Source organism: Balaenoptera acutorostrata, chromosome 2 (assembly GCF_949987535.1).
Source record: "Balaenoptera acutorostrata chromosome 2, mBalAcu1.1, whole genome shotgun sequence".
NCBI classification, from domain to species: Eukaryota; Metazoa; Chordata; class Mammalia; order Artiodactyla; family Balaenopteridae; genus Balaenoptera; species Balaenoptera acutorostrata.
This window is the reverse complement of record NC_080065.1, coordinates 26,546,710-26,618,798: the sequence shown is the minus strand read 5'-3', so window position 1 is coordinate 26,618,798 and position 72,089 is coordinate 26,546,710.

Here is a 72,089-nt window from a genome sequence, read left to right as displayed (position 1 = left end):
TTAAAAAATTAAAGTAATAAAAAAAGGAAAAAATAAAAGGAAGGAAATAAAGACGTGAGCAACCAAGCCAAAAAACAAATCTACAAGTGATAACAAGCGTTAGAAACTATTAAAAAAAAAAAAAAAAAAAAAGGACAGACAGAACCCTAGGACAAATAGTAAATGCAAAGCTATACAGGCAAAATGACACAAAGAAGCATATACATACACACTCACAAAAAAAGAAAAAGGAAACAATATATATATCTATATATATATAAAAAGAAAGGAAGACAGGAACCAAATCAATAAATAAATCTACCAGTGATAATAATCTCTAATTACTAAACTAAGATAGACATAAAACCAGAAACAAATTAGATGCAGAAAGCAAAGCCCAATTCTACAGTTGCTCCCAAAGTCTACTGCCTCTATTTTGGGATGATTTGTTGTCTATTCGGTATTCCAGAGATGCAGAGTACATCAAGTTCATTGTGGAGATTTAATCTGCTGCTTCCGAGGCAGCTGGGAGAGATTTCCCTTTCTCTTCTTTGTTTGCTTAGCTCCTGGGGCTCAGCTTTGGATTTGGTCCCGTCTCTGCGTGTAGGTTGCCTGAGGGTATGTTTTTAGCTCAGACAGGATGGGGTTAAAGTAGCAGCTGATTAGGGGGCTCTGGCTCACTCAGGCTGGGGGGGGAGGGAGGGGTACAGAATGTGGGGTGAGCTTGCGGCAGCAGAGGCCGGCATGACGTTGCAACAGCCTGAGGCGTGCAGTGTGTTCTCCTGGGGAAGTTGTCCCTGGATCATGGAATCCTGGCAGTGGCGGGCTGCACAGGCTCCCGGGAGGAGAGATGTGAATAGTGACCTGTGCTTGCACACAGGCTTCTTGGTGGCTGCAGCAGCAGCCTTAGCGTCTCTTGCCCATCTCTGGTGTCCACACTGGTAGCCACAGGTTGCGCCCGTCTCTGGAGCTCGTTTAGGCAGTGCTCTGAATCCCCTCTCCTTGAGCACCCCAAAACTATGGTCTCTTGCCTCTTAGGCAGTTCCAGACTTTTTCCTGTACTCCCTCCCGGCTAGCTGTGGTGCACTAGCCCCCTTCAGGCTGTGTTCACGCAGCCAACCCCAGTCCTCTCCCTGGGATCTGACCTCCGAAGCTGGAGCCTCAGCTCCCAGCCCCCACCCGCCCCAGTGGGTGAGCAGACAAGCCTCTCAACCTGGTGAGTGCTGGTAACGATCCTCTGTGAGGGAATCTCTCTGCTTTGCCCTCTGCACCCCTATTGCTACGCTCTCCTCTGTGGCTCTGAAGCTTCCCCCCTGCTCCCCCGAAATCTCTACCAGTGAAGGGGCTTCCTAGTGTGTGGAAACTTTTCCTCCTTCACAGCTCCCTCCCAGAGGTGCAGGTCCTATCCCTATTGTTTTGTCTCTGTTTTTTTCTTTTTTCTTTTGCCCGACCCAGGTCCGTGGGGAGTTTCTTGCCTTTTGGGAAGTCTGAAGTTTTCTGTCAGTGTTCAGTAGGTGTTCTGTAGGAGCTGTTCCACATGTAGATGTATTTCTGACATATTTGTGGGGAGGAAGGTGATCTCCACCTGTTACTCCTCCACCATCTTGAAGGTCTCTCCATTATTTGCTTTTTCATGTAGGGGTTTCACTAATTTATTTCTGATAAAATATAAATTGATGCATATTAAAAAATTTAAGTTTATTTGAGCAAAAATCAATTCAAATTGGGCAGCACCAAACTGGAAGTGGTTAAGAGTGCTTCTCCCACAGAATCTCAGGGAGAGGCTTTTTAGAGAAAAGGCTCAAGAAAACAAGAAAACTATTGATTGTCTATAACTTGAAGCCTAGTTGACTGTGACTGGTTGTCCTCAGGTTTTGACTTTTAAGTTTGAGACATTTACAAGCTTAGGTTTTGGTTTGCTTTTTTTTTTTTTTTTTATTGGTCTGTAGTTGATTAACAATGTTGTGTTAGTTTCTGGAGTACAGCAAAGTGATTCAGTTATACATATATGTATATTCATTCTTTTTTAGATTCTTTTCTCATATATGTTATCACAGAATATTGGGTAGAGTTCCCTGTGCTATACAGTAGGTCCTTGTTGGTTCTCTATCTTATATAGTGGTGTGTGTATGTTCATCCCAAGCTCCTGATTTATCCCTCCTCCCCACATTTCCTCTTTGTTTTCATAAGTTTCATAAGTTTGTTTTCAATATCTGTAAGTCTTTTTCTATTTTGTAAGTTCATTTGTATCATTTTTTTGTTAGATTCCACATATGAGTGATATCATATGATATTTGTCTTCGTTTGACTTATTTCACTCAGTATGACAATCTCTAGGTCCATCCATGTTCCTACAAATGGCATTATTTCATTCTTTTTAATGGCTGAGTAATATTCCATTGTATATATGTACCACATCTTCTTTATCCATTCCTCCATTGATAGATATTTAGGTTGCTTCCATGTCTTGGCTATTGTTGATGCTGCCAGAGCATTAGCATCACCTCAGTCTAGTGGCCTACTAGTTTAATTAATCTAACATTCCTTTCAGAAGGAATGCCTCCTTTGGAGAGTCTAAAGTGAAAGACCTTACGAGATTTTCAGAAAATAAATGTCCTTGAATTCTTTCCCTGGAATGACAAGTCTTCAAATCAGGGTATTTTAACTCTTGAGGTATAATGAAGACTTCACAAGGAGTGTATTGGTATCAATAATTTTTAAGAATTTAATTCCTTCCTAGAATTGATTTGTTTGAGGATATACCTATGTCATTGAAATTCTATATTCCAATCTGTTTTTTTTTTCTCCACAATCACTGTTTTTTCACTTTATGGAAATAAGTCATAGTTTTCACTCATTGTAAAATGTTAAAAAGGGCAGTGGTAAAACATTTGCAGGTGTCCCAGACATGGACAATTCAAAAGATCTGTGTACAAAGAAGTTTACATTAACAAGGCAGCACTCCATCCAATTAAAAAAAAGAAAAAAATACTTCTCTATAAAATTTTGCATTGCAATTTTAATGTATTTTTCAAAATTGAGAGAGGTTGTAATTATTATTTTTCTTTTTTGCTAATAATAGTTGTAAGGATTACTAATTCCAGAAAAAAAAAGTTTTATAATCAGGCAAAATAAATTGCTTTTAAATAATAAATTTATGCTTACAGTTTTTTAAGGATAATATGGTGGGGGTGATCAGAAACACGCTTCTTAAAAAATACATTATATTAAGATGAAATATTGTAGGAAAGAGAATGCAAATACAAGTTAAATAAGAAAACAAAGTATACACACTCTGTTAAAAGTAATACACGGATGAAACTTTCATATTACAAAGGATAACTTTAAAATAGTGATGGAATAGTTTTATTTTTTAAATGACATTTAAAAAAATAAGACAGAAATTGTATTTATTGCAACACTTTGTTCTCTAGTTGAAAAAATCTAGAGGTCAATTTAAAAAATGGGGAGAAGTGCACAATTATAGTGTTAAAATAATTTTAGAGAAATGGAAGTAAAAAAAATAAGTTAGTAATCTACTGTTTTGGAGTAAACAATTTTCATTTGAATTAAACCATTTTGATAATAAATGTGAACGACCAGAATTTGGTTGATCTTCATTTTTAATTTGCTAGAGAAAATATTTCAGTAAAAGTACAGAGCAAATATATCTTAGATCCAAGTCCTCCGTGTTAAAGATAAAGTGGCAGGAATGTTTTGCTAGTATCCACTAATGTATTCAAAAATAAAACTATAACAACAGTGCATATATAGCAACATACAAAACACCTCAATAAATTACTATGCTATAAAAAAGCAATAACTCATAATTCAATACCTCACGATTGCTGTTCTTTCATCTAGAACTAAAATGAGTATACAACTACATGCCTAATTACAGATCAGTTTAACTAAAGAAATGAATATCTAGATCTTTTATGAAAAGCTGATTAGATAGTTTACGTCTACATAATCTACTGGGTTTTAATGACAATCTTACTGTGTAACAAGGCTGCTATTGCTGTAAAGTATTTCAGTCAGTTGGATCATGTATATTTTCCTTGTATTATCCTCACCAAAAGATGTAGGCCCCGGTGATTTAAAGAAAGTCCTGACAACTTGAAAGAACCAAAGAGATAATAAATCATTCAAAGATTATCATGAAATGATCACTAATATAAAATTAAAGTTCTATGTAATAATTATTGTTTAAAGAATTTTCAATATTAAAAGAAGAAGGAAGATAGAAAGAAAAGAAGAAGAGGAAGGAGAGAAAGAGACAAAGGGAGGGTGGGAGAAAGGGAAGAAGGGAAAAAGGGAAGGAGGAAAGAAGGAAAGAGTAAGAAAGAAAGGAAGAGAGAGAGAGATTGGGAGGGAGGGAAGGAAGGAAGGTAAGAAAGAAAAAATGAGGGAGAAATGTACTTCTTGCTATGGACTGAATTGTGTGTTTCCCAAATTTATATCTTGAAGTGCTCACCCCAAAGTGATGGTATTTGGAGAAAGAGCCTTGGGGATTTAGTGAGGTTTAGATGAGGTCATAATTTTGGGTCCCACATGATGGGATTAGTGCCTTTATAAAATGAGAGATGAGAGAACTTACTTTCTTTCTCTCTCTGCCATGTGGGGACAAAGCCAGAAGGCAGCCAAAAAGAGATCTCTCACCAGAACCAGACCATCTGCACCTTGTCTTGGATTTATAGTCCCTAAACTGTGAGAAAATAAATTTCTGTAGTTTGAACTCCCAGTCTATCCGATTTTGTTATGGCAGTCCAAGCTGACTAAGACACTTCTTTAACAGTGATTTAAGTATCTAAAATATTAACTGAATATTGAGCTATTGGATTTCAAACAAAACTTCTTTTTTCATTTCATTTCTTAAATAATGAACATGATATTAAGATATAATAAAAAAAGCCCTCAAAGCATCCCTCCAAAACTCACTTTAAAGTGCTTAATATAGAAAAATAATAATGAATTCCAATGAAAATGGAGTAATTAAATTTAATAGGCATAAAGAAAATGCATAATATCTGCAGGTAGAACTGAGATGAGGATTTGATGTAGAGAAAGCAAAAATATATTCTTCATGGTGCTTGAATTGCAAATACATTCATCTCATGTAAAAATGTTACTTGCTCTTACCACTTCTAATCATAATTGAACTAAAAATATTTGTATACTTAAGAAGAAAAAAATAAAATTAAGAAAAAAAAAGAAAATTCTCATTATATACAGATAATTTTAAATATAAAAAATTTAAAACAAATTTATAGATAAGTTTCACAGAATTGTTAAATGACAGATACAGAATTACATAATGATAAAATCCACATTCTCATGAAGTGAATATGGAACACTTACTAAAATTAACAACATACTGTTAAAATGTTTATTATCTTTTATTGTTTTTAATTTGAGCACATGCCCTATGATCCAGAAATCTTTCTACTCTGAGATTATATATACATTTTGGGTATGTGTATAATGTGTTTATGTGCATTGGAACCTGGAAAAATATATATAGTTACAATGAGTTATAATGTATGTTTATAACAAATTTATAGCAGTATTATTCATAATAAAATATAATAAGTCTAAACTAGAAACTGAAATGCCCTGCAGCCATAGAATGAACAAAGAAAATGTAGTGTAGTGATAAAACTAAATAGAATATAGTCATTAAATCAACAGTGTGCAGCTCCATGTAGCAACCAGCATGACTCTGGAATATATACTCTTCTGCAGAAATCAGATAGAAAATAATATGTAGTATACTAAATTCTTATGAAGTTCAAAAATAGGATAAAAATTGTTCAAGGGGACTCTTGAAAGAAGCAAGTGAGTGATTACCACAGTGTCAGGAAAGCACATACTTGTGATATAAGAAATTGTGATTCAAAAAGAGTGTTCAGGGAGATTCTGCAATGTTGACAAAATTCTACTTCTTGTCCTGAAGAGGTTTGGTCACCCTAACCCTAACCTTTGTGACCAAAACTTGCAGTCATTTCTCATTTATTAAGCTTAATAGTTGCATTTTATGTACTTTTGTAAATAAGTTATATTTCAGAAGAAAAACAATTTTGAAAAAGCTAAAATCAGAATTTGTATTTAATAATTAGCCCTGTCCAAATTTTACTAGTGAAATACCTTACACTGAGTGTGACAGATTGCTACATTCATGGTCTCTAATTAATCACATGTCTTAGTATTCAAGCTTTTGTGTACTCTCTGTATTGACTGGACTTGGCCATGTGATTTTGACAAATGGCATGTCAATAAATGTTACAGAAAAAGAGGTTTGATAAACACTGTACATTGGGTCTTGACTTCTTGGAACGCCGTTGCTCCCATGTAAGAAACCTAGGCTGATATGCTGGAGAGGCCAAAGAGACAAGAACGAAGCTCCCCCAGCCAACAGCCCCAGCTCACTGCCAGACAAAGAAACGAGGCCATCTTGGCCCATTCAGCCCCGGTTGATTTGCTAGATGATGCAACCACATGAGTGGTCTCAGCTGAGACCAGCAGAAGAAATACCAATTGAGCTCAGCATAAATTATAAAGTCATGAGCAAATAAATTGATGTTTTAATTTTACCAAATTTTAGGATGGTTTTTTATACAGCAATAAATAACTAATTCACCATGCAGATAGTTTTCAATACTTTATCACCCATTGAGTAGAAATGGACTTTTAAACTAATATTTAATTCAAACTATTTTAGAATATAAATTTTATGTACAGTAGAAAAAAGTGTAAGCTTTTTTTTCAGAATTATTTTCAAAATTTTTTTTCAGAATTATTACTTGTGTAAGTAGTACTCAAACTTGGCAGCAGCTTTGTTTCATCAAGGGACATTTTAAGGCTTTTAACACCTCTTCCCTTCTCAACTAGATTCTGATTTAAATGTCTGGAGTGTGGAGGAGGGGCTAGCTTATCTACCTATGTATCTATCTATCTTGAACTTCTAAGGCAATTCTAATGTAAGGTTGAACATTGAGATATGATAACTAACAGAAAGAATCTATTTAAATTCTAATGTATCTAAAAATAGAACATTGTTACAATGAAGTAAATATCACCACAAGCAATGGAACAGCATAAAGAGAGGCTACAGTAATTAAAATATCATACCTAATGATCCTGACATCCTGAAACTCTACTTGTAATTTTCATTTGCCTAGAATTATGTGACATTTCTTTCCCCAAACAGGGCGTGTTTTAAGCAAGGGGCTATGGAGACTTTTAAATAACATACTTTTTACTCTAATTAACAAAATGGTTTTTATACCTTCTAAATGTTGGAGGGGTGACAACTATTCTATTCAAAAATTTGGTCATAAATGTGAATATTGTTGAGTCAGGCATGCTGGGATCAATCATGTTAATATGCAAAACAGTTAAGAGTGAAACAGTTCAATTATGCAGAGGAACAAGCTTAAGAAAGTCAGGCAGCTGAATTAGGAAAATTATTTTAAAAATCAGCATTGCTTACATAATCAGTAAAGGGGATCTAGGGTCAGAAACTGAACATAGTGTGAATCAAAATAGAAATCGGAAGAAAACAACAGTAAACAGTACAAGATAACTTTCTTAGGCAAAATTAAAATGTTTACAAGTCACATTTTTTGTCATAAGGTTCATGGGTGGGTCATACTGACATAAGGCCAGAGATCTGTGCACACGCCAGGGGTCATTGTCAACCAGCGTATAGTCCAGCATCAGTAGTGCTGGCATAACCTGGTACCTTATTAGGAATGCAGAATCCTGGGAACTAACCAAGATCTACTGGGCCAAGATCTACTTTTTTCAAGATCTGTACGCAATTCATATTTCCGTTAAGCTTGACAAACAATACTTTAGGTGATGTATTAATTTCCTATTGCAGCTGTAAAATATTATCACCAACTTAAAGGCTTGGAAACAACACACATTTATTATCTTACAGTTGTGTGGGTTCGAATTTAGACATGGATTTCACCAGGCTAAAATCAAGGTATTGGCAGGACCATGTTCTTTTCTGGAGGCTTTATGGGAAAAGCAGTGTCTTTGCCTCAGCATCTAGAGGTCACACACATTCTTCTGCTCATGGTCCTTTCTTCCATCTTCAAAGCCAGCACTGATGAATTTGTCTGATCTTTCTTCCATCAACACATATCTTTCTCACCACAGTTGGCAAAGGATTTCTGATTGTTAAAACTCACCATAATTAGATTATCACGGGGATAATCTACATCTTGAGACCTCTAACCATAATCACATCTGCAATGTCCAATGTCCCCTTTTCCATGTAAGGAAACATGTTAACAGGTTTCTGGGATTAGGATGTGGACATTTTCAGAGGCCATCATTCTTCCTACCATGGAGGCTTTAAAAGGGCAAAGGGGGAGCTTCTGGAGCTTCTTCACCTATACTCTAAGAAAAGTGGCTCTGGGTTTCCTAGATTGGCAAGTTAATTCCCACTATTTATTTGTTTGCTGTTATTGTTGTTGCTTTTTGTTTGTTTTTGTTCACTGCCAGGTATTTTAGGAATAATCTGTTACATTGTGGCCTCTAGCACCATATGCTTCAGCTCTGAGGACTGAAGATAAACTATAGTGATTATAATATGTGTTAATTGCATCCACAAGAGCTCTTACTTTATCAGAATGGAATTTAGCTTTTAGTTTGAATTATTCCCTATCAGCCTTCTCAAAACATCCTGCATTTTTTAAAGGTAGTTTTCTAAGACTGTATATTACCCCTTAGTAGTAACCTTTTCTTGAGAAATAAATATGGGCAACACTGAAGTTGCCTACCTATCATTTCTCTTCAATAGTATACAGTAACCTCTTAGGTTTTAGGGACGATTGCTTCAAAGTAGATAAGGAAGCTATTTCTTTTTAAATTTTTGGATGATCCAAGTGAAACTATGTCCATTATAGAGAAAGCCGTTCAACTTAGGGTAATGGAGAAATTAGATTATTGAGATATTATTCATATTTAGAAATTGGCAAATTTAGGAGTATCTGGTGATCTCTGATAACATTTAATGGTTTTCTACTCCAAGGAAGCAATCAAGTATACATTTTATTAAATATAACTTGGCTAAGAATCTGTACTATGTGGCTCTCAAAAATGCAGCCTTTCATATTGACCCATCTGAGTTATTGTGCATCAATAATTAATAATGGATAACTTCTCGGAAGGCTTGGAGTTAGAATACTTGTGTAGGTTGGTTTGTAGAGTACAGTAGTATTATGAATGGCATTTACATTCTATGGAATTATCAAGACATGTTAAAAATGACTACAAAATAAACTGTGAACAGACTTAGTATTTTATTATCTCAGCTATCACACAGAGTAAAATCCTTGAAATAACTCATGGGAATTTTTTCTGAACTCTCCTTAGTAAATGATAACCCCAAATTCTTCACAGCTGCTCTATTGTCCTTGTTCTCCCTCTCCTCCCTCAAATTCTCCTAGCCTGACTTCCTTTTACCCTATCCCTCCTGGCTATATCCAGCCTGACTTCCTCCAAACTTCTGGATGCATTAGTACTTTTCATCCTGTAGTAGTGCTCTACCCTTTGTATAGTAAATCGGTTTAGTTTAGCCCAGATTCTTATAATTTTCCAATGAATCCTTTATCTCATTCAACCTAGCAATGCCCTGGAGCAAGAGGGCAAACACAAATCATTTTTAATAAATGAGAAGTTGTGGAAACTGCTGGGATTGCTAACACATTGATATGTATATCCTGCAATTGCTCTCATATATGTAATTGCTAGCTTATTCACAGTAACTCTATCCCTTCCTCTCCTTCTTTAAGATCCTATAAAGAAAGGGAGTGGCAGTGACATGAATGTTCTCTATTTTATTTTAACATTGTAAACCTGTCACATTTTAGCTCATTGCTAATAAGTTATTGTCAATACACATTAATTTTGTTCTAACTGCATTGGAAAGTTATTACTATTATACTGCAGATAAAAATTACAAAATAATTAATCAATAGTTGAAACTCATAAATAAGTATACATACTAAAGGGTAATACGAATAGTCAAATTGTCCTCAAGTGATCCTGGAAGGCTGATTTTCCCTTATTCCCATAACTATGTTAATGTGGTTGACACAATTTTTCATTTGCATGAATATGTAAATACTTATAAGCTTATTCAAAAGATTAAGACTAAATATTAAGATGAACAGTTACTAAAGTCTATCATATTCTCTGTGAGAAGAGACCTACTAGTAAGTCTGACCAGCAATATCTCTCTTACAAATGCTTATCTTACACATGAGATTGTTCTATGTTTCCACCATATTATTCAGTCCCTTGGTTGTAACTAACGCAAAAGGAAGGATGATTGCTCCACACTGGGCTAATCAGATGATCTGTTGGAAATTTAGAAATGGGATCCAGAAAAAGATCAGTATGTAGCTGAAACTATGGAAGGTATAGGAGGAGCTTATTTTATCGCCAATAAGAGGCATCCTGACAACATTTTAAATCCTTATGCAGGGTCTCTACTTAAAGCAGAGCATTATCCCCAATGTTGGAATTGGACACAAATTCCCTACCTTGAGTTAGTTTCTGTTCCTTATAATCAAGTGTTTTAACTAATTTAGTAGGCCAGACCAACAATCTTTCTTCTTTCTAATTATGAGTGTTGATGTTTTAGTTAGCAATTTGAAGATACTAATGGATCCTTGCCATAAGAAAGAATCTATACATTCACAGAAGGCCTAGCATTTGCTTTATCAGCCAGAACACTCACTTGGGAGGCCTATGTTTTTTCTATACCCAGTCTGTTGGGCCATTGCAATATTAATATAGAAGCAATGTTTCTGTTTTTGCAACCCAAAAGACCTCCCTATATGTGGAAGGCGAGATGGTATGTTTTCTTAGTATTAAAACAGTGCATAAAAAGTAGTGTTCTCAATGATAGTCTCAATAAACATTGTTTAAATGTGTAACTGAAGAAATGAGTGAATAAAAGAAGTTATGGAATAAAAAATTGGGGGTAGTCAAGAGGGCTGTTATCATGTATTTTCTCTACCCAGTTCTGAAACATTTGGGAGAAAAGCAAAACTATATTAAGGCCAAAATATCATGTTTATGATTGATAGAGGCTATGGATTTGGGGTTTTGTTAAGTAGGCTTACTTAGGCAAACTTAGCCACTTGGTCCCAAGACAACATAGAAACAGATAAGATAAATTCTGTCTCAGTGCAATAAGGGAAAGTTTGTGCTGGACATGAGCAGGCCTGATTTCAAGAGGAAGGGAACCTAGGTGAACTGAGTAAGCTCATTATTATTTGAAAATATATGATTCAGGTAATTGAGTCCATCTATCTAAGATTTGAATGAGCAAGGTGTCTGAGTGAATAAAACAAAGAAGATGCAGAAGTAATACACTGTTGGAATTCCCTGTACTAAGAATGAAACATCAGGAAGGGGGAAGAGATATTTTTCTCTTTTTGTGCACATTCAGATTAGAGTGTTTGAATAAGGCAAGCAGTACATGTGGTCTGTCGCCTGTGTACTCTTGAAAGCCATAGGACTTGTGTAAGTTTGCAAAACATGTTGTAGAGTGTCAGTTGCTCATGCAAACCTCTAATTCCTGAATTAATTAGAGATAGGGCTCCTTAGGATGTGTCCATTAATATCTATCTCTAACCACACTGCTTTATCCAACATACAATTTGAATGAATTCAACCAATTCTTCCACAGATTTGTATGATATCCAGGCTCTCCAGAGTGTTGGATCTGGGCATAAATGTAGCTCTACAAAGTTCAACTTACAACTGTAATGCTCTGAGTATTTAGACAAGCTAAAGGCCTGGGTCTATCTGCCTTTCTTCATCATTTTCAACATTCAATGATATTATCTTGCAGTCAATCTATTTAACCACGAATATATATTGTGTTTAATTTTTATGGCATACAATACTTTAGGTTCTGGAAAATAAACTGAAAAAGGTAAAATCCCTACTATTGGACCTTTTATTTTAGTGAATGAGAAAGAAACTTGACAAATTGAATAAGTAAAATTGTTAGCAGTCACTGGTGAGAAGAAAGATAAACAGAAAGGGAAATATCAGAGTAAAATGCCACTTTACATATTTTGGACAAATTGGACTGTGCAGATATCCAGGGAAAGAAATTTCCAGGCAAGGAAATAGCCAGTAAAAAAGGAGCTCTGGTGACTGTTTGCTGATTGGCTAACAGTGTTTCTCAACCTTTTTTTTTTTTTTGGTCAGCTTCTTGCTAAAAAGCCATTTTAGACAATTATTTTGCTCTATAATTTTCTTTAAGGAAATTTTCATGCTACATATATACTATAAATCTGTTAATGTACTATATGTACCTATGATTTATTTTAAAAAAAGAGTACGAGATTTTTTCACCACACCCCAACACTGAGAACCAATTTATGCCCCCTTGGGAAAGTTATCACCCCTGTTGAGAATGCATTGCCCAGAGAACCAGCAAGGAAAACAGAGTATCTGGAGTGGAGGAAGAAATGGAGAGATTAAAGGAAGAGGTTAGTGAGGTAACACATGGCCAGGTCTGGCCTTGCGTGGAAATATAAGGATGTTGGATTTTACATTGAGTGAGACAAACGTGACCAGTGTGTTGAAAGGACATGAAAGAGAAACTTGAACAGCCTCACCAAAAATGGCTCATCTTCTGTCTGCTTTGTATTTCCCTCTCAAATGACAACTGTCTTTTCAAAACTGACACCTTGTGATCACCCCATAAATTCTTAAGACATAATGGCCAAAGGATTTTCAGATGAATGAAACCAAATTCATTTCTTATTTGAAACTGTCATGTTTTGGGAGTTTAGGATCATCATCAAACTTTGGTAATTTCCTGAAGAGGTTGAGCTGAGTTACCTATTGTTGTTTGGGTTTTGGGGTTTTTTTTTGATGTTATCGTTTAAAATTAAAGTTTAAATATAACCCCTATAAATCATAAACACTTAAAACCAAGCCCTAATCAAGGGGCAAGGTGGTATATATTTTCCATTGAGTTGGGAGGGATTATTTTAGAATTACTTATTCTTCCACAGACACATAAAATGTATTTCTTCATTTAAAATACTATTATTAACAAACTCCAAATACTGTTGGATTTTTTATTAATGCACAGTCACTCGTAATAAGGCTTTTTTTTAAAAAAAATAAATTTATTTATTTTTAGGTGCATTGGGTCTTCGTTGCTGCACACGGGCTTTCTCTAGTTGCGGCGAGCGGGGCTACTCTTCATTGTGGTGCGAGGGCTTCTCATTTTGGTGGCTTCGCTTGTTGCAGAGCACAGGTTCTAGGCACGCGGGCTTCAGTGGTTGTGGCTCACGGGCTCTAGAGCACAGGCTCAGTAGTTGTGGCACACGGGCTTAGTTGCTCCACAGCATGTGGGATCTTCCCGGACCAGGGCCCGAACCCGTGTCCCCTGCATTGGCAGGTGGATTCTTAACCACTGCACCACCAGGGAAGCCCCCATAATAAGGCTTTAGTAACATTCCTTGTTAGTGTTTCTAAACTATCATATTTATCATCAGAGTCATGTGAGTGATTTAAATAATGTCCTCCTCATCCCCAAACTATGATCAGACTGATTTAAGTGTGTCCAGGGAATATTTAACAAGATCACTGAATAATTATATTATGCCCCAAAATTTGATTATCAGTGAAAAAAATAGAAGAATGTGAACTCATATCTGGGAAGGAAAATAGAGAAAAGGAAAACATTTAAAGACTGTAGAGGGTTGGGTCACTGAATTTAGGGTTTGATTGGATATACAAATGAATAAAAAGTGTGGCTCATCCTAATAGATAGCTATTAGGATCCAGACTACATAGATAATTGATAATAGTAATTGTAAATGTCCTAGCAAACACAATGATGAGAAAAAGAAACATGAAAACTGCAGACATGCATATTGTTTAGTGTTATATGCGTAATTGGTATAACAAATTTAAAAAGGAAAATCAAGCAAACCTCTACGTAAGCAGTTTAGTATAGGGTTGCCTCTCTCTAAGGAAAATTCAGAGAGCTTCACTTGACGTGAACATTCTATTGAGGGAGAAACAGATTGTTCCGAACAGGGGTATTTCAAAACCAAAAGTGGTTAAGAAGCTCGGCTCTCAGCAGTTACTGCTCAGTTTACAAACATGAATGAGGGAGTACATAGTTTTGTGTTTGGTTACTAGAAATTTACGTTCCTTTTAGGGTAGCACCACTCAGCCTACTCGTCTGTATCTGATTGGCTAGGAAGTTGGAAGGTCACGCGGACATGAAGAAAGCTTAAGTTTTGGTTAAGGTCAGAGTCAGCATTTCAGGGAAACCAAGAGAGTTTAAGTTTCAATTACCTGGCTGTGAGTGTTTAGTCTAGAGGTCTATTCAAACCATGGCCTTTATTTTGGATTCTGTTTAACACCCCAATAATAAAAGGAGAATCTAGCCACAATCAAATCTCTTACCTGCATGGTACATTAATGGTATTCACTTTAATAATATTTAATTAATGATAATATGTATAAAATTATGTACACATTACTTGTATTTAGGCACTTCTTTCTATATATTAAAATTCACATTAATAAAAATCTTTCAATCAAAAAAAATTGTAAATGTGAAAAATAGAATGTTGAAACAAAATGAAGGGTGATAGATGATTCTCTCTTAGTTAGATATTTATTCAAGTAGGTTAACCATTATAACAAACAAACTCCCATATCTCTTTGCCTTAACACAATAGAATAGTTATTGCTAGGTCAATAACAGTTCTAGTGCATAGTGGGTGTTCAGTGTTCAGTGGGTAGCATTCAGTGATCAACCTCCGCTGTTTGCACAGGACTAAAGAGTTTTCTAGAATTCAGGACTTTCAGTTCTAATACTGGTTAAGTCCCAGGCAAACTGGGACAACTTATGGTCACTCTCACTCTACCTGGATGTTCTGAAGCTAGGGTTTCTTTCCTCAACTCCATCATTTTTTACTGTTTGTTAGTCTTCTTCTGGAACCTCTATGATTGACCACTTGGAGACAAATAAAGAAAGCTTAGAGTAGTAGCATGAAAGAGATTTTTTTAAAGACAGGCCTGAAAGTGACATATATCAAATGTTCCTACATTCTATTGGCCAGAACTCAACCATGGTACCCTGATTGGTACCAGGAATTCTGGGATCTATCGTCTGGGAATGTGAACTAAGATAAGAGACTAACATATGTTAATGAACCAAAAGGATGAAGATTGAAAAAGTCTTTCTTATTTAGAAATGACAAGGCCATTAGTAACTTTAAGAAAAAGAGTTCGGGGGTTTCCCTGGTGGCGCAGTGGTTGAGAATCTGCCTGCCAATGCAGGGGACACGGATTCGAGCCCTGGTCTGGGAAGATCCCACATGCTGCAGAGCCACTAAGCCCGTGAGCCACAGCTACTGAGCCTGTGCGTCTGGAGCCTGTGCTCCACAACAAGAGAGGCCGCGATAGTGAGAGGCCCGCGCACCGCGATGAAGAGTGGTCCCCGCTCGCCGCAACTAGAGAAAGCTCTCGCACAGAAACGAAGACCCAACACAGTCAAATATAAAAAATAAATAAATAAACTTCTTTAAAAAAAAAAGAAAAAGAGTTCGTATAAAATGGAAAAAGTAGAAGCCAAGATACAGTTTTGGAAAATAATTAGGATGTTAAGGTAGAAAGAGCAAGCATAGGCTATTCTTCCTAGAAAGCTTGCTATGGAAGGGAAGAGACATGTGCTGTAACATTTAGAGAGGATCAGAACCAAAGTGAATTATGCCTGTTATTTATTTATTTTTTATCTTTGAAATGGGGGAAGCTGGATGTTTATGAGATACTATGAGGTAGCCAATAGAAATGAGACAAATGAAGACACTTGAAACACATGGGATAATGGATAGAGCAAGTTCACAGAGGATACTGAAAGTGATGGGATTTTGAACAAATATCAATAAATTTATTTTGGAGAAGAAGAAAGAAACATCTATATAGACAAACATATTTGTAGACTCAATTTGGAGAGAAAGCACACCATATCACTTAAATTGTCAACACGAAAGTACAAGTTATTCAGGATACTCCATTGTTTTTTCTATGAAAAATACATATGTCAAATAAAATTTTTAGAAAACTGTACAGAACTTGGAAATTATAGAAATGAAACTATTATTAAAATTATATTTTTGATCTTGATTCTTTAGTAATTCCTTGACTCAGAACAATTGTATAAAATATTTGATATCTTGGATTAAAAAGAAAACTTGGTTGTGGTGAGAAATTTAAAGTATATATATGTATATGAGGTAAAATATAATAATGATTTATAAAGCAAAGAAAAAATCTTAAAAGCAATTTTATCTTACTGAAGAAAAATATTAAAAATGTTCCTTTTTAAGTAAGAAATATGAATTTCAGTAATGAATCAGAACCTAAAATTTCAGTAGAATGAATATCTGAGCATGTACCTGACACAACAAATATTCCATGTCGGCCCTCAAAGCAATGATGTATTAATTATATTCTATCAACACTGAGGAAGTAGTTAGGTAGCAGTAGAAGGATAAATGCAAACACATCAGCTTGAAACACTGGGTTCTGTAAACAAGCATTATCAAGACACCTGGATCTTCATTAGCTGTCAAATTTGATCTAAATGTAAACTTTTTGAAATGAGTCTGATATAAGATTCTGATACACCGATGTTTCTGGATTAAAGTTGTCGATAAGTAAATGACATTTACATATGTATTAGAGAAAATGGAGATACTAAATGTATTTAATTTAATCCATATAGGCATAAAGGAGAAAAAAGAAGAGATGCATGTTAAAATATTTCTACATTATCGATAGTGCCTAATAAATCAGTATTTGAGATGTATCTTCTTTCTCAGTTCAATTTCTATTAATTTGTTTTAGAATACTCTTTAGTCTCAATTTAGTCAAACCAGGGTATTAAATACATCACTGTCATGATCTCAAAATTACTTCCAAATCCACAGAAAGACTTTTGGAAAATGACACAATCAACGAGTAACACTGGCTAAGTCCTTTTCTTGTTACTAGCTCTGCTCTGAGGCCATTTACCAAAATGGCTAGATAGAAGGCCAAGTATTATTCAAATTTTATTTAATAAAAGAAGCCAGACACTTATTTTCTCAATTTATATAAATTGAATGAATTACCAAAGGAATGACATTTTGGTAGTAATGACAGTAGTAAATATACATATGATACCGCACAGGATTTAAAGAAAACTTTTGGAATTACTTCAATGACACACACTTCAGTGTATATATATTTGTATATCTATCCTTAACACTAGGGAGTTATTTATATCCTTATATATATAAATATTGTATATTTAATTATAGAGTCATTAATTGATCCCTGTCATCTTTCTAAGCAATCTGCATAGTCTTCTGATGATTTTACAGGTTAAAGTGGCTTAATTCCCAGAATGGCCTCTTCATACATTTATGTTTCATTGTTGATAACAACTTCCCTGTTTAGTAAACCAGGGCCCACATTACCAGTGTAATCACTAAAGGTTTTCATTCTGCTTCACCATAGTGTAAATATTAATATTTTTCCTTTCTTTTTTCATTAATTTCTCCTTCTATGATATTGCTGTTGAAGTCTTGCTTTAGTGGTTCTTTCCAACACTCTTTTCCTTGTGTCTGCACATCCCATGAAATTTGCTAAGCTATACTGCTGCAATTCTTGGTCTAGTGCTTCATTTCCCTGTACTCGTGGCTTTAACCCTTTTCTGTAGTGGCTGGCCTCCCTCTGAAAAAAAAAAAAAAAACAACTATTTGTTTTCTATGCTCTCTGCTCTGGTTCTTTCTGTCTGTGGGATTTGGTACATTTTAAATAGCTGAATTAAGGCCAACCTGTGATTCAGATAGGGAATTGGTTATTTTTCAGCGAAGACCTCTACCCAGCACAACCAGATAACACCTTTCTTTGGTTTTCTCCATTTGTTTACTTTAATGGTCCCATTAAAGCAAAATTCTGCCATCTCAGCAGTTTTACACTTACAGTAGTTAATCTAACAAAAATAATCCAGGATTCCTGTATGTGTACCTGTATAAGCTGCTCCCAGCATTAACTTTTTTTTTTTTTGTCTGAGAGTCTTTCATTGCTGTGCACGGGCTTTCTCTAGTTGAGGCGAGCGGGAACTACTTTTCGTTGTGGTGTGCGGGCTTCTCATTGCAGTGGCTTCTCTTGTTGCAGAGCATGGGCTCTAAGCGTGCAGGCTTCAGTAGTTGTGGCGCATGGGCTCAATAGTTGTGGCTTATGGGCTCTAGAGCGCAGGCTCAGTAGTTGTAGCACATGGGTTTAGTTGCTCTGTGGCATGTGGGATCTTCCTGAACCAGGGATCGAACCTGTGTCCCCTGCACTGGCAGGTGGATTCTTAAACACTGCGCCACCAGGGAAGTCCCACTACCAATAAGTTTTAATTGCTTAAGTTTTATTAACAACATTTAGTTACACTGAACATGAGCTTTGCTTTTTCAGGTTGAATTCTTTAAGAAATGAAGTAAAAGTACATGTGTGGCTCAATTTTATCTGTGTTGGTATGGAGGACTCAAATCATGTGATGTGTTTTTCATTGCTTCATTGTCTAATGTAATCTAATAAAATAATGTTATTCTTCCCCTTCAAAACTATCAAGTCTATAAAATAATATTCTAATCAACATGTATTTTGGTATTAATAAAGTACTAACATTTACTTTTGCATTGATGAAAGTATAAATTCCATTTACTAACAATAGCTACATTTATAGATGACTTTCCAAGTGCTAAGCACTGTCTTAATCAATTTATGATCTTTGCATCATTTAATCCCTGTATCAAACTTATAAGGTTAACAATCCTTACCATTGTCATGATGAAACTGCATCTTAGAGGAAAAACACTACTTGCCCAAGTTCATATAGCTATTAAAAGTGGAGCCAGGATAAACCTTCAGGAGTCCACCTCCAGAACACTCAGTCTTAAGTCTGTATTAAACAAAAGTTTTCTTATTTAGAGAATTTTTTTTAACAATTAAACATTATATTTGCCTGGTTAATTTTGATGGAGAATCTAGTACATGTAGATCAGTCAGAAGTCTAAAAAAAAAATAGCTTTAGATTACACTGCTTGAATGACAGAGTATTTGACAATTAGTAGGCAGATGACTCAGAAGCAAACGGTAACTCCATTAAAAAAATGAACCAGGATATCTGTACATGTATGACCAATTCATTTTGTTGCGTAGTGAAGGCTAATGCAACAGTATAAAGCAACCATACGCCAATAAAAATCAATTAAAAAATTAATTTAAAAAAATTTTTTTGGAAATAAATGACCAAATCACTGCCAAAAAAAGAAAATGTACCACACTTTGTGAACAGAAACTTCAACTTGCCAGGAATACAGTACATTCATGCTGCTAAGACTGAGGAGAGTACATAAATTATTCAGGGTGGGGAGAGACATTAATTTCTTTTACAATACAAAAGAGATGATTCACGGAATAGAAGTGATCAGAATTTATTAATGTATTTCTCCATAGTGAATAATTTATCTCATCCTCCATGGTAGGATAAAGCACAAGCATTAGAATAAAACTAACAGTTAACAAATCTAGCTTTATCTCTTAAAGCCTGGTGTGTTTAAAAGAAGAAACTTTGATGATATATGTTACAATGAATAATTTGCTAATTGAAAGAATATTTAAGGTTTAGTGATTTTTAAATTTTTTCTGTTAAAAATGAATAAACCAGTGAACAACTGTTATATTCAGATGCATATTCTTTCATTTTGAATGCTTTCACATATGTTCATAAACGTGACAAAATCAGCTTTGTTTTATTTATCCCACCTGTTCCCTTTTCATTCCTAGATTTGAAATGTTTCACTGGCTAGAGTATAAGGATAAATGATTTTGATTCTCCTCTAGGAAGATAGAGAAGTATAAATAAAACATAGAAGTGTAAATAATCATTCAAGATTCTGATAGTTACATGTATTGATCAGAGAATTAGTCAAAATGATAGCATAGTAAGTGTGGAGCAGTCCTTTCTAAGGGAATGTTATTTAGAGCCTGGGATTCCTTAAATCTGAGCTGACCTATGACTTGCTTCAACCAAGTACATGTAGTGGAACTGATGGTTCTGAGCTTAGGTTCAAGACCCCTGTGTACCTCCATTGTCTCTTGGAATTCTTCCCATGAAACACAAATGAGAAATACAGTAGAGCTTCCTAGAAGATAAGAGATTACGTGGACTGAGGCAAGTTATGCTAGTGGCCCTAGACAAGCTCATCCTAGATTAACTGACAGCCAGCTGACTCACAACTATGATAAAGTCTAGTCTAGATCAGTAGAACAACCTATCTGATGCAGGGTTGACTGGAAACATCTGGTCAAGCCCAGGCAACATCAGAAGGCAGACACCCCCCTCATTGATCGCATTACTCCCAAACCTCCCACTAGCCTTGTCAGCAATAATGAGTGCTTGATGTTTAAGTCCCCACACACACATGCAAACATATGATTATGTCTCATATAAGCCCTACTATATGCAGGTTCTGTTTTCCTGAGACATACTGCCTGATAATGGGCACTGATTTTCTCACAATCAGGCCATTGGAAGCTGCAATTTAGGTGAATGTAGCAGCTACCACCCCTCTACATACATACGACACACCAAAAACTCAACCTAACACCATGTCATAGTGTCTTTATGCAAGTCATAAATCCAGGTACTGTGTAGATGAGGAATGCATTTTAAATACAGCTTGAGAGATTACCGTTAGAAAGACGAAATATTTGGGTCAGAATTTACCTGACCCTTTTACCAAGTCAGTGTCCTGGTGTGCTAATGATTAATCAGCCCTTGTCCTTTTTATGAATTCCTCAGCTTGTAGAGTTCTTGTTTAGTGTTGCTCAAAGAGCTTCTGGGATACATATTGCGCATATTGTGGTAGTTTACTTCTCCTAACCATTTCCAAAATGAGACCTCTATCCAGTGCACACCTTTCTCTAAAACTTGAAGATCACACAATTAGCACAAACGCCCTGAATCTTAGGAGTATACCTGTGTGTACATGCTATACATGCTACAGTCCCAGGGTCCCCAACCCCCTGGCTGTGGGCCAGTACCGGTCCACGGCCTGTTAGGAACCGGCCGCACAGCAGGAGGTAAGCAGTGGGCGAGGGAGCCAAACTTCATCTGCTGCTCGCTCCCCATCGCCCCCCATTGCTCGCATTACAGCCTGAACCACTCCACTCATTGATCGCATTACCCCTGAACCATGCCCCCCCACCCCCTCCCCCAGTCCCTGGAAAAATTGTCTTCCACGAAACCGGTCCCTGGTGCCAAAAAGGTTGGGGACCGTTGCTGCAGTCAACCAGGTATATTCGGAAATGCTTATATGTATTAGGAAATTAGGAACGCTGTCAAATACCCATCCCAGTCTCCCCCCACCGACCCAGCCATTAAACTGTATTTTCAGCTGCAACATAACCCTATCTTTTAGGATAGATAATATCAGAATTCCATTCCTAACTAATAGCATATGTCCTAACCAAACCACAACCTGGAATTTTTTGATCCCTGAATTGACAGAATTTTCTCTGTAGTTAATATTGCATCTGGTATGATAGTTTATCTTTTAGGATTACCTCTTGAAGCCCCATTTTAATATTTTAATCCAAGTTGAGTAGCCCATATATCATTGCATGATAAATTTAGCTCTCATTTTATCTATTGCATACTTGGAATTCTACTACTCCATGTATGTATTAATGTATGCAAATGATAGATTGTTTTCAGATTCTCAGATTAATGGAGAACTGTGTAGGGTCTGATGTCACTTAACTTGCAAGCTAACATGTTAGTCTGTCTCTTATTCGTGGATGCTGGCAGGAGTTATGATACATTGGGGTCAGCGACAAAGGACTTTATTATTCATGGTAATTGCAGTAGCAACAGTACCAGTATTTTCTTGTGCCAGTTCCCAAGCGCCAATCCCACAGGGTGCTGGGAAGAGGGGCAGCTGATATGAGCACGCTGCGTGGGCTTTGTTACAGGAATGCGGATACTGGGGAGTCTGATTCAGGCTTCTCCAAAAGAGAAGCTGCCATTGCCTTGGTTCACAAGAAATGTAAAAGCTCAAGAGGCCCATGGAGAATTTCGACTGACATGGAATTACAGATTTGGGAATAGTTTTCAAGTGCAGATGATTGAGCTGCTTCTACAAGTGAAAACTGTATTTTGTGGGGAAAACACAAGTAAAATAGAAACAAAGAAAATAGAGGTTTTGTAATGAAAAGAGCAAAACCCTGATCCAATGAATACAATGAATTATATTTACATATTTGCATTCACATCCAAGAGACCAGCTGAAAAATAAAAGTGTATCCACATATCATAAGGCTTAGAAAGGGGCTGCTGCATCCCCATTTGAAAGTATAATAGCTATTTTCATTCTTCTTTGATCATTAATAAAAGCAGTTTTAAATTAATCCTTTCTTGGGATCATGCCCTTCAACCTCTGTTGAAACAGAATACCATGCATATGACGCTGATAACAAATATGTACAATATCTTTAGCTCAGACCTCTCTCCTGAGTACTGTCTGTGCTAATCATTGCCTGCATTTCTCCCTAAAACTGAACTCATCATTTACCTTTCTTTCCAGTTATTCTTCCTCCATTGTTTCTATATTAGTATATAGCAAACCACATGCACCCAGTTTCTCAAGCCGGAAACAATGAGCTCACCCTTGATCCCTCTTCCTTGGACATCCCACAAATCCAATCACTTATTTCGTGTAACTCTGGAATCTATCCGCCTCTCTGTATCTTCACTGCCACCAATCTAGTTCAGGTCCCCTTGATCTGGATGCCCACAGTCTTCAAATTGTCTCTCATGGTCTTCCATTTCATCCTCTCCAGTGATGCCATATTTATCTTCAAAGGGCTTCATTTGTCTTTCAGATAGATTATAAACATATATATATATATGTATATGTTATCAGACTATTCATTTCCTGAGCCTCACCACCCCCGTCATCATGCACCACTTCTTTGAGGACACTTTAATTTGTAACAAAGGCAAACCTCAGCCAATCAGCAATGCAGCATCCACAAGATCCCATTGTCATAACCCTGCCCTCTTCTCCCCCACCCTTTTTGTTAAAGATCAGTAAGATTTAAAATCTGCTCATTTTAAGAGAAATATAGTGATCCCACCCCTCTTCCCTTGAAGTTCTGTGCTTTAGTTAGACTGTTCTCCAGTTTTCTGTAGTGATCAGAGAAACACCCACCTTACAACCGCTCCACATACTGTTTTCTCCTCTTGTATCCCCTTTCTACCTGGGTTAATATCTGCTTACTTCTACAGTCTTAACTTGGCCACCTCATCTTCTGGGGTCTCTTCGAAGACCTCAAGGTTATTTGAAGTCCACAATCAGGGTGTGTTTCTAACATACCATGTATACTGTACATTGTTTTAAAATTCATCTAAATGCATTATTGAATCCATGCCTTTCTGATACAGTAACCCCAGTGAGGACAGGGAAGGTACTTATCTTGTTTAAAATCCCCTAAGCACCTAGAAATCTGTAAGTCAAATTTAGGCAAATAATTGACTGATACATTGTAATTGTTCTTCCTAGAGTACCTAAAATCCATGAATTTGTTACTCAGAAGTAAAATGCTTATTATTCCACATGCAAATGTGTATTTCAACTAGAAATACTCTTTTTGAGATAAGGCCTCCTTTTACTCTTATTTTGACATCATGGCAAGGTTTCTGGCTTTCTGATTTTTGTCTGTGTTTCACATACTTGAAAAGCAGGACTTATTAGAGAATATATGTCAAATCTCATGCCTGCTTATCAGCAGTACTTCAGGTGCTTTAAGTGGAAGAGAAGAAAAATGTCCACGGGAATAAAATCAGTGAATTCTTGCATTTACTACTTCTAGCAGTAGTGAAATCAATTATCTGTAAGAGGCAAAATAGTATGCTAATAGCACCTTTTATTCAGGATTGTCAACCAAGTGGTCAGTTTTCACTTTCTACAGCATTATGTGAACCCGTTCTATATCTCACTTCTTAAAATACAACAGACAAAATAATCACTGCTATTATTTATTGAAGGTCTATTCCAGGTATTGTTAGAAGTAATTTTCATGAATTATTTCATTTCAAAGATCCAGCAGAAACTATGCAACAGATTATAAATCAACAAATGTTTATTGAAGACCTACTATGGGCTGTAAATGTTCTAGTTGATGGGTCAATAGCAAATAAAAAATTGGATATAAAAATCCATGCTCTCTTGGAGTTTGCATTTTAGCATGGGAAATAGATAATAACAAAATGAATAAATTAACTGCATAGTGTATTAGAAGCTGGTAAGAGGTATAGAGAAACATAAAGCTGGCAATGGGTTTTGGGGAGTGGTGGTGATAAAGATTCTCTCTTTGACCAAACTCTACTCAGGCTCCCCTGAACTGTTTTCTCAAGTAGATCCTGACTTTTGGACTTCCATGTTCATCTGTGCATTGTTCATTCTGCTAAGCCAGTTTAGCCAGAATCCTTGATAGCTAGTCTGGTTCCATAACGTCCAACTTCCCCAGGTAATGTCTGATCACTCTGGCCTGCCTTCAGCAAGAAACCTGTTGGCTAAGTTTAGACAGAATCCCTCCTCACCTCTGATGTTTCCTCTAGTCATTTTTCCATCCTGTTCCTTGGCTATAAATTCCCACTTTTCCTTATTGTATATGGAGTCAAGCCCAATCTCCTCACCAACTACTTCTCCCTTGGGGAGAATAGTGGAAATCTCCTACACCCTGTGCAAATATAAGAAATAGAGAATAAGTATTGCTCTGTTACTCTCATATATGCATGGAATATATTTTCTTCATATGCTTTTTGTAAACTTCATTTACAGTGTATTTTCATGAACAGATTTTCTTTAAATTTTTTTATGCTGATCACTATCACAGTACTGTCTACTACAGTTATGTTTTACTGCTTTTTCTTAAGGAACCCTTCACAATTCTGAGTCATCAGATATTCCACTATAATTCTTTCTAAAACATACACCATTTATTTTTCATGGTATATTAGAATATGTATTTACACAAAGTATATTTTGAGGTCATCTTGTCTAAGTTCACTAGTTGGGAATGTAATGAATGCAGAAAATGCTACTAAATGCAATAAGAAGTAAATATTAAGTAACAATCACAAGTTACAGTACGGCCTTTAGATTTAGTGACTAGAGGCCCTTAACTAGGGGTCTATGCCAAAGAGCACAGAAATGCACCAGAATGTAAAATATAGTAAAATGTAGTTTTACAACAACTTTTTCAATTTTCTTTGAAGCATGTATAATTTTCAGGTTTAAAGGATAGAACAAGTTTTATTTAATAGTTTGTTATCTTGACATATTTTTAAATATTTTTATATATGGTATGTGAACTTGCATTTGTTTTCTTAGGTCCCACAGTTGTTCAGAGCAAGTCTATATCTCTGTGGAACAAGCCACAACAACAAAAATAACCAAAAAAGTGAGTCACAAATACTGGTATTAGATGAGTATTTAATTTTTAGTATAATTAATAAACTCTCTAAAATCATTTAGTCATTCATTCTTTAAATGTTGCATTCTTGAAAATGTGCAAAGAAATTATCCAGTCACCCAGTTAAACACAAGTCAAATAAATTAAAATTATTTTTGGATTTCTTGAGCTTCATTACTTACACATCTGAAGCTAGGCTAGATTTGGACTGGGTTATTGAAGCATTATCATATAGCAGTCAAATTAGCACTCGACACCTTTCATTCCATGCTGAATTAATTTTATATAGAAAACAATATAGACCATAGTAGGTCATGGAATTTTATTTTAATAAATTTATTTTATTTTAATAAATTTATTTTAACAAAAAAATAAGATCATAGTAGGTCATGGAATTCATGGTGTATACATTTCTTATTTTCTTTGAGGAAAATATTCAGATTTATTTGCCTTTAAATGAATTACATAAATCATGTGTAAGTTAACTGGGAAACACTTTTTAAATGAAACCAGAGAACATAGTCTATGAAGATTTCTCTGAAAAAGTAAGGTGATGAAAATAAAGTGGTGATGGAAAATAGTTCCACAGAACGGAAAGAGGAAAACAGAAAAACAGAACCATCAGAACTAAGAAGGCCAGCATTGCACAATGACTGCATGATTTCTGGGCTGCCAAAAAGGCTGTGCTCCCATGTTTTAATGTCATTAGGGAAAATGCCACTTATAATTGTAAAATTATTGTCAAATGACACATCTGTAAAACCCTATATATTTTTTCTTTCCAAAAATGTAAGCATTTTAGAACCATAAAATAATTATTGGTTATAAATATTTCAACTAATGAGAGACTTTAAAATATCTAGGGAATCATTTTAATTCACAATTCTTTGAGAAGTTATTCTAAAACTAAATTGTTTCTAATTATTTTGAACTTTTTTTCCAGTCACAAAAGATTTGCAGCAAAATCATTTTCAAAACCATCTCTGAAACAAAGCAGCAGCCTAAACACTTTTGGCTCTGGCATAAGTATTTCATTAAGGTATAAGCACTTCAATTACCAAATAACAGGGCTTCACCATCTAAGGGATTAACTGCATGCAAAATGATTGATTTATTTAAAGGGTGCTTCCAGTTATACAGTAAAAAGTTACATTAAAAATCTATCTTTCAGAAGTCAAGACAGATTTCCCAATTGTTTTGGGAAATCTTCACTTCCTCCCAGAAGCTGTTGTCCATATTCTTTTAAAACGAATGGGAATTTAAGAGAAATGTGTTATAGTCTCATGAGCAAGTAATAAGTGAAATTAGAAAGTACTTGGAATTTAAAAAAACAGTAAAAATCCTCATGCAAAACTTACCAAACTCACCACATATATATTTAAATCTCAAATGGCTAAATTTTATCCATTCAAATTTGGTGATTTATATAAAGTGGGCTGTAATATTAAATTCTGGTTATTTGAAATTTTCATCACTAATGAAATAAGATATTATAAAAATAATATAATGACTATGATTTCTGTAGAAGTAACCTCATTTAAAATGATAATTCTGTTACAAATAAACATATATTAGTAATAAAGGAATTTATAACTCTTAAAAATTTATCCACTAGAGTTTTAAAAAGTGGTTTAAAAAACCCTCAACAAATAACTTTTTAAAAGGCTTTTTGAATGAGTATTATACAGTAGCAGAGGTGGTAATTATTTACAAAGCCACAGTTAATTGTTTTTCCATCCCCACTCTACAGATAGATAGATGGGAAAGAAAGTGGAAAGAAACCATGGGACTTGGATATTTTTGAAAACTTCTTCAAGATTACTTATTTGATCTTTAATATAACTTTCTAGGTGTTATGGACCAAAATGTGTCCCCCCAAAATTCATAGGTTAAAGCCCTAACCACCAATTTGTCTGTATTTGATGATAGGGCCTTTAAGGAGGGAGTTACCATTAAATGAAGTCATAAGGGTCGGTCTCTAATCCAATAGGACTCTCGTCCATAAAAGAAGAAGAAGACACAACAGATAGTTCTCTCTCTGTCTGCCTCTTTGTCTCTCTCTCTGCCTCAAGTCATGCACAAAATAAAGACCAGGTTCATATGATGACACAGTGAAAAGATGGGTACCTATAAACCACAAAGCAAGGTCTCACCCGATGCTGGCACCTTGATCTTGGACTGTCACCCTCCAGAAGAGTAAGAAAATAAATGTTTAAGCCAAACAGACTGTGGCATTTTGTTATGGCAGTCTTAGCAAACTAATAGAATAGGTTTGCCTAAAAGTAAGTCTCCACTCATTAATCTATCGAGGATATGTTAAATAAGTTTACAGAAAGTTTAGTTACACAACTTTAGATGTCTAAGATAAGTGATCTTTGTTTTATATTACTTATTAAATAACACAGAATCCTCCTATGAGAGTAAAATATTTGTGGCACTTTTTTCAAGTGAAAGGAATGTGGTGATTTTATTATTAAAACATATCACTGGTTTTGATCAGACATGGTTTATCTGTAACTCTTCTATGTGAGTCCAGTTCAGTTCTCCTCTATTTATACTAGCTTAATCTTTCAAAAGTTTAGAACTACATCTCCATTCAAAACCACTTGATAATTTAGAGTATTTAGGTAATTATGATTCTGTTATTAAAATTTAAAATATGTATTACATTCTCCTACACTTCAGAGACCATTTATTTATTTCCATTTGGTCATTAGTAATCGTAGGTGTTTGAAAATGAAATCACATGCTATTATTTCAGATCATGACTGTATTTCCTCAGATGTTTCAAAAGTTGTTCCCCAATTCATGTACCATCACTTCTTCATTTTGTCATGCATCCCACTGGCAGGTTATTATTGTAGAATATAATGTTAATAATGCATTTTAATTAAGCAACAACTGTGTTTTTTACAGTATTTTGGAGCAAACATATATTCCTTATCCACATATTTAATATGTGTGAATGACTCTATTGTCATCGTCATATATCCCCCACATTTTTTGCTATCATACACTTTCCATCAGCACATTTATAACAATATTTATAATTCATTAAATTTATTTCTATCTCTCAGTAATTGCTTCACCATTTGCAAAACCACAAGTTTTCTTTTCTCTTACTCACAATCTACGGTGAAGTCACCTCTCCTGTAGAGTCAATTTTGAAAATTCTAGCTCATTTTGGAAACTATTTTTTCCATTCCTGAATAATGTTCAGAATCTGTAACACATAGTTAAACGTGTAACTATATTCAGACACGTAGTTATGCATGTATGCTAACAGGCATAGGCATACTAATGCCGATAATAATGTTTTGATGTACATGAAATACATAAAGCATAAATAAAATATTTCTTGCTCTTAGTTTGAAGTGCTGGATAAGTATAACTAATATAAATATATAAATGTATATATAATTTATATATTATTATATATGCACATAAATACTGTATATTTACTTTATGTATTTCATATACATTGAGAGACATTATTGGCACTAAATTTGACTATTTAAACATGATATCTCATACCATATATGTATTATGTATTATACCAAATCTGTTTTCAGGACACAAAACTCAAAAATTACATTTAGTTATAAAATATACAATATAAAGGGCTGGAAAGGTCACAATACATTCCAAGATCAAGGATAAAATTGTTGATATTATTTTTTTGCATTACTATCTTATCAGTTTTTTATTAGTGCAGAAAATTGAAAGTTTCCTATATTTTGTTATATTGGTTTGAATTGCTTAGTAAAATAGCACTGCACCAACTATTAATCTATCTATCTGTCTATCTATCTATCTATCTACTTATTTAAGGTTCATTTCTGATGTCCTTGTGTTGACTTTGATCTTTCTCCTTTGTGTTCTTGTGCCTTTTAGCCACTTTACACTGCCTGGTCTTTCATGTGTCAAATTTCTGCTGGTCTATATGCAAAAATTAGAACTGGGATAATCAATTCATAGCCCCTGCTGGGTTTACATTCTAGAAAATCAACTGGATTTTTAAGAAAATAAATGGAAGTTCTTTTAGGCAAATATAGTATAGAACATAGTATATATTCAATACATCTTTCAAATTGTCCTTGCAGGTAATTTCAACAATGAAGTATAATAGACAAGTTTAAGGAGACAAATACATAAAATGAAAGAAAATAAGTCAGTTGGGTAACAGATAGCAACACTCCAGATATCAAGACTCCAGCCCAAATTTCTTCCCAAAATTCCAGGCTCATATATTCTATTCCAAACCTACTTAAATATTAAAAACAAAACTTCTCAAAGTTACTCTTTTCACCAAACCTATTTCTTCCACAGCTTTCCATTTCTCGGTACAGAACAACTGCATCATTCTCATTGCTCAGGCCAGAATACATGGACACATAATTGGTTTCAATACCTCACATGCTATTTGTTAAAAAAATTCCCCTGGCTATGCTTTCAAAATATATCCAAAATCTGAGCACCAGTCCATTTCCACTATTGCTAACCTGGTCCAAGTCTTAGCCATCTTTCACCAGGATTATTTCAATATCAACTGATCAAGCTCTTCCACCATTGCTCATCATCCTCCCCGCTAATCAACCTAAACACAGTTGTTAAAGTCATCCTCTTAAAATGTAAGTCAATTTCATGCAATTCTAATAAGTACAGCATACACATCCTTCACATATATACTAGTTGTCTGTAAAGTTTACATAGAAAAATAAGTATGAAATACTAGAAAAATCTGAAAATTAAGCTATGAAGTTACCCTAGATTTGTCAGATAGCAAAACCTACTATAAACTATTCTCGTGACTGTAAATCCAAAGAACAGTACAGACAGTCCATAAATGCTCCCAAATATAAGGGGAAATTTTCATATATAATTAAGGTGGGATCTCAAATAGTTGAGGAAAAGGTGGACCTTTTATTAAATAAAGCTGGCAAAACTGGATAGTCATTTTGCAAAAGAAAAATTGATAGAATCAAATACATAAAACACGTATACACTAGAATAAACATCAAACGAATGTTACCTAAACTTAAAAAATGAAATTATACAAGCAATAAAAGAAATGATGTGTAGATTCCTTTTAACCTGAGTGTGGAAGAAGACTTTTTAAACTGTAAATAAAAAATATGGATACAATAAAAGATCAATACATTCAGCTATATAAACAACTGCATCGAAAAAATAAGTAAAATATTACTTATGAAAAAATAAATGGCAAACTGGAGCATACGCTTGCAATTAATATACTATTAGAAAAAGAGCCAATCTCACAAATATATAAACATTATAAAATTACTTTTCTGAGGTATGATTGACGTTCAAAAAGCTATATATATTTAGTGTATACAACTTGATACATTTGGGGATAAGCATACATCCGTGAAATCATCACCATAATTTTTGCTGTAAGTAGGTCCATCAGCTTCAAAAGTTTCTTCCTACCCTCTTTATCTATGATTATTTTTATGTGTGACAGTAACACTTAACATAAGATGTACCCTCTTAGCAAATGCTTAAGTATACAATATAGTATCATTAACCATAGGCTTTATGCTGTACAGTAGATCTCTAGGACTTATCCATCTTGCAAGAGTGAAACTTTTTACCCTTTGACTAATACCTTTCAGATCCCCTGCCGCCACATACGCAGTCCATGGTAATCACCCTTGTACTCTCTGCTTCTTGAGTTTGACTATTCAAGATTCTCTATGTAAGTGCAATCTCACAGTATTTGCCCTTCTGTGTATGACTTATTTTACTTAACATAATGTCCTCCAGGTTCATCCATGTTATTGCAAATGACAGAATTTCCTCACTTTTTAAGGTTGCATAATATTCAATTTATGTATGTACCACATTTTCTTGAGTACTGAGAAAAAAACCTAAACATCTAATTGAAAAATGTGCAAAAGTTGCCAACACACAGAAACACCACATACATGAGTAGTACACACACACACACAGATTTAAAAGTGGTTCTTGAAAATTTGAAAGAATGCTCAACACTCAAAATAAATACAAATTAAAACCCTGTTAAGACACCATTTCTTATCTCATTATGACAAAGTTTAAAAGCCTAACAATATACTTTATTGCAAGCTATAGGGTAACAGGCACCCTCATGCATAGTTAACGTGTTTGTAAATCTGTATAACTCATGTATAGAATATGGCAACATCTTTAGAAACTCTACAGTTGCATTTGCACTTTACATTTAGCAAGTCTATTTAAAGGTATTCACATTGAATTTATACCTCCGAAAATAAAAACATATGCAAAGATATTCATTGTGGTACTATTCGAAATAGTAAAATATCAGAAACAAACTTACCTACAAACTTACCCCAGGAGACCAGTTGAAAACTGTGATATATAGCAATAGAATACTATAAAGCTGTAAAATAGAATGGAGCTACCTTTATGATAAGGAGTGATTTCCAGGACAAAATCTTAGAAAAAAGCAACATACAATTAGATAGATAGAATAAAATGCTGCTACATATTGTTAAGGAAATATTAAAAATGAAACATATGAGTATATATGTGTGATCTACTTTTTGAAACAAAAAAGAAACACAGACCATAAACACAAAACTAATTAAATTACTTAGTGATAAGAACAGCAGTGCGATAGCAGTAATACAGAATGCAATGAGATTTTAAGATTGGAACTCTTAATTATTCCCAAAGTTAAACAATACTATCAAATCTAAATTATATCAAATAGGAGGGGAAAAAATGAAAATTAAGTACAAATAGAAACAATAACTACATCAAATTGATAATCTGCAGAGAATACATACACAGAGAATTATTTCAGATGACTTTGCATACATTTTGATTGTACTTCCTCTATTTCTATAGCATACAGTCTTAAAGATAAAAAAGGAAAAGGAAACGAGATCAGGAGGTTTTCTCATAGTAGTGAAGCGATTTCAATACTATTTTGTACACATTGTAAAAGGAAATAAAATACCTTGACATTGTTGGAAACTCAGATACTCTGATGAGAAAAGGGAGCTATAAATACCAATGTACGTAAAGTGAGAAAAACACTCAGTTTTGGTGTGGGTAAGGTTGAAGTTGAAAGTATATGAGAACTTAGACATAGAAAGAGGTATGTGTAGATAGCGCAGGCCACCAACAATGCCTAGAAGCAGAGGCACCACTCCAACAATGAGAGTGACTAGATCCCAGTCCAGTCCATGGTTTTGTAAACAGACTTCTTCGATAAGTAAGTGATTTCAGGTATGGAGAATGAAAAATAATATCAACTAAGCCTCCAATAATTTTGAATGTCAGAAATCAAGAATATGCTCAAAAACTCATGGAAACATATCAAAAAATACTTTTCGATGCTCAAATTGTCTAAGTTCTGCCAGTGGGAGCGTTTTGAGTTGGCTGCTGTTCCCTTTCTGAAACTCTTGCCTCAGGATCTTCTTAGCTGTTCATTCTGCTCTGAGGGCTCTTTCGCATCTATCCCACCGGCTCACTTCTAGGCTTGGTTCCAACGTCCCCTCTCAGCGCAGCTTATCCTAATCACACTGTTCAAAATTTTCCACATCCCAGCACTTGTGATCCTACTCAGTAAGCTGTGGGGTTTTTTTTCCGTTATAATCTTCTAAAATATTATGAAAATTAATTAATCATCTCGATTTGTCTCCCTCTTAGAATAAATGACATTTAAAGCAGGTATTTTTTTGTCTGTTTCATTCATTCTCACTCATTATTCACTAGACCTGGCCTATTGCCTAGTGTCTGACCTAAAATACACTCTCAATTAATATCTCTTTTCGAATAAGCTTATGGACTCCTAAACCTACATTTTGTCTCTACATTACAGCCACTTCTTAAAATATGGTCATCTGCTTTCCGAAATAGAAAAAGATGCATTTCAGAAAGCAAATCATTTGTGCACAGTTTGAAGGGCCTAGTTATTTTTAATGTATGTTCTTCTTTCATCATTTACTTCTAACAGGCAATCAAATGGTGTCAACCCCTCCCTCTAAATGTCTGTAAATGTGTCATTCTATTTACCTGGTAACCCCACCACCTCGGTTCCGGAGCTCATCATCTCACACCTGGATTACTGAAATAACCTCTCTTCTGGCAACTGTACACAAGTCATTTTCTGAATCATTCCTCCCTAAATGAGTGTTTAATTTCTCTAAATAACAACTTTCAAAGTGTGACTTCCAAACTCAAAAATCATCAGTGGGTCTCTAGCCACTTAGGAGATAATACCTTCAGTTTAGTTTTCAAAACTCTAAGGAATTTGTTTCTACTTATATTTAGCTCTTAGCCTTGACTCATTCTATATCTTTTACTCTGAATGAGGATAGCATTTTATTTTTTTTTTACTAAGATTTTTGTCTTCCAAATGACCAGAAGAAAAACTAAAAGGAGATACTCTACAGGTAGACCCCAATTATCATCAGGGTCTAGAATTACTTTTACAGAGTAGGAAGAATCTGAAACTTAAAAAACAGCTTCCAGACTTCTAAACCAACTTTATTGGGGAATATAATCCAAACATTATTAGGAATTAGGGAGAGAATATCAAAGAAAGGGTGAGAAACAGTACAAGTATACAGTATTAAGTGGATGCCTCTCTTATCTCATGACATCACTTAAGAAGCTGTAACAAATACTCCCCAGAACCGTCCATCTTGAGAAGAAAGATGGAAGCATTTATTTATAGGCACTCATCTCCAGTTCATCAAAAATTCTCCCCAGGATTAATTAACATCCTTCCACATCTGGATTGCATGGACCTGAAGAAGGGTATTGTCATATTGCAACATGAAGCTGATTGTGACCCCTGCAAAATTGTATGCTGTAGGTGGAAGAAAAAAAAAGACAGGTGAGACAGAGAATCATAGTGGTGCAAAAGCAGTATCAGATATGATCCACATCTGCACTGCTCAGACGTGCTCTGTCCAGGTTAAATCTAATCTACATCTGAGGCACACTAAAAGTGGTAGCTCCGAAATCTTCAAAGACTTAATGCAAGAAAGTTACTGAAATAAATTATAGTCTTTGTTGCTGTAGCTTGTGCCAAGTCTATAATTGATATATACCTTCCTCTTTTGTCACTTATTGTGTACTTTCCTCACCTTCTAGTGACACTGTGGCTGGCTGGATTACATGCCTTTTAGTATAACCTAGAACTTAACCCCAGAGAGTTCTGAGGACATCGTTGCTTTTTCTTCTGAGGATGAAGTTGATGTAATTTCACAATGCTGCTTATGAGCACAGAAGCATCAAAAATGCAAAATTGATTCCATTGGTATCAGATATACACTATTCTGTAAAAAAAATTCTAGATCCTTGTGTCATTGGAGTCTGTTGGTAGAGTATCTTCCCTTTTTTTACCCCCCTTGCCATTCAGTAGGATGAGGAACCCCAAATGATCAGGTGGTAGCTTCAGACTCAAGTTCAGCAGAAACTGAGCAGTGTTCCTTGATGGAAGAGAGCCCAGCTAACAGGACCTCAAATCTTGCAGATACTAAAGTTACAGTGACAGTAAGACATTTTCTGGCTCCTGGAACTGTTTTTAATACCTACTGAAGTGACTGCACCATATACTGCCTGTTGGTTCAGCATCTGGCAGAGAGATAGAACCCTTGCAGAGATTTTCTGAGACCCATTGTCTTAACCGAGCTGTCGGCATACTATTTGAGCATACTATTAGACTGGAGGTTTCCCGTGATATTGTATGTAGTAATATATTTGGATTCTGTGGCCATGTATCCATTGGAGCACATCCTTTGATATTATAGTTAATTATTTCTAGGCAAAGTTATGCAAAATATCACAGAAGAAGATCAAGGATTCTTTAAGTCTTCAGATGGTGGTGTTTTTCAGAAGCAATACAGTCAGGAAAAAGCAAACTCATATTAAAAATTTGTGTCAAATTTCGGTCCCTTTCACAGGGGAGAGGTCTGATGAAATCTTTCACTTTCAAAAATATTACTATATTGAAGGCACAGTATTGGTTTCTCTTCATGCTAGGTTGGGGTATCCCCCATGGCAGTAGTTGAACTAGTCTTTATGAGAAAGAATCCATGTTGGTAGGTACATTCACGTCTTTTATCTCTGCCATTATGGCCAAATGTTTATGGTCATAGAATTATGTAACTGTCTTTTTGATTGCTGAGAGCCCCTTTTGGGATGGATATTTTTCCTGATGAGCATTAACATAAGAAACAAAATTCTCACATTTTGTGTTCTCTCCATACAACCATCCACATCACTTTTTCTTAAACTTGTTGTCCTTGATCTTTCAAGGACTGTTCCTAATAGCCAAGTCATTTACTGATGCCCAGATCACTCTACCCTGTCAAAAGAAGAGACCACCAGTTGATATCTAAAACTAACCCCCTCCTACACACACATACACACTCACCCCTGGATTCATTACTTACTGAGGTTTTGGAGAACTATACTGTAAAAGCAGTCTTTCTGAGCAGAGCATGCTGCTATCTTATGCAGGGTTGGAAACTATGAACTTCAGGGATCAGTGGCCTTTCACAGGTAAAAGCAGAATGGTGTCAATTGTGGAGGCGTAGTTACTGGAGTGAGACCATCACTCACTATCCAGTCACTGGGGTGACTGATGGACACTGAGAGTCATGTTCATTGACTTGATTCCCTTCCCATGTGGACACCTTTTAAGAGAAAAGGGCTGGCGTTGTCTGGTAGTTATTCAGAAGCATGTTCACTATGGCAAAGTCATTGTTTTTTGTTTGTTTGTTTGTCCTGTTTTGGTGGGGAGAAGGTATATAAATTGAACATGGATATGACAGAAACCACCATGCTATATTCTTTTAATCTCTGCTGGTGGTTCTAAACTCTTACTCCACCCTTCACTCCTTGGGTGTGGTTTTGATTAAGACTTTCTGTTTTGAATGTGGGAGTAAGGTCCTTTTTATGGATTTCTACTGATAATCTCTTACAAAACTGTTAATGGAGGGCCTTATAAGCCATGTTAAGGACTTATCATTTTTAACCTTCAATCAATAGCAGAATATTATATATGGAGGAGATGTGTGATTACATTTCACAATTTTTACTCTGACTGCAGAGCAGAAAATAATTTTTCAGATAGTAAACAGAGACAGCAAAGAAAGATAGAATATGTTTTAGATATTAAGGAAAAGGAAGCTGGTGAATGGACTTGCAGAGTGGACGGAGGAAAGAAGTTGAGTGAATTCAAAAAATGTTTCAGCTGGGAAAATGTGGTGCTGGCAGCTGCAGTGGTATGTGCACGGGGCCAACCTGCCTCACTAGCAGGGGCAGAAGAGAAGTGAATGATGCTGCCTGCTGCCATTTTGCTTGCGGGCTGCACGCTGGCCGTTGTCTCTCCGCAGAGCCTCGAAACTAACAAACTGGAGGTAGTGATATGGAGAGAATCTCCATTTTTTTTTCACAGCAGCTGCATCCAACAATTCATCAAAGGTTTAGGCAAGTTTGGATATTTGGTGGCATGGGTTCCTTACCTTTCTTTCCTATGTAGCCCTCAAGTCTGGATATGGATGAACTTGGGCTCACAATTCCTGGGTGGAAGGATAATGACACTAGGTCCTGGGAAAGAACCGTCCCTCCTTTCACACTCCAAAAGTGACAAACTTTCAACCACCCCCCAAAGCACCTCAGTCCTGGTCTCCCCCTCCATAGTCTAGCCTCCAGCCTGGGTGAACTTGGTTGGAGTGTGACTCCACACCCACTAGAGGCTGAGGAGGCACCACATAAAAGTGGAGTGTGGTCTCTGTCTTGCCTCCTACTTCTCCTGGCCCTGGACAAGGTTTTCCCCACTGGCTGGCAGGACAATGTGTGGGGAGTGGTGATTACAGGGAGGTGATTAAAAGAGGGAGGAACAGAGAGATGGTTAGCTCAAAGAAAAGGGGGGGAGGCCAAAGAATAAAGAAAATAATCTCCTTACTAAAAATTAAAAAAAAAAAAAGTCTCAGTGTTATTACTGATGGGATTGCACAGTTGGTTAAGGATTCTAATGAACCAAATTAAAATGATCTCGTTTTTGTCTCCAGAAACTGGGTGAATCAGATTGGAAAAGCAAAAAGAAGAAAGAGTTGAGAAATGGGTGAAGGGAGTAGTAAGAAAATAAGTTCAGTTTTGGACATTGCACTAGTTCTCTATTGCTGCCTTAACAAATTACCATGAAATTAGTGACTTAAAAATAACACAAATTTATTATCTCACACTTCTGTAGGTCACAAGCCCTGGCTGACTGGACTAGTTTCTCTGCTCCTCATCTCACAAAGCCAAGATCAAGATGTCCTCCAGCTAGGACTTTATGGGGAGGTGTTGAATGACATCTGCTTCCAAGCTCATTCAGGTTATTGGTCCAGTTCTGGTTCTTGGAGTTGTATGACTTATGTCACCATTTCCTCAGTGGCTGTCAGCCAGGGTTCAGTCTTTGCTTCTAGAAGCTGCCTGCATTCCTTCTCGTGCTCATGTGATTACCTTGGACTCAGTCACATAATCTAGGATAATCCTCCTATTTTAAGGTCAGGTGCATGCAGGCTTGAAACTCATGCCTTAACTATCAGGGCTCTCTAGGAAGAGGAATAACCTCAATATAATCTTGTGAGCATGCTAAAGATTAGCCTTTCTGGAAAAGATACTAATCTTATGTACCATCAGAAAGACAATAAAGATTCCTTAGTGATAAAATATTTTAGCAGCATTGTCCTTGCCTACCTCACTTTTTGTAAAAAAAAAAAAAAAAAATTGCAGCTTGTGGATTTATGGAAATATATTTCCTGAAATGGCTCCTTTGCATAATCATTATCTCTTTATATATTGCCTATAAAGTACTTGAATCTTTTAAATCTAAAACTAAGCATGTTCAAATATGGGAGAAATGGGACAATTTCAGGAATCTCAGGCAAGTCTAGTCACAAAACTAGTTAATCGCAGATTGTGAATTAATCTCATATTTTATTTTTATAAAATATATAAATTTTATATATATTTATTTTATCTATTTATTTTATCTATTTATTAAATTAAATTAATTTAATATTATTATTAAATTAAATTAATTTAATATTATTATTAAATTAAATAACATTAATTAATTAATATTAATTTATTAATATTAATTAATATTAATATTTTATCTATTTATTTTATCTATTTATTAAATTTATTAATCTATTTATTAAAAATAGATATTTTTTATATATTATATTTATTTATTTTATCTATTTATTAAAATGATTAAATTGATTAAAAATGATTTCATATGCAAACATATTGAGTAATGGATATTTTAAAGTCCATATTAATAAAGGCCATGCATGATAACTCTTAAAAATTTCAGATGTAATAAGACACTGATGCAAAGGTATACTATCTTACTATTGCAATATTATGTATATTTGTGTATATATATATATTCAAAATATTACCTGTCACTTAACTAAATAAAATACATAATTGCTGTGTCTCACTTAGTAGATTAGAAAATTTCTACTGGAAGCAAAAGATTGAAGGAGGAAAAAAAACATTAAAAATTCACTCAAAAAATATGATGCAAAATTTGTACGAAGTATACAATGTTATCTAACATTTACTGAAATTATTTTTAGGTTTTTAAACAATTGCTTAGTAAATACAGTTAGAAACCAGGTGTAAAGAACAGTGTTCTGGATAGTTTCACCTTTTATTTTATTATCACACAGTGCATGTGTAAAATTGAATCACATATCTGATACAGAATAAAAGTGAATTAGAACATGAGGAAAGTTATGACTTCAAAAGTCAGAGAAACTAATTTCAGAGACCAAAATGTTTGCTTGGTCTTTTTTATTAAGAAATTATGTTATATAATATTGACTCACTTGAGGAACTTAAATAAAATAATAACAAAAAAATATATACTTTCCTTTCTGTAAAACCAGCACTATATTAGAGAGTTCTAAGAAAAGTAACAAAATATTCTTCATCCACAGATGCTTTCAAACTAATAATAAAGCCAATTAAGCTCAGCAATCTTCTGTTCAGTTTCAAGTGAGTGCAATGAATTTTGCTAGGCATTTTGAGTAAGGTAAAAAGGAGTGATAGACTTTCTCTACCCTCCAGGAGATCTCAATTTACTGGCAGCAGGGTGGAAGGATAATAATGCAAAGAAAACTCTAATGAGTAATGTAGTGAAATAAAGAAATTGCAATAGGAGAACAAGGAAGGTGAATTCAATTCTGAGACAAATGGTTAAATGTGGAAACATAAAGTGATTACTCTTGTCAAGGTCCTGAAAAATAACTTGGTATTTACTAGGCAGAGAATGATATGGTGACATGGACAAAGAACAGATGCAAGGTCTTCCAAGGGAAGATGCATAGAATGAGGACAAAGAAATGGGAAAATACATTCGACAAACCAGGAATGATAGACTTGGTTTGGGCCGTGTGTGTGTGTGGTGTGTGTGTGTGTGTGTGTGTGTGTGTGTACACAGCAGTGTAGCAGTGTTCTGGGTTTAACAACTGTGGCCTAAGATTTTTAAAATATGAATGAAAGACCCGATTTGTCTTGTGAGCTAGGTTCTCTGGTATAAATGCCAATCATGTCGATTTCAAGCTGCCAAAGTGATGTCACTGAATACAGAATTGGGATGAGATGCACCCAGTTGACTATATATGAACTGGCTCCAGCTTACCACTGTGTTTTCATTTATGTGTGTACCTATTGCATATATAACAAGGATAGAGAGAAAGTAGATGGAGGAATGGGGAAGATATAATATTTAGTATTGGGGTCAGGTCCATAGAATATTGTTGAGAAGAAATGCAAATCCATTTTTCTATCATGTAAAAAATATTCTGAAGATAGCAGTCCAGAACTGATATAGTGGTTTCTAGAGGGACTCAGGGTTCTTCTCTCTCTATGCTCTGCTGTCTTTATAAACCAGCTTCAGAATACAAGAATCATCTCTTGGTCCAAGAAGGTTACTGGAGCTTTATCATCTTGGCCTCTTAACAGCCTAGAAGAATAAGGGAAGTTAAAAAAAATTTAAAATAACAGAGGTACCACTTCTTATAAAGAGAATTTTTAGAAGTCCCATCCACACCTCTATTTCCATCACATAATCCAAATCTTAGTCACATTGAGTATATAAACGTAAGAGAGACTCTGGATTGAATCTTATGGGTTGTAAAATTGTAGCCTTAAACAAAAATCTTTAAAGAAGAGCTATAAAGAAGATCTATAAATACAGGAGATATGTGAAGGCAATTTGCAGTCTCTGCCACCAGATATTATGGTAGAAAAATAAATTAGAAAATATGTCATGGTCAGAGTTAAACATCAGCACAGGTAATTTAATATTACTCTATACCTATAACTATGGGATTTTTACCTTCACTCCCTTTTATGACACTAATTACCACTACTGGGAAGGATATTTGATTAGCAATACAGAGACTTTGTTAGCTGAAATAAATATTCAATTGTCTTATAGGACAACATTAGCAAGAAAATAATGTGATTGAAGATCCTGAAGCCTGTAAAAAATCTAATGTCAGCTCTATCTATATACACTAAGATTTTGTTTTTGCCCCAAGAAAATGAAACCAAGAAATATGTCCAAGACATAGAAAGATAGCTCCACTGTTTTAGGATGGAACTTGGCACCTAGAAGGATGGCTTAAAGGCAGAAAGGGTTATGGAGATTGTGGAAGTGGAGAGAAGAAGGAGAACCAGAAGGATAAAAACCAGAACGACAGATGGGACTTTCCAACTGTGTGATGGTGGAAAGGAATCCCATGTGTATTTGTGATTATATAACAGTAAAAATTATTTTCTTTCCAGTTAATAATTAACTAAAAGTACTTATGACTTTGTTGTCATAAGTGAGCTCTTGCATGTGCAGCCTGAGGTCGTTGAAGGTGTTTGAGGAAAATTGAAAAAAATAGCTAAGTTTAGGTTTCTGCTTAGAAGACTTATTCTGGTGGCAAACTGTATAATTGATGTATCATGAATAAGTAGACATTGGAAGCAAGACAATTGGTAAGGACTCAAGCGCAACAATTCAGGAAGGAAAAAAATGGGCTCCAAATTAAGGCAACAGTATTATTGCAAAGGGAAGGATGAAGTGAAAAAATCTTGTCAAGTTGCATCACTAGGATTTGCAAGTAATTGCCTCTGGAAATTTGAGGAAAATACATGTAAAATTTCCTGTGTAGGTCACTGACAGAATACAGTATTGCTTAACAAGATAGAGAATGCACTGGAAAGAAAATATTTCTGGAAGAAAGAGGTACAATCAAATTGAGTAATATTTATTTTATGTATTTGCTAAATATCCAGATGTAGGCATTCTGTAATTTCTGAAAAGATAAATATAGATATGAAACTCAGGTTGGAAACATAGATATTTAAAAAAACACCCGCTGGAAGTCAATGCCAAAGAAAAATATGTGGCAGAAAAGAAGAGAAGGAGCTAAGACTAGAATTCGAGGAAATTTTTACTAAAAAGATTCACAGAGAAAGGGGAACAGCAAAGAGGTTAGGAAGAGACATTGAAGCAGTTATAGGAACAATTTATCTGCCTAAAATACTAAATTTTGAATGTTCTTCTAATTCATACCTTTTTTTTATAAGAAAATTGAAGGCAGAAATGAGCAAAACACTAATGATGATTGAGGCTCTCAGGACTCTTAATTGTATGCCTCAGAAAATGATTCTATGTTTGAGAGAAAATCAAAGGTTTAGAGGAAAGACAGGAGACTGGAGGCAGATGCCAGGAGAACTGACTACCTGGAGTTCAGCAACAAGAACAGAAGACAAGTGCCCATGTGGTGGTCCCTACAGCATTTACCTCTGCAGTGACATTTCTTCCTTGCTCCTCCTATTCTCCAAACTACCAGAAAAGGGAGTTGTTGCCCATCTCTCTACAACACATGTCTGCCTTGTGACTGTATTCAGAGAGGGAGCTGGGAACACCATCTCCCTGTGGTTCTGAAGGCAGCACTGTCCTTCTCATTGCTGCACACAGTAGGGAATTTCACAAAATGGAGGTGAAGGAGACAGTAGTCAGAGGGGGTTTTTCAGGGAAACTATGCATGTTCATGATATGCTGAGGGTTTATATTGTGCCACACACTGAACTAAAGGATTAACATTCATGTCCTGAAATAATTATTACAATTTATGTGGCTTTATTATTCTCAATGTACAAAATATGACACTAAAGTTTAGAGAGATTAAATACTCTAAGGTGACACGATTTATAAATGAAGCAAGAATGAAAATGAAGCAAGAATGAAAACTCAGCAAGTTCAGCTCAATATATGAATTTGACCAGATTCAGGGCTCTTGTGCTTTAATACTTCTCTATATTATTAACTTGTCTTGGATAATTCAGCTAATTAGTGACTGAATTATAACTAAAAACAGTTAATTACTATCAGTATCAGGAGGTGTGTAATAAAATGTTCTCTCCCAAGTAGTTGGAAATAATGGAAATAAGAATTAGTGCTCAGACTAAAATTATGAATTGAATATATAATGAACGAGGGAATGAATAGGATATTAAGTGAAATGTCTCTGTTGCTTCCAAATTTTAGTTGAGACCCTTAGGATTAGAAGAAATAATGGTGCTACAAGGTCAGGTGATAGTCATGTCTATCACTCGAGAGTATGTAAAAGAATTAAGAATGTTGATCAAAAAAGTTTAAATGGTGGACATTTATCTGGGAAATGTGGGTTGACTGCTAAGCATTTTTATTCCCTCCTTTTTATCGGGATGTGTGAATGCCTGCTTCCTTCCTCCTCACCTCCAACTGAGAAAGGACGTGATTTAAAGAGAAGCAACTGGAAAACATGACCTCTGCCCACCAGAGATTGTTGGCTACAGCCAGACCCCTTCTTGGATCATTCTACAGCTAAGAGACTTAATATGGCCACCTATGAGGACAGAATTCAGAGAGAGAGCAACCTGTCCTTCCAGATTTGGGAAGGTCTTCTTAAGATTCAGGTGGACCTCATGGAAGGTAGCTGAGTTTGATTTACCTTGAAAATACTCTGGCCCAACTGAACTAAGTGCTAACATGAATCATCTCATCAAAAAGACTCTTGGGAAGTGTTTGGGAAAGGTGATCAAAAAGAAACTCAACCACTTGTACCAGAAAGAAATGCAGTGGGAAATTCTCAAAAATGTCTTCAAAATTTTGCAGAGCAGTCCTATGAAGCAGAGCGCTAAAGAAGTCTCCAGCATCAGATTTTAACCAGACTCTTTACTTCTCCTTCCCTTTCCTTCCTGTTACCACTCCAGGATCTGGAGGCTAAAAGTAAAAGGAGAGAAAGAATAAAAATGAAAATGGGATAAATACGCTAATCCTGTCATGTCTCACACACTCCTAACTGTAGGCATAATACTAAGTCCCAGTGGAATTATGTGAGTGTGGGGGGAAAAAAAGAAAGAAAAACTGGAGGAAAAATTGAAGCTTTAATATTAGACTTGACTGTGCTCTTTAATTTCTGAGAACAATATAGCATGTCAGTAAATGAAGGTAAGAAGAAAAATTAAGGGATATGCCTGAGTTTTTTGAGTCAGGAAAGGATGATTTGACAGAGCAACTTAAAAGAAGAGTGAGAACAATAAAAATTAAAGTTGCCTTCTGCTGGCTTACTACTCCTGCTCATTCAATACATCAACTTTACACATAAAAGATCATCTGAAAAAGACAAACTGGTTCTCAGTCTGTGAAGTATGACTATAAATAAATTGAATTCATAAACCTATCTAAATAAAGAACAGGCCAACAATGGGCAACGGACATGGACATTTCATGGAAGAAAACATTGATAAATGGCATTATGAAACATTAGCCTAAGAAGATGAAAGAGAGAAATAGAGGAGGGGGTAGGATAATTAAAATATTTAAATAGAAAAATGATTATAATGATATCTCAATATTATTTAAGTGCTTGTCATGTGAGAGGTACTCTGCTAAGCAATATCATGGAGTCACTTATTTTAATCCTCTCAAAAGTAAAGCAAGGTAAGTATTATTTCCATTGTACAAAATAAAAAACTGAGTCACAGAGAGGTGAGACAACTGGCCCAAAGTCATAGCTAGTTAATGTCATCAGAGATGCATACAAAGCTATAATAATTAAAAACATAACTGTTGGAACAAACTACAAGTGTATCAGGTCTTAAGAGGACAGGATAGAAACATTGAATGTGCCTAAAAAGGGATTTAATTTGGCCTTTTGGCCAACTGTGTTAAATCAAGCTAACCTAATTTTTCATTTCACTGAATCTGTTGCAAATTAAGTCTGATCTCATTAATGTTGTCAAAGTTGAATGCTTTAGGGGAAAAAAAATAACTCTATTAAGCCTTAAAGACACAATTAGTGAAATGTGTTAGATGTGATTATAATGTGACAGATTATTTTTATAAACATACCAAGCTTACAGACTCAAATCAATATTGAACTTTACACTATTAACTTCGAAAGAATAGGCCATATTGTAATAAAGCTTTTCTTGTAGAAAACTTTTTTTCTATCTAGTTTTGAATTTAGCTCAGAGAAGTTTTCAAGGCATATCAAAAATATCTGTATTTGTAGACAAATTATATTAACAAAATATTATATCACCCACTTTGATAACCCAGACTTTTCCCACAATGCCTTTGGCATGTTTCTAGAATCTACTTTCTAATTACAAATATTGAAGGCATTTCTAGGTCTAATTTGGAGATATTTTAGGAATATTCCACAAAGAGTTTGGTGACAGGATCATCCATAGAAACTCATAGACTGGTAGGTAATTATCTTGAAAAGACAGCATTCAAGTATATTCAAAAATGTCAGTATGGCGTTTTATATTTATACTCTAACAATAATTTACTAATTGTATAATTTCATACACACTTATGCTTCTAGTGATAAGGGATTGAATAAGAGCCTCCATATATTAATAGCATTAGACCAAGTAATGCTACTTTGAGTTTATATGTCATATCTAAAAATAAACAAAATCTTACCTACCCAAAAGAAAGTATTATGCACTATTATGATATCTATAGAATTACATACAATTGCATAAAATTGCCAGCAATTTGATGAAATACAAAACGTTTATCAGCATTTTGTGAGCATCTTATGACCATTTTAAAAGAGAGAAAATGACACATAGAAAGTTGAATGGCAGGAAATTCATGAAACATTTAAAGGGTGTTGGTTTCAGTGGTAGATTTATGGATAATTTTCCTCTTCATTTCTTTTCTTTCCTTTTCTTTTTCCCCCATTCAAATCTTTCAACATAGTCTAGTATCATGTATTACTAAAATGACAACATATTAATATTCAATTGCATATTAATATTCAATTACTGAATAAAAGTAAAGGAGTGTAATTACACAAGGCTGTAAAGACGAGGAGGTGGGAGAACTGAGGACCACTTAAAAGATTGCCTACCACAGTCTTCCCTCTGGCCCCCATGATTCATGTCCTTCCCACATGCAAGATACACTCACCTCTTTTGAAAGTTTTCAAATAGCATCTGCTTAAAATCCAGAATCTTGTTTTCTATATCAGGTTCAGGTGTGAATGAGGCTCCCTGACTGCTTAAGTACTTCTTGAATACTTGATCTCTACCTGTGAAAGTATGGAGGCAAGTTATCTGCCTTCTCACGCACTCAATAGAAAATGGTGGGGTAGACATAGGATAACTGTTATAAACATTCTTATTTAAAAATGCAAACAATTGGAGGGACAAAGGAATCACTGGACCATACTAATTCTGTTCTCCAGTGTTGGAAGTTTTTTGACTAGGTTGCAATTCTCTGGAATCACTCTACATTGCTTTTGTGCCTACCTTTGGAATCTTAGTACTGCCCTCTGAGTTATTGGTCCTTTTCCATTATATTTTTTAGCTTGTGTTGGCTGCTGAGTAGCAATTTCAGCCTACTTCCTGCCAGTATAATTCAGGGAATCCAAAGGACTTTATTCTTTACTGGTTTTGTCTCCATCAGTAAATGACGGTGATACTTCTGCATGTGTAAATCTTTTAAGACATTTGTGGATCTACTGTGACTATTCTTGGGAACTACTGAATTTGACAAAAGTCTCATCTGCATATCTTTTCAACATAAACCCCTCTCTGCCTTGACCTTCTGCTGAGAGACAATGCTCTCCTTCTTCTTAGAAGCACTACTGTTTGATTGAGAGGATCTATGATGAATATCTTTAAAATCTTTAGAGGACTTTCGTCTTTGGCTTCATCTTTAGACCATATTTTTCTAGCAGTGCCTTGGATGTGAACTTTGCTTGAAAGTCATTTCTTTATTTTAGTATGAAATACCATCTGAATAAGCTGAGGATATTCAAAACTATTGAGTCTAACTCCCTTTTATTTAATAGTTCTTTCTTCAATTTATCTATCTTGTCTCACATTTTACCACAAGAAGCAAGAAGTCATCTTCAAGACTTTAGTTAAAATATTAGGTAGATACACTCAGTTCAGTAGGTGGATTTGCTATACTCCATTTAAATATTATGCCACTGCATAACAAGAATCCCGTTTCCTTCCATTTTAATAAGATACGTGTCACTGTTATTTAAGCCCTCATTAGCAACTTCTTCAAATCTAAAATTCTATGGTGTTTTTCTAAACATTTTGACTTTTTAGAGTTTCCTGAGTGCTCATTGCTCATTCCCAAAACGACTTCCATAGTTTAGGTGTTTGTTATTGCTACTTACGGGTACCAAAATCTTTATTAGTTGTTTATTAGTACATAAGAAATTACCAGAAAACCTTTGCTATCTCACAGTTCCCACCAAATATTAATGTTTAATAAATACTAATCAAATCTATTACTATTATTATTATTACTGTTAATTATTATTATCATTACTGAATAAATATGCATTGTTTTTAGAAATACTAGAAGTCTTTTTAAAACAGTTGTTGAATGAATAAGTTTAGTATTTTTAATAGTTTTTTTTCTGCAACTGAGGTCTACAAAACACATGGTTAATAAATCATATTTGAACAGATATTATCTTCTGCATTTTAAGACCAAGAAATACCTATGGCTTATACCTGAATTCTTCAAACACAAGTAAAGAACAATTTATTTCCACGTGGAGGCTTCATAACCTAAGTTTTTTAAAAAAAATTATTGAAGCATAACACACGTAGTATAAATACAGAAAACCACATATATTGCAAGTATACAGCTTGCTGAATTTTCACAAACTACTGATGTAAACAGTACACACATTTAGAAACATTATCACTAATCCAGAAGTTCCTTGAGTTCCTGTCTAGTTCCTACTGGTTACCTTTCTGATTTTTTAAACTATGGACTTGTTTTGCCCACTTTTGAACTTTATATAAATTTATACACTTTGGTGTTTGAATTATTTTGCTCTGTTGTATTTATGAGTTCTATCTATATTGTTTTCTAAATTTATAAATCATTCATTTTCAATGCTGCATAATATTCCATTATTTAATCATACCATAATAAGTCCATTCTATTGCTGACAGGAATTTATTGCCATTTTTGGCTATTATAAATAATGTTGCGATGACCGTTTTTATGTAAATTTTTTGCTAAACATAGTTTCTACAACTTTTTGGATATACACCAGATGTGGAATTGTTGGGTCATAGATTATATGTTTATTATGTTTTAGTAAATAGTAGCAGAGTGTGTAAGTGTGTTTGAGATTTTCAACCAACAATATATGATTGTTCTGTTTGTGCCCATTCCTTGAAAACGCATAGAACTAGATAGCTCTCTTTTCTACCATGTGAGGATACAACAAGCAGTCAGCTGCCTGCAGCCCAGGAAAGGTCTCTCCCCAGAACTCAGCCATGTTGGCACCTTGATCTCAGACTCCCAGCCTCCAGAACTGTGAGAAATAAATTCTGTCTCCATTTATGGTATTTTGTTATAACAGTCCAAACTATGACAGTCAACTGCCATTTTTCATTACCTTCATTTCATTGGAAATATATTTATATCTCATAATAGATGTAATTTGTATAAGACACAGGTCCAGTGTCTTAATGGAAGGACTGCCAAAAAATGTGGATATCTTTAATTTGTCAGAAACAATTAGAAATAAGGACTAAAGAATAATATCTTAATCATATAATGACATGAGAATATTTGTTTAATGAAGTTTATCTTAGATGGTTAGGAAAGAACATAAAATAAATGTTTCGGACCTTATATTTATATAATATATTAATTTTTATTTGTGAAAAACACCATTCATTGCACACACACAATTTTGTCTGCAATTCACCAAATACATCATTTTTAGGCAAGGTTTGCTGAAACAATTTTCAAAGTTCCTTTTTTCCTTTATTTTTAGTTATACTAAAAAAAAAAAACCTACGAAGATGTTCAACTTTCCATTATATTCATGGAATCATATGAAACTGAGATATTGACAGCTGCACTTCCCCGAAGAAAAGCTTTTTGAGGAGTTTAAGCAAAAATGATGGTTTAAAGGAGAAAATCCAAATTATGAATTTTAATGGCAGGAAATGTCACGAAATCTCCCTCACAAATAATGAAATTCACAGTCACATTCTTTCTTATCTTATTCACTATTTCTAAAATATTCCCCAAGCCTAAACATTTTCAGTCTTCAGTATACATAGAAATCACTGCAAAGTATAAATTCATCATTAGATACATTTATAAATAGTAAAACAGATCCAAAAGTTTATAGAGAGCAAGATCTGTAGATTTATTACTCAGAGATTTTCTAAACCCTTGAACTTGGGACATATCTAAGCCATCCATGAAGTTAAGAACGTTGAGATAAGATTCAAAACCTACTTGCATCATTCTAATGCTACAGAAAAACTGAATTACTCATTTGGGAATTAGAATAATTACCCAGTGTATTAATGTATGATAATAATGAATAAAGTGCAGAACTCTGAATCAAAATTAACTTAAGATTCCACTTCAAAAATTTGATCTTAGATTCTGAAAGTTCTTTAACTAAAGCACATCACATTTGAACAGTCTATCATTAGAAAAGGCATAAACATAAAGAATATCACTGCGAGGAAATTAGTCATTATACTAATTAAATCAGATCATTAAAACATTGAAAATATTAGCATATAAAATAAAAGTGGATTTCATGGAAATATATAAAACTATATAAGTATCATAATGAATTTTCCAAGCTAAATAATTATCTGAAATAAAAATAAAAGAAGAAATAAATGTAATCATCTAAATCTTAGGTATATAGATGAAGCTTCAACCTATCTTAATTTACATATCTTATTGCACTTGATGCTAAATCCAACCAAAATATTTAGTTAGAATTTCAAATGAACTCTCAAAGATATTTGACAAAATGTTCCACAGACATGCACCGGTCGCGGAGAAAGGTATTGCCATATTTACCAGTGATTTATAGGAAACCTGAAGAAAATTCAGATTTAGTGTTAGAGAAAAAGTACCTTTATTTCTTCCTTTCTATCACAATCAAAGTATAATGATGTATATTTTAATGTAAATTATTCTTTAATTGAATAATATAATGTTAATCTAACAGCCATTTGCTCCCATACATCATCCGCTTTAGGTCAGTTCTGTTTGATGCTTAGACTGTTGCTTTGAAATGCATCGCACCAGCCTACCAAGAGAACTCTTCCAGGCTGCTTAAAGGCTATCATGGGAAATATAGCACTGTGAACTTTAGTTTGTCCACTGCCCATCCCCCACATTTACAGCATGTTTTATGTCTGTCAGCCTTATCCTCTCATTTTTTTCATCTTTTATTGTTAAAAATTCACAAAGAAAACTAAGTTTAAACCAAGCCCATTGAAGCCAGGCAAATGGGTAACATTGGTTTTGATGGTTACACTTTTCCAAAGAATAATCTGTTTTCTTTGATGAAATAGTAATGTTTTTCATTTATAAAGTCAATTTCTTTAATTCTAGCGTATCATATTCCTCCCTCTAACATATTAATGGACTTTTAATTGCTTATGTTATAATTCAGCTCATACATTTAATGTTAAGTAGTTTAATTTGTTTGAATGACCCTATATGTTTATAATAGTATTTTCTTGGTATTATAGAAAAAAACTTGTAAAATATGACTCTTTTTCTCAAAACATTTTCAATATTTTTGAAGATTAAGGCCAAAAACATACTAAAATAATTAAAGAGTTTGTAATAACAATATTGAAATATTTACATTGTCCTTGGTATCAGTTAATATAATTTATTGTTGGTTGTGATAATAGATTATTATAACTGTGATATGAATGGACTGTGAAGAATAAATAAATGTTGACAATATAAATAGGAGAATCATTTTAATTATAGGAAGATATATGAAGGAGTTAACTAAAATCTGGAATTGAGCGTAAGCAAGGTATCTGTTAATAAAATGTGAATTTATATATTATATTTATACATAACACATGTATAACATTATATAATGTGTATATGTAATGTCCAATATGTAATATATATATAGTTTATATAAAAACAAAGTGGGAGGGTCCTTGTAATTCAAAATAAAGACTGTAGACAACTTTAGCCTCTAGATTTTAAGAATCTATTGGAGCCACTGAAATTTTTTGAGTGTGGAATATAAGTATAAATTTAAATGTGTAGCAAGTCAAAGAATACATTGAGGTGGAAAAAGGAAGAAACACAAAAGATTTCCAGAGCTCCTTTGTTAAGTATGTATAGTCAAACAAAATAAAGGAATCATTGCTCAATTTCATAACTATAAGCAAATTCAATCTACATTCTAAGTGCACTTATGTACATGTATTACACACTTTTAAACATCTATAATGCATTCTGGGTTAAAACAGATATAGACAAGAGGAAAATGCACGGAGATCCAGCCACTTAGAGGAATTCTTTTAATAATGCCTCTTGTTTCTCAGTTTCCAAATATATGTTTGTGTAAAAGAAAGTTACCAATAGTTTTAAGTACATTGCACCCAAGATATACTAGTAGTTTTAAGTGTATCATTGGAAGCAGAAAATTACTTTAAAGCAGATTTTTCTTCTACAACTATAACTTATAACATGAGTAACCTCTCTTACTCATGCAAATACAAGTATAAGGAGCTCGTTGCCCTGGAGAAGGAGAAGAAAAGTATCCATTTTGGGGTTTTCTAGAGGAGAGAATCACCAACTCAGTACTCCTATATATCAGAGCCAGTTGATAGTGGGTGGACTGCAGATTTGGATGAATATGGGTATGGAAATATATTCCCTTTCTCTCTTGACTTTTAATTTGGTGCCAGTTAATGTATTCTGGTGGGACTTAAACAAAGTGTTGTCCAACAAAAACAATGGGAGAGGGCCAGACTGGCCTTAAACTGCAGTTCCCCACAATGATTTTAGGATCCTTAGCATTGTCTGATGAGAAAACCTTTCCTAGATACATGAATTAAGTAAGCTACCCAAGATCACATAGCGAGAAAATGGCAGAGCAGGATTTGAGTCCTAATAACCTGACTCTGGAACCCTAGCTTGAGCCAGATGCTTATACTCTACAAAGTCTCTGCAGAACTAGTTATGCGGGAGTCCCTTCTAAGCCTCCTTCAAGGCAGGTGCATTACCAGTCCCCAGTCAGTAAGTGCAGTCTTTTTCTACATCTCCAGAAGCAGTGATAGTGTTCTCCAAACTCAAAAAGCATATGTCCGAGTTCAAGTTTAAGCACCATGAAAAAAAAAAAAAAAAGATTCAACGCTGTTTTTCTGAAAACTGAATAAGTCTTAGGGTTTCTTGGAATTTTCAGAAAAAGGAGGAAAGTTTCATCTCAATATCTTGTTATAGTGGTTTTAAATAAAAGATAAACCCACCATTAGCAAAGCAGTCTTTCTTGTGAAAACACGTATAGTGGGTTATATTGTGGCCCCTGAAAGATATGTCCAAGTCCTATAACTCCTAGAACCTGTGAACATGATCTTATTTGGAAAAGGGGCTATGCAGATGTAATTAAGTTACAGATCTCAAGATGACATCATCCTGGATTTAGGGTGGGCTAAATCTTCTCACCCTATAACTTTGTCTCTTATAACAAGTGTCCTTATAAGAGACACACAGAGTAGAAGACCAAAGGGCATAATTTGGACTTACTCAGGAGCCATAGGAACATCTGGAGCCACTGCCTGGAAGAGGCAAAGAGCTGATTCTCCCCTAGAACCTTTGGAGGGAGCGTTGCCCTGATGGCACCTTGATTTTGGTCTCTGACCTAACAATCAGTGAGGGAATATACTTCTGTTCTCTTAGGCCACCCAGTTTATAGTGATTTTTACAGCAACCCTAGGAAACTAGTACAACAGGATTAAATAAAACTCAGCCATTCCTGACCTTTTTAATATTGATTATAATATTGAAACAAGGGAAATTCTGATCCTGTCACCTTTTAATCTCTCACATGGAATGTAAGTAAAACATTTCAGGGTCCTTTTGGCAATATATCTTTGTACTATGTGTAACTACATCAATAACTTGGCTGTTATTTGTTTTATAAAAGATGTCAAATATTTTGAAGAAACATACTTTTAAAAAATGGAATAATTTATATTTTTGGCTTTCTGGGTATTATAAGCTTCCTATAGCTCTTGTTTCCTTTGGAAAGGTATTGTTTCATTCCTCATAGCAGGGTAAATGGTGGCTAAGCACATTCATTTCAGACAATGTGGGTTAATAGTGAGGCTCAACTACTGTATGTTGTGTGTCCATGGACCACTTGCTTACCTTTACACAGGAAAAATTTACTCATCTCCAATATGAGCAAATAAGACTGCCTGATATATAGAGGTTCTGAAGACTAAATAATATAGTGCATATACTTGTGTTCTTTGTTATTGTTGTTAGCATAATAGTTCTTCCAAAAGGTAGAGTAATGATTGCAAAGATAACTACGTGAGCAATATTTAGCAGAGTGCCAAGCAGATACATCAGAGTAAATATTGTTTTTCTTATTATCGATATTATCATTTTTATTATTATGGTGTTTTCAATTTGTTTTTAATTGTTTTTCAATTGGAGAAAAATGGGAAAAAATATATAAGAATGTAATTCTTTAATATTGAAAAACCTATATAGAGCTCATTACAATGAATTGCCCAATTTCAGAGAGAATATTTGAATGCCTAAAATTTATTACTCTTTCATTAAGTAGTTAATATTTACCTGAAAATGAATAGGCATTTTATTTGTTAATAGCTTTTTATTTTTATTTTTTTTTAATTTATTTATTTATTTATTTGTGGCTGCGTTGGGTCTTCATTGCTGTGAGCAGGCTTTCTTTAGTTGCACCAAGCGGGGGCTACTCTTCATTGTGGTGCACGGGCTTCTCATTGCAGTGGCTTCTCTTGTTGCAGAGCACGGGCTCTAGGCACATGAGCTTCAGTAGTTGTATCACACGGGCTCAGTAGTTGTGGCTCTCAGACTCTAGAGCGCAGGCTCGGGAGTTGTGGTGCACGGGCTTAGTTGCTCCACGGCATGTGAGATCTTCCTGGACTAGAGATCAGACCCGTGTCCTCTGCATTCGTAGGCAGATTCTTAACCACTGCACCACCAGGGAAGTTCCAGTAGCTTTTTAAATTTTAATTTACCTCAGAACATCTGCGTAGTTACCTTACATGGCAGACTAGTTACTCAGGTTGTTAATAGGAAGCAGGAAGATTTAAAATATTTTTATTGTTAAGTCTTTTGTTAGGTTCATTGAAAAGGTCTATATAATTTATATGCATGTACAAGTTCATGTTTTCAAATAATTTATGAAATAATTTCTTTAGACAGAACCCAAATGTCAAGGGAATAATTAAGTAGTACATTCCTTACACATAGCTTTCAATGCTCTCTTTTTTTATTCACAGAATACTCTTATAAAACACTTTATAGAAACTTCAGATATACCTCATAGTACTTGAGAGTAGAGGTATAGCTTGCTGAACTATCTATTTTACTTATAAACACATCTATCATCATTTGCTGGTATATTGGGAGAAGTTAGAAGCCCTATTTTTCATTAAATAAAACTTGTTACTTGATGATGGATTAAAATAGTTGTTTCCTCAGTTTTATTATATTTTATTCATGCACTGTCTAAAGTGAAACATTTGGAACTAAAATCTCATAATTTTGAAGATTCCCTCTACCAAAGATATTGATTACTTTTGACAACTCACTTCTAAATTTTATGGAATATAAATCATAGTATAATGGCCATTTATTCTTTGATCTTTTTACTACTTCAGATTTTCTAGGGCAACATGTTCATTAACACTAAGAACTTCTTAATCAGAAAAATGCTTTTGAATTTGATGAAAGATTAATATAATCTTTCTCATTTCAAAAACTAGCTAATGCTACCACCTTCAAGTTTGAACTGTCTTATTTGATTTAAGATTGTGTGTAAGCCCATACACTCATCCCTGCAGCAACATACACACGCTCACAGACACACACAGGTCATTCATCTTAGAGAATATTCTAAAAGATAAAATACAGTTTTCTCTAACTTTAAAATTAAATTTCTGCCCTTAAGTTATCTCATTGACTAGCAAGGATTTATTGTTTTTATTTCCCTAAGATTTCAGAAATAATTAGAGGTTATATCCTTCTAATTAATAGGGATAGCATATAGTTTTGAGGAGGGATTTTTAGCTCCCCATGCTCGAATCCTGCACTACATCAAAGATAATTTATTTTTCTTTATTCTTTTAGTGCATATAATCTTATTTTCAATACTTCACTATAGAACCTTATAGCCGTCATCTCTCACCAAACTGGAGATTAAGTAAGAGATTAGAAAAAAAAGAAAAAAGGGTTATTGCACTTTTCTAGACATCAGTGATATAACTTGGATGATTTGCAACATGCAGTTACCTCCATAAGCTCTGAGCAACCTGGGAAAGGATCACTGTGCTAACATGAATAATTGAATTGTCAGATTAGACCCACGTGAATCAGAGACCTTGCTTAGGATCTAGCCTCGTTAATAATTTCAAGCATACAAAGAATCCAGAGCCATTGTCAAACAAGGAGAGGTTCAGGAAATCCAGGGCAGCTCCCTACGTCCTTCCGCTTCCCATCGGACACGTGCTTTCTGACTCAGGGTAGATGAATTCTCTAAATGAGCTATGTTGATAATTTTACACTGTGAGAACCAGTAAGTTTTGAGACACCTTTATTTTATATCCCAGAGAGCTGTGTAGCTTACATGACATTCTTCAGAGATTCATGCCTTATAAATCCATAGATTCTAGGTTTGTTTACTTATAAGCAGTACTAAACTGGGATCATTCTGCTCAGAGAAATCCATAGCCAGTACTCTCTTCCTAGCGAATACCACTAATCTATTTACTAAAATAACTGTTATCAGTGTGTTTACAAGGAGATTAGACCACATCTACTGCTTACTTGTTTTCTACTGGAATACCACAGTCCAGTTGATTTAATTCCTTCTTTCTCAGTCTAATTAAATAGAAATGTGTTTTTTGAGTTGAGTACAGCCCAGACTTAGTTCTTAGTATATCGACTAGTCTCATTTGTATTGTCTCTGAATTATATTGGAGGACCCACATTCAACACAGGAATCCTCTCTAAACCAGAATATGTCTCAGAAGAGTGTTATCTGCCTCATGGACTTGGGTCTTGCCACATTACTAGGTTGGCTGCATCAAAATAGGTAAGATAATGCCACTGAAAACAGAATAGTGCTTGAGGTATGAATTCCAGGAGCACCAGAATCATTTGGACTTCAGAAATGGCTACATCATTAATTTCTTTCATCAGTGTCTTATAATTTTCTGCATACAGGTCTTTTGTCTCCTTAGGTAGGTTTATTCCTAGATATTTTATTCTTTTTGTTGCAGTGGTAAACGGGAGTGTTTTCTTAATTTCACTTTCAGATTTTTCATCATTAGTGTATAGGAATGCAAGAGATTTCTGTGCATTAATTTTGTATCCTGCTACTTTACCAAATTCATTGATTAGTTCTAGTAGTTTTCTGGTAGCATCTTTAGGATTCTCTATGTATAGTATCATGTCATCTGCAAACAGTGACAGCTTTACTTCTCCCACTACTGGGCATATACCCTGAGAAAACCATAATTCAAAAAGGGTCATGCACCACAACATTCATTGCAGCTCTATTTACAATAGCCAGGACGTGGAAGCAACCTAAGTGTCCATCATCGGATGAATGGATAAAGAAGATGTGGCACATATATACAATGGAATATTACTCAGCCATAAAAAGAAATGAAATGGAGTTATTTGTAGTGAGGTGGATGGACCTAGAGTCTGTCATACAGAGTGAAGTAAGTCAGAAGGAGAAAGACAAATACCATATGCTAACACATATATATGGAATCAAAAAAAAATGGTTCTGATGAACCTAGGGGCAGGACAGGAATAAAGACACAGATATAGGGAATGGACTTGATTGAGGACATGGGGTGGGGGAAGGGCAAGCTGGGATGAAGTGAGAGACTAGCACTGACATATATACACTACCAAATGTAAAATAGGTAGCTAGTGGGAAGCAGCTGCATCACACAGGAGGATCAGCTTGGTGCTTTGTGACCACCTAGAGGGGTGGGATAGGGAGGGTAGAGGGAGACTCAAGAGGAAGGGGCTATGGAGATATATGTATGCATATAGCTGATTCACTTTGTTATACAGCAGAAACTAACACAACATTGTAAAGCAATTATACTCCAATAAAGATGCTAAAAAAAAAAAAAGAGTGAAGGGGGAAAATAGCTAGGTTAAACTGGAATCCCCTTTAGAAGTATGGGAATCGAAAGATGGGACCCTTGAGCTTTAATAATACTGGTCCAATTGCTTTTCCCACATGTCAGTGTTTCCAGATCAAATTATGTCAACTATGAAATTTGAAATTATGTCATCTATCAATGCTCTCAAATTATGAACTAATCTCATGTGCATGTGATATAAATTATAGGCCTTAGGAATACTTGTTATCATTAATCTTACCCCACATCACATCACACTATTACAATGAATGAATTACCTATACTTTTAAACTGTATAATATCAAGAGTTTATTTATATTTTTCTTTTTGAAGTTATTTTAGTTCGTTTAATTTACAACTGATATAACTGATCTGCAAAAATTCCTTATATCAGACAACCACTGAGAACTGAGTTTTTTAAACAAAATATGGTTTTCAATCATAATTATATTTTATGAACTTTACACTTACCTATTAAAAAGTATAAAAATCTTCGAATTTTCTCCAGGCATGCATTACAGTTATTGAGGCTGTCTTTTTCTCTTCTTATAAACCATTCATCATGAGGAAAAATTGATTTTTATAAGACCAATAGCATTTGCATTTAATTTCTTTCCTTTCCAAGACAAATATATTATTTGTTCTAGGAACTGCACTAGACAACTAAAGCAAGGGCAAAGTCACCTTCAATACCTCAAGTTTTAAGTTTACTCTTTTTATATGTTCTTGAAAATGACAGAGGTTGTGTGGTTGAAACACTACAGTGGCCCCATTTTGTGCTTAGCCTGCTAGATTAGAAGATCTATTGTGTAGTCTACAACCCATTTCCTTAGCTGGCCTTGACAGTCACCTGATTATATTAGGAGAAAGTGCTTCTCTCTATTTCTCCATATGTGGAATGACGCTGCAAAGAATAAGATATATGTAAATTTCAGCTCCCTAAATTTCAGCTCCAAATGGCTTAGGAAACAGTTTCATTAACATTCCGGCTTTCTGTAAACTACAAGATTCAAATTCCCGTTTTTTCTTTGTCCTGTGTAGGTTTACCAAGATTAGAATTTAAATGACCCTTTAGAGTATATTGGGTTGGCCAAAAAGTTTGTTTGGGTTTTTCATAACATCTTAAGGAAAAGCCGAAACGAACTTTTTGGCCAACCCAATACAAGATCAATAGTGTTTATAGCTGCTTGATTGTATCTAGCTCCCATAGCACATTTCACATCTTCCAGGATACATTTCTAGCTTCCATATTGGAAAAAAATCTGCTTGTATAATTTCTGTTGCTGGCTTTAACTTCAACTCTGATTCCTTCTCTAGAATCAAAATTTCACAAAATTCTGGTAACAGGTAGTCTGATCCAATTGTTTCAAAGTCATTCTAATTTTTAGACTCAGAGTTGTGGCCATATCTTCCAATCTTTATCATTGCATCTGAATAATAATTTGAGACTATGTTGAGAAGGTCAAGTATAGACCTCCTTTTGATAACTAAAAAGGAACTTGATTGCTGAGAAAATGGTGTAGCTGTGGAATTTTAAAACTAATTTATCTGCCCCAAATCAAGAGGTTGTGAAAGCTAAAAAGTAAGTTGTTTTGAAGAAGAAACAAAGAGATCCTTGAAATTATGGACTAAGAATCAATAACTTCCAGTAATTCAGACTCAGAAATATTTGTAATCTGAAAATAGGAATAGGAATATTACTTTTTATATTTTTCTTTGTCTATTCTATTTCTGATATGCTTTGATAATCATGTATGCATGCTATAATATTAAGAGGGAAAGATAGAAACATAACTTGTAGCTAAGTAATTATCTTAGCTCTCTGAAAATTAAACCTGTTTTAAAATATTTCTCTATTTTTACATTCCTGAAAAATGATAATTGAAAAGTATTCTGTTGAAACTAAGGGGATGTCTTTGTTAGCATCCTATAGAATGAAAACTATATTTTCATATAGTGGAAGACAGAAAATATGCACTAAAATATGCCAACCTTTATAACGTCTTCATTAATAACCTTCCTAAAACCTGTTGATATATTCAGCAGCAGAGGGCTCAGGTTTTCTCAGAAATGAGAGTTTTACAAGAATATTTCTCTGTGCTCACATCCTCTAGCTCCACCAGACATTCATAAAGAATCCAATTATTATCTCCCGTGTAATGATCTATGAAGCATTCTAGGATGGGTTGTTTTATTGCTTTAAACATGGATCTGACTCTCCTACAGAATAAGTCAGACTTTGCCAACTTGAATAATAAGGTAGAGTGAGTTACATATAATGGGAAATAACATGAGAAAAGGCAAAGATAAGTAAAATATTATGGCATAATTAATAACTACAAGCGAATTTGTATATCTCAAACACGTATTTGGGAATCAAATCTTTGGGTAAAGCAGTGAGAAATGGCCCTGCGTGTCAAATAAAAAGCTTAAATGGCCCGTCAGGTAATTGCCTTTAAGGTCAACTGGGCAGAATAGCGCTGTGACTGCATATACGTTTAAGAAAGACAAGCCTAATGCACAATAAGAGGAAGATTTAAATATATGTCTTTTGAGATTTTCTCTCTTTTATATATGTGTGTGTGTGTGTGTGTACAATTTGTTCTCATTATGTTAATCATATCATTGGGGAAGGGGAAGTAAATATATCTATGCTGCATCCACCATCTTGAACTAAGAGAAAAAAATAATTTGCCTTACATTGTGATATGTATATAATATTTTTATATACAGTAAAATAATATATATTATATACATACAATTATAAATTAATGCTTACATTGAAATTTCCAGAACACAATTGTACAAAACATTTCCAATTATACAAACTATTTCTAAAATGGATGAAGCTGAGCATTGAATAATAATCTACTCTGTTAAGATATAGTTCCAAAAATAATGTTTACTTATTATTTGACAGAATTAAAGGATACTTTTCAAGCATTGATTTGGAAAATATAAAAACAATAATTTTTATGTTAATACTTAAGTTGTTGTTGGACTTGTTAATTTTGAAGCTCTTTTGGTAGGCAGAGACTATGGGAACTTGTCCTCATCTACCTCATCACATCCAGTTAATATTATTGTTGTGTGTGTGTGTGTGTGAGAAAATGCTGAATTCAAGTCTAAAACATCTCCTATTCAACTGGTATGTTAACAGTGTCATCTACTGATAATGATTCTGCTGCCCATTCTCTAGTACTGAAGCCCTGAAAGTGGCTTTCGAAAACTAATTAATTAAGCATGAGTTCTTCTGAACTTCGAAAATTTTATGTAGTTCCCAAAGAATTCCTAGAAAGCAAAGTAATATATGGAAAACTTGCATTATACAGCTAGATTATCAGCAGAACGTGAAGGTTATATTTAAATCTCTACCTAATACTGAATATTCTAGTCTTTGATGAAACACCATCCAAGCAAAGTTTCAACAGATGTCAATATAAGGTTAAATTGTCCTTTTTTACTCTCCAGTCAACAAGAATTTTTCAGTGGTAACTAATTTTATGGAAGTTAACTTTGAATTTTTTTTGCTTTTATTTAGGGAAAAGAAAATCATAATAAAACTAATGAATTTTTCTTAAAGATAATGTAGAAGGCATATATATGTACACACACGTATATGATCTTCTTGTAATAAAAACATCCAGATTTGATGACATCCACAAAAAAGGGATTTTTCACAATTAACTAATTTTAATATAGGAAATATTGAAAATAAAATTCTTCTTTAAATATACAAGGTGCAGTTTTCCATATTTAATACATAGTCAATCTATTGACTATGTGAATGTATTAATATTAATTCTGTGATATGGATGCAAATTAATATAAAATATAATTTTATTTATATTAGTTTATTTTGAGAGGATGGGGAGATGGTGAGGATTTTGCAATTTTAATTTATCTCCTTTTCCCGTGGGATTTTAACCCTAATATAGCTGTCTTCCCTAACGTTAGAAGATTCTGAGTTGGCAGGGAATTGAATGTCTTAACCAGAAGATTTGCAATCTGCCTGCTTATGTAATATGAACAATTGGAGTTAGGAGCTATATATGTTTTCAATTCCTTTTACTATTTTTTTCTTGTGCATTTCAACACTCATATATGAGCCAAAATGAGTTGACAAATAAAAATGAGCATCCTTCTAAAGCGCACAGAACCTAGAAAAAGAAAAATTCATAAGAACAACAGCAAAAAAGAAACATGGCAAATTAGAACTGCTGGAGAAGAAAGATGGCAACAAGAGTAGTAAATAATCAAAAGCTTAATGAGAATCAACTGCATATCATAACATTTCCTAGACCTAATTACTAATATTTCATAATTAATTCATTCAATAGATAAAGACCCTTGAGTTCTGAGTTAGTAACCTTGAACTTTGAGGGAAAGGAATATCTCAAAACAGAGTAAAATGACATAAAAAAAGACAGAATGAGGAAAATGATTAAAGATTTAGTGAATATATCCAGAACATCTGACATAGGAGTAATTGATGTTTCAGAAACAGGAAAAGAAATGGTTAATATAAAAGAACAATAATTAAGTACATAATGGAAGATTTTCCCAAACTGAAGAAAGATGCCAGCTTGTACACTGAAACAAAACTGAACCAGACTGATCAGGGTGGGGGGTAGGGGGGCACAGTAATCCACTCATTAGAAGAAAAAAATTTCAATTTCTAGGATGAAACAACAAACTAACTTCAGAGGATAATGAGTTAGGCTGCCACTGAAATTCTCAACTGCTGTATAAAAGGAAAAGTTTATGAAAATAAAGCACAGTTGTCAGGAATCCTATGCCCATCTAAATTAACATTCTTCTATCAAGTAGAAAGTAAAGTGTTTAAAAGTAGACAATAATACAAAAACTGTATCACCTGTGTGTGTCTTACAAAGAGAGTGCTTGAGAAAAGCCTTTAACCAAACAAAAAATGATGAAAAACACATACATAATTATGAGAATATAACCAGCTGTATAGTGTATAAAATCAATGCTAAAACCAAATTAATTTTTGTTTTTTAGGAGTTAAGAAGTATGGACAGCCTAAGGGATAAATTACATTAAGCTCTAAAATGTAATTTTAATATTTTATCATTCCTTCAACCAGATCATGTTTTTATAATATATAACCCCTAAAGGCATATATAAAAGAACAAATACTAATATATTAATTGATGCAAAATTTGAAAAAGAAAAAATGCATCATGAACCAATGAAAATTATAAAAAATTTAGTACATAACATTTGTCTTTAAAAATTGATGTGTTTTCTCTTATAAAAATTTTCAAAAAATGTAAGGATGTTATCTTTCTAAGTTTCTTAAAATAAAACTCAAGAAAATGTGAGTATAGTCTAGGAACTATAATTCACTGCAGCTTAATTTTTTTGTTGTTGTTGCTTAAAGTGAAATTCTGAGGGACAATTGAACTAATAACAGTAATTTTGTCAAAAGAAAGCAAAGTTTTTTATGCAATTGTTGTTAATTACCTTAACTGGGAATAATTAAAGAAAACTTGGTTTTTCATAGTACATTTTGATCTAATTAATGAGATTTTTGTAGTAGTCAGAATCAAAACAATAAACAAGTAATAGGAGCAAAAGTAAATACAATTTTGACTGAATATAGATAAAAATAATTGATTCAAAACTAACATCATTTCAACTATTAATTTTCATAATAAGAAACCAAAAGATCATATCTAAAATTGCTAACTTAAGAGGGAGCAATATATGAACACCATTCAGATTAGAAATCTGGATTGTAAACTGATTGTAAAGTGATGGAATATGGACCATATTGACCCTGAAGTTGTGTTTGGCTCAATATTTTTAATTAAGTAATTAATAATTAATTTTAAGATAAAATTGGTTCATGCCATATAAAACAAAATTATAATGCTCTTGAAAAAAGTGATTTATCTGGTAACAGCATGTCTGAACTACCACTGAAAGTTAAGAATCTATGTAACCCAAGTGATAAATGGCCATACCCTCTACTTTTTCATCATTTGTGACAATCTTTATCATGCACCTAAATTTAAGTCAGAGTATCCAATAATATTTACTATCACAACTGCATCCTATTTTCTATAGTAAAGTTAAAATAAAATTTCCTTGGATCCATATCTTTATAAAAATTAGAAATACGACATTTCACCAATAGGTTTTTCTTAAATCAAAAAAAAGTAGAAAACATCACACAATTTTTGAAGGAAAGAACATTTTGTGTGTGTTTACATGAAAACACGTCTTTACAAAGAAATTCAAACTAAATGTCTTATTAGGCAAACAAGTGTAAGAACCGTAAAGGATATTTTTAAACAATGAACTGAGAAATGAACTAAAACTTTAAATTAATTGTTTTTCAATAGAAATAATGTGTTTCTAAGACGAAAAATGGTGTATTTAGTTTAAAATGTTTTATCTTCGAAATATTTTCAAATTGCAAATCCACGAAAAACCACACATTTACTGCATTATAAGAGATACATGCAACTTATAATGCAAATCTATCCAAAATGATTATTGATCTGTGTATTGAAAATATGGCCAAGCATTTATAGCATTAGTGTTTTTGGAAAGAATAAGTCTTTTGTCATTTTCTACTAGGTGTTGAGAACATGGATATAAATATCAATGCTCAATCTAAGTGTATTAATGCTGTTCATTAACTTTTGGTGCCTATGGCAAGCACAGTATTAGGAAATGATGAATTTATTATATTAGAAAAGTCTTAAATATGTATGTAATATGGCCACTCTTTACCATTTGACACTTCCTGTTTCAGCAAATGCACAGCAATTTCACAAAAGCATATAAATGTTTAATACAACAGCTAATAACCATGCAGGAGAAGAGAATGTTTTTAAAAAATCAACGCACTGAGGCTTTATGCATAAAACCCTGAAATGCAGGAGGAAGGGGGGCTGGGCAAGTAATCAGTCATAACCAACAGGGTACATCTGTGGCTACTTTCATTGGAATAAGAATAAAAGGCTTATAAAGATATAGTAACACTCATCTTCTAATGTCTGAGGTAGTCCATAATTAGTAATACATATATGGCTAACTTTAGGACCAATAACACTGGTTATTTATAACTGGTCTTCTCATTTATGACTTTGTAATCAAACTATGGTGGCCTCTCTGGTCCACCCCTAGCACAGTAAAGATGTAGTCTCATTATATTGGGTAAATAATTTTGGACTTTTTGCCAAATCTTGCTAGGTCTTCCAAGTAGTTCATTAAATTTTATTTTTGTTACAGGTAAATCCTATGTAATTTCTGTTGCTTTCTGGGCTTGAATCTTCTGTTTGCTATAGCTTGAAATTGGTACAACCCATTTTGTTTTCTATCATCTCTCTAGGAGTAAACTTTTGAAGTACATTTGTAGAGCACAGCAGCAAAAAGAGCAAGTAAACAGAGTGAGGATTATTAAAAGAACAATCTATTTCAACTATCCTGTTAAATTGAGAGTTATAAATAAAACCAGAAAAAAATAAGACTTCATGATATAAAACATTTAATATATATTTTAAAAATGATCCTAAACAAGCCAAGGAAAACACTTAAAGTAAACAATTTCTGATACCTCTGACTCAGTTTTCTGTCATTAATTCTTGTCTGACAGTTTGGGGTCAGCTGGCTACCACTCAAAGCCATATGTTTGTTTTGCTGCTTCTGGGTCTCTAGTCTGCCCATCAAGAATTCATCCACTTTTGTACAGATAGAGTGCTGGAGATCTTGATTCTTAGAAGCCATGGCACAGCTCTTTATTTTGAAGTTCTAAGGCTGTATTCGTTAGATGTTTCTTTCAGAGGAATTAATAATTGGCCTCTAGTGTATTGCAGGGAGCCTCAGGCAAGGTGAGTGGAGAACAGAAACTGCCTACTGATGAAATAATGGATAGATTGTGTTGCTTTATTACAGTCACAATATCTGAATGACATAGAGTGGAATCCTCTATTGGGGGTAAATATATGAACATATCTGTAATTACTTTTAAAGACAAAAATTTTGATGTAAGACTGTATTATAGACTTGAAAGAATTAGCAGATCTCTAGGGTGTTTCATTACATCCTAAAGGGTTTGAGCAACAGTCATCACTCCAAGACAGATATTTTAGATTAGCAATTAAATATTTTATAAGCATTTTTATTGTAATCATTTATTTACACTTAAATAATTTGTATGTCACTATACATCCAAAAAAAAAGGAGGGATGAAATCACTGAAACACAGTCTAAATAATACTTAACCTATTTAAAATTAGTTTAGAAAATATTGATCTTGTCTCTTCAATTTGAGAGACTTCCCACATTGGATGTCCAAAAAACAGGCAAGCTTACAATACTTTTGAGTTAATGTAAAACATATGGGCACACCAAAAATACCTATTTATTTCCATCATCCTTCCTTTTATAAAGTGAGGAGTACACTTTGAATGCTGAATATCAGCTATATGGGTAGCATCTAATAAAATTTATATGGAGAGGAAACCTCAGGAGTTTATTCTTCCAAATTTAAAAATCTGTGATTGATTGCAATTCACATAGTTTGCATCATCACTGAAATTTAGAAAAAATCTTTATTTGTATTGACATATTAAAATTTTCTGACCTTGGGGTGAAAATAACTTGAAAATAAAGAAAACAAATGCCATTCAACTGAGGGAAGACTTGGTGCCAGTGTATAAGGAATTATTATATCCTTGGATAATTCCTTAACCAGAGTCATAATGTTAATACATTAAAAGTAAGCATGGCGGAAAGTAGCATAATAACCATTAAAATGTTTAGTTCTCCCAAAGTGATGAGTTCTTGTTTTATGATTTGAGGAAACCTATATTCATGGTAAGAAGAAGAAAAAAAGCAGAAATTAAGAGATCTGAGAACTGAAAGTAGATATACAGGTAAAGGAATAAAACTTGTATTACCTGAGTAGAATACAGAGAAGAGAATGGATAATTATGTGTTCCGCCATTTGGAGAGCAGATCATAGTTCAGGATGAGTTTTCTATTCTTTTGCATTATCTGTTATCCCACATTTTACTTGTACTTTGTTTACTGATATCAGTGTACCATTGTATGTATGTATTTAAACACATATGTAATCATAATATACCATGTTAATGTTAATATCTAAGTTTTATATTTTAGCTTTAAACAAAACTGACTTTATTAGCCTAATACAATGCATATGTTTAATTGATTTTGTTATTTTAATCAGAATTATATGAAGATCAAAGCATTTTATATGCAGTGAAGAAATTTTTTAAAAAACTGTTGCATGTAATTCAGTACATTTGTTCTCCATATTTTTATGAATCTTGTACTCCTTAGGAATATTTTAGATATCTGACATTTATTCTCTAATTACTTCAAGGTCTTAAGTGAAGTAACTCTGTAAATTGCATGATGTGTAACATCACCTGAAGTTTAAAAGAAACATTTTTTTTATAATTATATATTTTATTTTACTTGAAACACGTATTTGAGCAAAATTGGTGGCTCTCTAAATTTGAAAGACTTATAATTTTCCTCTGTGTGTTGTGGCTTTCTTACTCATATACCCACTCTCTGAGTTTTATTTGGCTTCTAAGGACTAAATGTATCCTGTGTTTATAGCCAGCCCTTATTAGTGTGAGATTCATATTCCCATTGTACATTCTTATCAATGAAAGCTCTCAAAGTGTCAGTCATAATAGCATTTATTTTTAATCCTTTTCATCTTGCAATTGGTCTTTTAGGTTGTGCAACTGTCCCTTGTCTCATGTGTCCAAAGAGGTCAGGGTTGTTACCATGGCCAGCAGTATTCATGCTATCACCACAGCTGCCATATTTTCAGCTTACCTTTTATAATCAATCTAGCACTTCTGCTTAACCTCAGACATCAGCCTTGGCCACTCCAGATAAAGATCTGAATTTACAAAGAAATTTAGTCTCCGTTTACTTGTGCAAGGGCCGTTCTGGAAGCCTCTGCGGTCTTTCCCTTTCTGGATCCACCGTATATGCTCACTTTTGGTTACTCTTTACATGAAATATCTCTTTTCTATCTTTCAACCTATGCTGTCCTTAGAACCAAAGTGAATCTCTTATATACATCAAATAGTTGGACCCTATTTTTGTAATCCATTCTCCCAATCTATGTCTTTCGATTCAGGAGGTTAAACCATTTACAGTAATAAGTAATAATTCAGAATGTTAATCCATTTGAAGTAACTACTGATAGGTAAGAACTTACTATTGTCATTTTGTCATTAATTTTCTGTGTCTTAGAGCTTTTTGCCCCCCATTTCCTCCCTCGCTATCTTTGTGTTTAGTTGATTTTTTGTTGTGACATGTCATGATTCTATTCTCATTCCTTTTGTGTATATTCTATAGATATTTTCTTTGTGGTTATCATTAATGCCTACATATAATATTCTAAAGTTATAACAATATATTTTAAACTGATACCAACTTAACTTCAATCACATGCAAAGTTCTATTCTTTTACAGCCCTTCCTCCCCCTTTGTAGTACTAATGACACAAATTATATATTTTCATAGTGTGTATTCATTAATATTGATTTATAATTATTTTTATGGTTTTGCTTTTTAAAACCCCATTCTTTCTTAACATTTCAAGTCTCATTAAAATGTAAATAAAAGAAAAATGTTAATCAGAGAGTATACTGACATTCCTCAAAGGCAGTAGCTAAATTCTTAATAATTATAAAATAATGTAAATATTTACTTTACCATGAAAATAGGTAAAGTTAAATTTTGTTTTCTTTTTACTGTGAATTGGTTATTCTATTCTCTTTATCTCTAAGTATCAATACATTGTACCAGTGCTTTCGGTTATTAATATTTAAAGACAGGTATTCTGTTAAGAAAATTTGTCACCCAAGTAGGTATCAGATATTTCTAATCTTCAGTCCCTTTGACAAATGCCCACTTTATCTTTATAGTTTTGTGTTAGTCAAAACTTATTTTGCTTGTGATTAAGCAAAATCAAGTCTAACTAGCTTGAGAAAAACACAATATTGGAAACTAGAAAATTGCCAAGAAAATAGGCAGTTCAAACTCAGAAGTTCTCAGATCTCTGCTAATCTGCAGATTGACCTCATTCTTTATATTTTTATTTATTTATTTATTTTTGCAAATGTACTACCCTGCTTTTGAAAGAGTATGGCAGAAGTTCTGAGCATATGAGTGGCCACCCAAGGGTTCCAACATTCATTCTTCTGTTGGAATTTACATTTTGCATTACAAGACATTTATTGATAAGTTTGTTTCTTCACTGCCACAGGATTACAATATTATTGAAAATGGTGAACTTTAAAAAATGTATTTTCTTTCCTACAATTCCTAGATATTAAGAGCTCCTGAATTTTATGTTTAAAGTATACATAATCTCACATCTCCTTTCAATAGTTCTCAAATTTCAAAGGTGTGGATCACTACTTTCTAATACCTATTTTACCTCATATCACTACCATTCATAAATTCCAGGTCCAGTGACATGTAAATTACTAGAACAAGAATAATTAGAGTTCCTTTTCCAGAGTTTTGTAATTGTGACAGAGAGGAAGTGAGAGATGACACACCTCTCATGTGGCTGGACAAGTCATTTTGGGATCTATGACAAGTTGAATCCACGGTGTGGATCAGAGGGCAAAAAATGCTTAACCTCTGGGAAAATAATCAGCAAGTAACATGAAGGATAGAGATGAGTAAAGTGATATGTAAATGTGGTATAGAGTCTAGGACTCTGAAACCATTTTACTTCTTGTCTGTGATTCTATCTAAGGAAGGACTAGGTTCATTCTAGACTTTTGATCTAATTAATGAATTTGTGATATTATTTTGCTTAAGTGTTTTTGATGTTTATTATTTTCAATAGAAGTAAAATTAACTCATAAAGTCTAGCTGAGCTCTTATTGATAGTAGCTGAATAGCAGGGTACATACATACGTACATTTCCTTTTCCCCCAGTCTAAACTGGGAGCTAAAATGCACGAAAGAAAGAAAGGAAGGAAGGAAGGAAGGAAGGAAGGAAGAAGGAGAAAGAAAGAGAAAGATCACTAGATTAAATTGTACGTGTGGTGGCAGTTAATCAGGTTTTTCTCACATAACTTCTTACACAACTGGGATATGTAATGTGTTCTCTTTCTCCTAAGTAGACAGGACTTTTTAATGAAAAAATAATTTTATAATTATCACTCAGAATCTTATTCATTTTTCAGTTCAATTTATCAGTTTTTACCACTCATGATTGAGATTTTTAATGAAATATATATTCTATTTTTAAAATTTCATATATATGTGTGTATATATCTTTTTTAAAGTATTTTCACCATGCTATACATTATATCCTCAGAACTTATCTTATAACTGAAAGTTTGTCTCTTTTGACCTTTCGGCTCTGTCTCTGCCAGGGCAAAGATGATACCTCTCTTCAGGCTCCGTCGTGGTCTTGCTGCCGGCATAGGCAGGCGGGATCTCTTTGCCCATACCTATTCTATGACAGATCTGCTGAGCTCTGGGAGCCAGGTGGCTTCATTGCCTACCCATAGCCCATCAAGTGCAGGCAAAGGCGTTAAACAGTGGTCTGAAAGGGGCAGGGGCTGCAGACACCAAGCCCAACAATGATGGGACGTTTCCAGCTTCAGGGACCAGGGTGCTGGGACCTAGGGGTGCTGGAGTGGGAGTGTTGCTGGGAACAGGGGCTATGGGTTTGTAGGACATCCCCCACTCCTGGGCATGCAGATGGGTGCAGCACTAAGATTCACTTCTGAGTATATACGCAAAACAGTTAAAAGCAAAGTCTCAAAGAGATATTTGTACAAACATGTTCAATATTTACCATAGCCCAAAGTTGGAAACAACCCAGGTGTCCATCAACAGATGAATGGATAAATAAAATATGATATATATACACAATGGAATATTATTCAGCCTTACAAAGGAAGGAGATTCTGACATGTCACAACATGAATGAGACTGAGGACATTATGCTAAGTGAAATAAGCCAGGCACAAAATGATAATTATAGTTCGATTCCACTTATATGTGGTAGTAACTTAGAGTAATCAAATTCATAGAGGCAAGGTACTATGGTGATTGCCAGTGGCTGGGGAGAAAGGAATGAGAGTTGATATTTAATGGGTATAGGGTTTCAGTTTTGCAAAATGAAAAGAGGTCTGGAAATCAGTTGCACACAATGTGTACTTAACAGCACTTGTACACTTAACATGATTAAGATGGTAAATTTTATTATGTGTCTTGTACCACAATTAAATTTTTTAAAAAAAATTAAGGACATTGGGGAGTGGTATCTTGTCATTTACGTAAGATGAGTAATGATTATTTTTTCCTCAGTCAGTACTTAAATAAATGGTGTCTATGTTATTATATTTTCATTAAACATAATCTTCCTAATGATGGCAAACGGGTAAATTTTCATGTAGATTCTTGCAAGGTGAAAATATGTAATTGGTGACTTTTAAGCTTTTAGTTTGTTTAAAGAAATGTGAACTCATTAGTTGATTAGAAAGTTATTCAAGAGAATGAGGTGAGGACCTAAAACTCTGAAACTTAGGCCAGAGAAGGTGTGATTGAGTTACAACAAGAAAGTATATAACTGGTGGACATTTTTGGTTCTTATAGATTCCAAAACCCTTTCCACACAAAGGTATGCAATATTTAAGTCTTTATATCAGTACTCACCTCCACAGTTACAAGTTTCACCTCATAAATTTTTAAAACCTGTATATCTTATCTCTCTGCTTATTCTTTCTGCTTTTGTAGATGAGATCCAGATATTTCTATACCCATGATAGAGAAAAATGAATCATTTTATCTTCTTGTATTCACCCAATGAAAAATTAAATTAACAAGAAGAAATGTATTTATTTTCAGGGCACATATTGCCATATTTATAAAGAAATTGCCTTAGCTTTTCATTAAGTTTAGGGAGTGGCTCACCCCCTAGTTAATAATTTGGTTATGCTATCTTATCATTTAGTGCTGGTCAATATTAGTAAGGTAGCTAACTTTTCAAAATCACTCAAAAAGTTAAAATTGGAGTGAAAGTTAAATATTCTTGGCAGATAATGTGAAGGTGATGACAGACTTCACTCTGACAATGGCATTCTTTCAGAATCTAAGTCACTTTGACCTCTTTTTCAGTATTTCAGATTGTATAACTCCATAAATTTTTTTCATCTGGCCAGGAACTCTATCAGCAAAGTGCATTGCCATCTTCAACTGTCAAGTAATTTATGATCTAATATTAGAGCAAGAGATATTTAAAAATAAATGGATATCTTTTCCTACCAAATGCATTAGACATCTCATCTGACAAATTTAAAATTGATATTTTTCAACATGAGGGAAATATGGCAAGATATCAAAGTTTAAATTCACTCTATTCTATGAAACTATAGTATAATGAGCTGTCAGGCATGTCAAAAACAATCACTGCCTGAATTTCTATTGGCTTTGAGCTTGGGGAAATATCCTTTTCACTGTTTCTGTCTTCCATTCTCACTCACTATCAATTTTTTTTGAGGTTTTAGATACAAATTTTAACAACACATAGTATAGAAAAAACTCCTTCAGAATATTTTCTATAGTTTATAAGTCAAATACACTTCTTCCACAACTAACTCAGTCTTATTTTCTACACTTTAATAATATACATGGTGTTACCATGCTTCCTTTTAGATACAGCACACATTGCCACTCAT